Source organism: Ptychodera flava, chromosome 3 (genome assembly GCF_041260155.1).
Source record: "Ptychodera flava strain L36383 chromosome 3, AS_Pfla_20210202, whole genome shotgun sequence".
Lineage (NCBI taxonomy): Eukaryota > Metazoa > Hemichordata > Enteropneusta > Ptychoderidae > Ptychodera > Ptychodera flava.
Genome location: NC_091930.1, coordinates 6,542,553 through 6,614,641, shown reverse-complemented (window position 1 = coordinate 6,614,641; position 72,089 = coordinate 6,542,553). Strand labels below are relative to the sequence as shown.

Sequence of the window (72,089 nt, the reverse complement as noted above, 5' to 3'; positions counted from 1 at the left end):
TAGAGCTAAAGGTCTGATTTTTGGTATATAGGGATAACTTAGCAATACAATTTTTTTGACAAAATGTCACATGACCTCGATGACCTTTTACCTTGAAAATACGTATATGTCCATAACTCAGTAACCACAAGTGCTACACCCTTCATATTTGGTATGATGGGAGACCTTATGACACCACATCCTGTACCTCATTAATTATGCGCATATCTAATTCTGAGCCAGCCAATAGAGCTAGAGGTCTGATTTTTGGTATATAGGGATAACTTAGCAAGACAATTTTTTTTGACATAATGTCACATGACCTCGATAACCTTTGACCTTGAATATACGTATAAATCAATAACTCAGTAACCACAAGTGCTACAGCCTTCATATTTGGTATGATGGGAGACCTTATGACACCACATCCTGTACCTCATTAATTATGTGCATATCTAATTTTGAGCCAGCCAATAGAGCTAGAGGTCTGATGTTTGGTATATAGGCATAACTTAGCATTACAATTTTTTTGACAAAATGTCACATGACCTCGATGACCTTTGACCTTGAAAATACGTATATGTCCATAACTCAGTAACCACAAGTGCTACACCCTTCATATTTGGTATGATGGGAGACCTTATGACACCACATCCTGTACCTCATTAATTATGCGCATATGTAATTCTGAGCCAGCCAATAGAGCTAAAGGTCTGATTTTTGGTATATAGGGATAACTTAGCAATACAATTTTTTTGACAAAATGTCACATGACCTCGATGACCTTTGACCTTGAAAATACGTATATGTCCATAACTCAGTAACCACAAGTGCTACACCCTTCATATTTGGTATGATGGGAGACCTTATGACACCACATCCTGTGCCTCATTAATTATGCGCATATCAAATTCTGAGCTAGCCAATAGAGCTAGAGGTCTGATTTTTGGTATATAGGGATAACTAAGCTTTACAATTTTTTCGACAAAATGTCACGTGACCTCGATGACCTTTGCCCTTAAATATGAGTATATGTCCATAACTCAGTAACCACAAGTGCTACATCCTTCATATTTCGCCGCCATATTGGATTTTACGTAGAATATGCAATTCCCACTGACACGTACAGTAACTATGAGATGATGCTCAAAATCATACTTTTCCAAGATCGAATTTTGCACATAATATCATTAGTGCAAGATCTTTCAACCATGTTATCCGCTTGGGCCCCGCCAACGCTGCTTGCAGCTTTATTGAAGTTTGTTTCCCCTTTGCCATGAAAAACGAATTTAAAATTAATGCTTTTCAAAATAGATGAGCCGCTGTGCTCAAATACTTCATTTGCATGTGAATGGCATTAACATGTACTTAAGAGACGCTGCCAAGGGACGGGAAACATACTGGTGGTAGAGTAGCAAAAGTGCTTTGGTCCTTACATAGTGCATTTGTTACACAAGTCCGTGCGAATACCGAGACCTATGTGCTTGGGATTGCTTGACGACCGACTGCGATTTTAAAAACAGGTACGCTAAGTTATTTCTACCTATCAACGTTTGCTAAGGCGCTGAGCAGACAATAATTAACTTTACACCAATTTATATATAATTAGATGTGTTTAAAACCACATTGACTTTGAGTGGCCGAGAAACATAAGACATCCAGATTTCAAAGTCGACATACAAAGAAACTTGAATGTTAATTTAACCGAACATGAAAGATAATTTCTTTTCGTAACAGACACACTATTATAAAGGTATCCCTGACAAGGTAAAGATGTTCGTCAAGAGACAAACCTAACAAATTTCATATGACAGCTTATATTTTGCCAGGTACTCTCTTCTAAACAATTGCAGCTCCTCAATGTTGCCAATTGGAAACTTTAAAGATTCATCCCTAACTTGAATATTTGCATTCACACTTGCGAGCATTTAAGTACATTTTGATTTTTTCAGAATATCGCAAGTACGCATCTAAATAAAGGGGAATTAAGCGATTTCCTGTGGGTGTAACTGAACGCCATCTCCCATGTCTCATTAACTGACGAGAAGTCACCGCAGGTTGTGCTGCTCTGGTAGCCCTTTCAATATGAATTAAATATCTTCCGTAAGTGTGCATATTTTAAACTACTACTCTCAGCTTCTTAGGAACAAGCTCCCTTTTTCAAGTTTAACTGACATGTTTATCAGTGTGTACTGTTGAAATGACGTAGAGGCAAACAAAGGCTTAAATTATAGGCATATTAATCCATCCAAAGCCCAATATTGTCAAATAATGCTCAAGATATGTGATTTTACTTGTTCTGGCAGTGTGAAAACTGAATATCTCTCATTAGGGCATATCCGTTAAGCATATAACACGTTTACATTTGTCACAACAGACAAAAACACTATCGGAACTAATTTGGGATAATTTGATAGTAAACTGCTGTCGGTTTAATGGACAAATTTATATAAGTTCATCTGTTTTTTCTTTACTTTCATTTTTTTAAGCATGTTAGTAATTTGTAATATAGCAACATTCCGCTGTAGGGCACCAAACACGTTTGAGAAATTTGAAAAATATAAAGATCAATATCTCAAATTAGTTCCCATCGTGTTTTTTTATAGTTTTTTCTTCGTCGGTGAGGTTGCGGAATTTTCGTGAATGGCGTGCTGATTTAAAAAGTGGCGCGTTTCAGTTACAATTCCCTTCTTTTACCATAAAAAACATTCTATGCGATACCCGAGTGATGTGACCAACAAAATAACATATGAACAATGAGGATGTACATGTAGAAAATGAATACGAGTAACATCAAGATTGCATCAAATTCAAAACGTGAAAGCGCACCAACAAGGGATAGGATTCGTTCATTCAGCGTAATCCGTGACAAATCACGGCCAATCTGTTTACCGGAACGAAATTTCAATAAAGGAATTCGAAACTAGATTTTTTGTTGATTTTCATGCTGGGCTAAAATATTTCGTATATTGAAATACACCCTATTTCTCATTTTCTATTTGTAATGTCGATGTATCATTTCGAAATAAGCATAATGGTGCTGCTGCATGGCAGATAGCGGCCAAGCGCCCTGTCCAGCCTGGTTATCTGGTTGACGTTAATTGAAAATAAACAGCAAATGCAGGCTATTTCCTATTTTTAATTTGGCGCAGACATGCGGAATGACATTTAGTGGCGCAAAACCAGGCAGCAGAAGGAGTCCGACGTAATTAAATAATGATTACATTGTAACAAACATGTATCCCGCGAATTGAACAGATTTTGAAATCAAGATACACCGACCCTTGAGGTATGTGATGGCGTAATTAGTTGGAAACGAGAGATGGCAGATCCCCTATTCTAACTTAAATGACAGTCTAGGGCACGTGATTTTTCTCCCTCAATGGACCGCCAAACTAAATTTCGTACAGGCATTGCATGCACGAAAAGTAATAATTACGCTACACAATGAAAAATGGACCCCAAAATCGGACATTCTTGAAAGGAAACAACGTTTCCTTAAGTCTGAGACCGTCGATAGTCGTTTGCGCCATTTCGTACCCCTTTTTTCTCTATTTCACGGACAAGTGATAGGGAATAAAAAACAGTGACTCCCTCCCCGTGATTTTAGACCACGCATTGATAAGCTTACCCATTTCCCCCGACAGTGACACCACAAGGTGCATTCCTGACTCGCTCCTTCGGCGCTACGCTTGCGGCCCCAGTCCCGGACCCCACCCAGACCCCGTATGTGCGAGAGACAACAATAATAGAAAAGGAAAGGCACAATGGGCTATCGATAGTCTAAGTTTTGTTTACCCCGTCCCAACCAGGCCTGACAACAGGTGGGCGCTTTGACAAATTGTACCAAGAAGAAAACATCTCTCCCAGGCATTTGTTTGGTTTGAAAGATTTATTGACTCGTATAGACCATTTTGGCATACGCGTTGGATGTCTCATCTTCGTTGCCAAGGCCTGCTGTTCGGGCAGCTAGATTCTTCCCGAAATCAGGAAGTTAGTGGAAGACTCCTGTCTGGCTAACGAGCCGTGCGAGCGGACGATGTGGATGTCTTGGCGCTCACAGGAAAAGCTGGGTAGCTATGCTTGTTACGCAAAATTTCAAAACACTCCTTACTGGATCTGGGCTTCTCAAGAAAAACGACGCCCTTATAATAGTGCGAAATATAGGAGAAATATGAACCAGTAAAAAGTACCTAGTTAATTAAGAGTCAGTGAAATAATTGCAGATACAGTTACAACCATGTCAAGACCAATAACATTGTTTTGACACATCAGTGTAATCTTTGTGATTGTCTGACAGCTGGCGACCACTATTACAGTCTGGGGCAACAAATGACAACTTTTGGAAAAGAGTGTTCATGATGATGCCCTTATTAAAATAGTCACATTTTTACCTCAGCACTTAAATGGTTGTACTTGTAAGAACATTGTTTACCAGATTTCAAAGTGTTATTCTAATCCTTTCATGGATAAACCTTTGCAAAAAGTACGTGTTTTCACGGGCCTAGATGGTGAACAAAAAACTCCCGCTTTTCCATGATTTTGAGAACACGCTTCGGTATCCAAATTTCCATTAGAGTACCATAATCAGGTTATTATCCCTTTGTGAAGAGCAAATCTGGCACCAAATACGAATCCACTTCCGGGCTGGTGATTCGATGAATGTAATTTACAGTCACAGTCCCTCCGAGGGGCTGTGTTACAGTGTAACAATTACCGTGCGACGCACCCTCTCTGACGTCTGCGTGAGCAACGCAGCATGCCACTGTGCATGTCTGCACCACATTGGAAATAGTAAAATAGCCTGCATTTCCTATTTTCAATTTACGTCGGGCTGGTGAGTGAACAAGGCTTCGCGTTGGCCGCAATCTGCTAGCCGGAATTACCATTATGCTTATTTCGAAATGATACGCTTATATTAGAAATAGGAAATAGAAATATGAGTATATTTCAATATGCAATAGATTTTAGCGTACAAGAAAAAATCAACAACAAATCTATTTTCAAATTTCTTTATTAAATTTCGTTGTGGTAAACAGAGTGGTCGCGTTTTGTCACGGATTCAGCGTATACACTAAAACTAGACTGTAGACATAGATTTGAAATGTATTAACAATCAATTTTACGGCGATTTTGACGAGTCTTTAAAAATAGGTCAAAGGCAAAAGGCAACGCGCGAAAGTAAATTCTGACGCTTCAGGTCCAGAGACTGTGACCGTATACTCCTGAATGGTAGACGGTCATAAGTGTAATGTTGAATCACATTACAACTTCGCCGATGCTAACTAGCCATGTACGTATGCAACCCCGAAATTTCGGGATTAGTTAATATGCTAAGCCGGTCGGAAGGTGTGAATCACGTACACATCGATAAAACGACTCGAACAGCATTTGCATGCAAGACAGTGTGTGGAAACCGCGACTATTTCTCCTGTAAAGTTTGATTGAATATTATTTTCGTCACAGTCCCTCTACAAGGGACTATGGTTTCGTGGTATTTTCGAATTCTGACACCACATGGCGATGCGACATCGGTACAAAAGAACTGAAAAGACGCTTCATTGTACTATGATTGTACCAACACCTAGCACAAAAGCTGAAAATGGTCGAACGACGTAAGCACGGTCACTCCACAAAAGCGAGTGGAATGACCGTGGCGTGCAGACTTCGCTCGACTTCTATAGCTTGTAGACTTGACTGCTACTAAAGTTCATATTTTACAAGTATAACTCCTACTTTCTTTCGGTCCGTACTTATGACGACATAGCGGCAGCTGTATACCTTACCTCATCCCACCTCACAAGAAAAAACAGAGACATTGTCTATGTATTCGACTCGAGTGCATTGCATCCTGATGTAGCCTCGCCAGTCACAATCGTTTTATCAAACGTTTTGAATCAGACAAGGACTTCCGTCAGAAGAAAATCGTAATGAAAATTTGTACCATTCTTGAGGTTGCTAATTCAGCAAACAACACAGGCGATAATTGTGATTGTCTCACAGTCTTCGAACACTCCCAGCAGAACATTTACATCAAGCAGTGGAGAACGAATTCAATTTTTAAATAGCCAAATGTAGGTAAAGCTACATCCGAATCAAAAAATATAAAAATACAAAATTGAGAGTCCCTTGATGACGCCGATTTTTTTTTTTATGCCGGGGATAATGAGGGGGCCGCGGGCCTCGAACGGAATGATGTTAAGTTTCAGTCGTAGACAAAGGTTTTCGGTTCGGACTTTGATTTACTTGAATTTGTGATGATTCGGACAAAGTACTTGCTGCATCAAATGGTGAAAGTGTAAGATGAACGCTCGTGACTACGGTATTTACGAGCTGGTCATCAAACCACGGTGACTTCACCTTAATTTTGAATCCTATCTGCAGACGGCAGGGGATCATGTGGTCCATGCTGCTTATCTCTCGCCAAATGCCCTTGGCAAAAGGTTAGATCATGTTTTGTCTAAATAATGCATCAAAACATTGCAAAATTTGTTGAAACAACATTTGATGGACATTCATGATGGATTCATGGAGCATGAAAAGGTGTCGAAATTATTCCTCTGGTAGTGATTCGCATGCTTTTTACAGAACTTTCGTTGTTAGCCTTTTCTATTCAAATTAGATAAACATAATTATGCCAGCATAAGCCGCATAAACGCTAGAAGCGAGGACTGCGTTCCTTTTTGAACAGAGCTTACAAACTGCAATTTACCGGTGGTACACATTATGTTTGAAAAGTCCCCCTAAGATAAAAACACACTGTTTGTGTAGCGTAGCCTCCGTCGATTTTAAATTTCACTGAACGAACGCGGCGAACAATGATTGCTTCCTTTCTCCCTGTTTCTCTTCGTCTCTTTGTACATCTACATGTATCTTCTCTGTCTTATCTTAATACACAGTCGCTGTCACAAAGATCTATCTATCTAGCTATTTGTCTGTCTGTTTTTTATTTATGCTAATGGAAAATCGAAGGTCGAGAAGTTTTATAGCTTGTTCCTTTGTGAAAAAACACTTCGAATGACAATCACTGGAAGAAACTGGATTGCGAAATGAATTGCCCGGTCAACTTCCGTTGTCGGACAAAGACGATCTCGTTTGTGTGAAACAGAGGACAAGTCAGTTGTCTGAAAAAAACCCAAATAATTATCTGTTTAATTACAAAGATCATCATATGAATGCATTCAGAATGCATTCTTCTCCTTCAAGTCTTACAAGGCTTGAAAACTTTTTGATAAAATCCTAAGTTTTGTTCATCATCTTATAAGTGAAATACAATGTATATCATCCATGAGGAGAGATAACATTTCAATTGCCTGACATAGGATTGAAGGGAAACTTTAATCCCATCAAGAGTAACCGAATTCGAATATTCCAAACTGTATATTTTACAAAGGAAGTAATACAGTAAATAATGTCAGATATTGCATTACTATCATTTCGATTCCTGCATTGCTAGTCTTTTAATATTGATATTATTATCAAAGTTGTGTTTTCTGACAAAGAAAGAAAGACATTTCTGCCAGATTTCTTTAACATATTTACACTCAAATAAGATGTGTTCCAGTGTTTCTTCTTGGCCACAAATATGGCATTTCCCATCACTTAAATTGACAGTTTTGGCCAAGCTTCCTGTGACTATGCCTCGATGAAAATCTTCCAATGTAAATCCTTTACTGAATTGATGACAATTCCTGTTGAATTAAGACGGCTGAAAAGAGTAGCTTTGTAACTATCAGTGAGACTTAGATTCTCAGCCCATTTTTGACCAATCTGACTTTTGACTGCATGCCTTTTCTTATCATCTGATTTCCAATAAAGTGACTTGGTTTTGACATCACTTTTTGTCAGACCACAATTCTCTAAGTCTAAAATATCATAGTTTCCTTCATTTTCATGAGAGAAAATGCCAAGAGAGTTTGACCGGTTGACCTCGCTGTTAATTTATGCAGGAAATTACAATAACAATGCTTGGTCGAATGACGCAGTGCCTTGAGGGTGGGATCACCAGTGGTATATGGGGAGGAGTACCTTCCCGATGGTGATAAGTGGTGCAGATTACCGTCGCTTAGGTGACTGGCGTATACGCGTGCCAAAAGACACCTATGGTTGATTTCCTGTTGACCAGTCGGATGGCAGAGTTGCAATACCTGGACTGAACCATTTGGTTTTTAGTGGGTGTCGTGGTACTTTGACAATATAAGTAAAGATGCACATATATTGAGTTTATTGTCTTGTTTATAAGCGGCCAGTATTTCCAACAGCATAAATTATGTGCATTTGCCCTTGAAGGAATAAATAATTTTCGAATAAAACATCGCGAATGTAACTACATTCCTTAAGCTCGACGTACACTTAAGTGCCCCAAAGAACCATGAAATCGCCCGACTTTCGATGAAGAGATGAGTTTTGCCAAACCGCGTATACAGAAAAAGTGGCAGATGACTTTATTTTTAGAATCATAGACAGTATAGCGAGATGTAAAAATGTGAAACAGGCTCCCCACCTAACTATCCTAAATGTTTTTGTGTCGAGTTTGTGTTTGATTCGTTTCGAAAATGTGTTCCTACATTCTTATCCGATTGTTTGTGTTAATGAAATGTTTGTTTCGCTTTGGATATTTGTAGAGAAGTTTGGATTAGTGTGTACGGTAATGTTTTGTTTGTGTGGGAAAGCTTATGGCGAGACGCTGCCGGACCTATGTTGTTACAAAAGTTGATAGAGTCCCCTTTGACGCTTGCGTTTCGAAACCCGAGTGTGGTTTCTCATCAGTCGCAGTGTAGATTCTTTCCTTAGTTTGTGTTTGTGAAAATTTATTTTAATGCATTTTAGTGGTCTTGCTTTCCGATTAGCGAGGCAAGTATATTAATTTGGTCACGTTGTGAGTCCGTTTGGTGGTTCGGTTTGTTTGTTCTATATTTCTTTACTTCGGTAAATTTTGTTTTGACTGGTGTGTCTTTTAGATTTTTGCGGAGGTTTGTGAATTTTTAGGCAATAAGTACCACTGCGGGGTACGGATTTTATGTTTATTGGATCAAGATACTTACAAGTATCCTGGTTGATGTGCTTGTTCTCGTACATTTTAATTAATAGTTCATTTACTTTGTTTACTGTTTGTTCTGGCTTGTTGTGTATAATACTGAGTATTACGTAATTGCCTTTCGCATTCGAGTACGTAATCGTTTGTGTTGACAATAACGAAAAACCGACCCTTGTCGAAGGGTTATTTTCCCAAAATTTGTCCGATGTTTGCTAGCCGGTTTATCGCGATCGCGATTCTTTTGGCACGCGACATGTTTTGTTTCCTTGTTTGAAAGGGTATCTCTAGAAGTGCGAGTTTAGAAGCTTCAGATAGCTTTCAAGTTTTTGTTTTTTTGTTGTTCGTGGAGTCCAATTTGACTTTTCTTTGAATTGGTGTTGTTGCGATTGTTTGTGTCTCACGATGTAGCGTAGTCACATTATACGACTTTGTTTGTTGAAATCCTGAGGTGGTTTTATTCTGTTTGGTTTTGTTGGTGTCCGAATGAATTTTAAGGCTTTTGCCTAGTACTATTTTTCGGAGTTTCATAGTTTGAGCGATAATAGGTTGTTGTTGAATTTCATGTTGTTGTCGGCTTTTCTTTGGAAATAGCTGATTTATTTCCACGGCCATGTTTTCTGTTACGTTACTGTGATTGTTTATTTTGTATTTAATGTTGTGTTTCAGTTGTTTGTTATGTGTACGATTTTTGTTATTTCTTTTAAGTGTTTGTGTGTTCTATGTCATTTTATCGTATTTTTTGGTAGTTCCCTTTTTGGAGTATTTGGTGGCCCTGAAAAGGGCCGCTTGGTATGGGTTTTTGTTAGCGCTTGGCGCGTTTGTTTTGGCGATGAGCCTAGCTTTTTATGCTTCTTTTCGCCGATTCGATGTGCTTGGTGAGTAGATGTTTGCCGCCTTCTTGTCACTGTGTGTGCGTACATGGACAGTCTGCATAGCCCTCGAATGTGGTCTTGATTTTGATCAAACTTACAATTTAGGAGTATATATCAAAACTGATAAATGATTTATGTGATTACTGTAGCCATGGAGGGAGCTCTCTAGTACCTCCATGCTGTAGCTATAGATAGGCTACATTCAGGACGGGCAGCGACGGGCAGTAATTAGTAGGCAAAACAGGTGGTTTTCACCGTGGGCAGAACTCGGTGCAATGATACTGAACATTAATAGTAAGCCTGTCACCTTGAAGGTAATGCTGTAGGTGAAACAAGGACTTCAAACACACGATGGTACAAACAACACCACAAATGAAACGTACACATAGAAATACACGCGTTCCCACGTTGTGCCCACCCGGGCCACGCGATTAAAATATGACTGATACTGCTGGATAGTGTTAATTGGGTCGGTAAACAGTCAATTAATAGTTTAATTGACTACCTGGGTGATTGGCAGGTCGTGTCCAACGACGCATATGCAAAGCAGGCCAAAAGACAAAAGCCCCCAAAGTTATTGACAGCTGGCCAGGGGTCACCATGAATACGTAATGAAGCTTCACTACGCAGAAACTGCGTAGTCAAGCCCTTCTTAACCGGTCAAACTCTCTTGGCATTTCCGGCATGTCGGATGTTTGAAGAGATGCTTTGTTTCCAGGAATCCGGAATAGCACGCCACGTCCTACAAAAGGGAGAACGATGAAAGCGTCCTCCAGCAAGACAGATCTTGCAGTCCAAGCACAGATGCAAGCTTCGCAAAATGATAGCTTTGTGCTGAACAGTGGACTTTTTCCGGCAAAATTGAGTACTTGCTTAACTCATGATCTCAGTACTGTTCAAGGCCTGCACCTTGGTATCTTGAATATTCAACATATTACAAACAAAACTGTTTTTCGATGGTACTGGAAGATGGTCGGTAAATTCTGTACTTTGGTCCAGAAATTATCACAAGATAAAACTACCCTACAATTTATAAGTTTTGGCAGTATTTGATAACCAACGAAATGTTAAAGCATCAATCGGTGTTTGGGAAGCGTAAAGTAACAGTGGCCTTACATGTCTCTTCCTTATGCATGAAGAGACTATAACTGTCATGGTCAGCGCCAAGAAAATTCTTGTGGACAAGGTTACTCGACCCTTAACATCTTACGACAATTCGTACAACCTGGCAGTGAAAAATAAAATTGACATGTGAAATCTTGTGGCAAAATACAATGCCACGAGAACTTCAGTGACATCTACAAACAAGCAACCGTAAGTGATGTGTCCTTAAAGTGCAATCAAAGTCTTTCAGCGAACAAAAAAATGCAGCCGGAAAACGTTTGGCCACCTTCTAAAATCGGACTTCCGACAATGAATTTCAGAATGAAATAAGCTAAAATGTATTTATCATACAACGCATTCTGTGTTGACTCTATGGTGGAACATCAAAACGATAGCGTTCGAGATAGTTGCCGGAAATACGTCAGGCCACAGTCCTTCTACACGCAGGCGGCCAATTGTCACAAACACGTCATCTCCGAATACCTGGGCCTTATTGGCCCAAGGGGCTAGTGTACATGGTGAAGCTAAAAGCTAAAGCTAAAACGAACTGTGGACTGAAGAGTACAATTCAAGCATTCGTCTGTGCTATAGCCATATCTATAGAGAGATTGCTATTCACATTAGTGATGGTTCAAGAGCGTAAGATTCCTAATCCTCATGTCAAAGGGCAGTAGCTGCAAATGTAGGTCTTATTTTTTTCTGCCGAATCTTATCCTCATAAAACAGTTTGGCTTTGCCAATAGTTTGTATCATGTTCAGTCACATTATGTTCCATACATTTTTATCATTCACAAATTAATATAGAAATAACGAGCGACGCGCTGACCACTAACGTTTATTTGGGCAAGGGCGAGAGGAAAGGCTGGCCTATACCCTGTTAATTTGGCATTCCGCGAGTCCGCGCCCATAGAGCGAAGTCTGTTATTTCCATTATATTTTCAGCGAACACAAGAAAACCGTCAAAATGTTCGAAAATTTCAGGAGCAAACGACAACGGAGCCCCGGAAACTGAGCAATACGCGACGCACTGTAACGCGCGCTGTAAACATTGGCAAATCCGAAACATTACATATTACCTCAAGACGTTTTGACCGGATAAGAGGGCTTTCAGAACGCAATTTCTGCGTAGCGATGGCTCATTACGCATTCATGGTAACCTTTAGCTGGCTGTCAATATCTTTCAAAGGCTTTTGTTTGAAGCCTGCTTTGCATATGACGTCAATGGAAGCAACCTGCCATCACCCAAATTGCAAATAGACAATTAACTGACTATTGATCGACCCTACTAACACTGTCCAGTATCAGTCACAGCGTGTTTGTTACAGTTTGTCTAGTCCATGGAGCTATATCTCCATGTCTAGTCTACAGCGAAGCAAATAGCCACAACTTTAGAGTGTTACCGATTCCTTTAAATTAAATTTCTTATTCGAGCAATCGGCGATATATCCAAATATACTACCATTGACCAACACTAGCAACTACGTATGAATCCTGCACAGGTCTACGTGTTTTTTTGTTCCCTGGAATAAAACGCAGCACGCAAACTATTGCAGTGTTCTTCTATGAACAGTAAACTCTGAAAAAGTCGCGAGATAGCGGCACAAATAAATACGCGGATGAGCTTAACATTGGAATACGCGTATTTCTATGTATATTTTTCGCACGTGTTTCGTTTGTACATGTTGCGTTTGAAACGCTGCTTCACTCACAGTATTACCGATAACTTTACAAGGGTGACATGCTAATTTTGAAAGTTCGGTATTATGACACTAAGAATTCTATCACCGAGAAAACCAACTGTTTGAATACTGCTTGATAATAATGATGGTCAAATTTCAGGGTGTGCTTGATACCCAATAAAACATAAATGCGCAGTTGATTTATCATGTATTGCGGCCACATGTTGATAAAACAACGTTGATAACTTGTTGTGAGATAATAAGTCTAATAACAAAATAAACAACAACAACAACAGAAAAGGCAGACATTACAGCAAAGCCCCAAACCGCAAACAACCAAATGTTTAGACAAAACTTTAACAGGCTCTTTAAAGACATATTCCGTAGAGCACAGAGAGTAATTTCGACAAGAAAGCTCGAACTGAGTTTGGATGCCGAAGGTGCTCTCACATTTCCATATCTGACAAACAGTAATGGAAATGATAAACAAATATAAAGGACGGACGCATCTGACGCGTCGACGTATCTCATTTTCAAAGTATAAGCTTACAATATCAACTCACCTCACACCTTCGGTCGAGTAAACACTTGGGAGGAGGCATTGAACTCTTCTCTTTGACAAACTTACAGTCATATGCCACTTGGAATAATTCTATATTCACGGTTTGGCAAAATTAAGTTGATTCCTACGAACGAAAGAAGGCGATTCCATGGTGCATTGGGGTACACTTAAGTGTACGTCGAGCCGGAGTAATGCGGTTAATTTCGCGATGCTTTACTCAAAATCATTTGTTTCAGGGCAAATACACATGTTATATGCTGTGGGAAATACTGGCCGCTCATAAATAGGAAAATAAACTCAATATGTGTACATCTTTATTTATATAGTCACAGTACCACGGACACCCACGAAAACCAAAATGGTTCAGTCAAGGTACCCGCAACGCCGCCACGCGACCGGTCGACAGGAAATCCACCATAGGTGTCTACGGCACACGTATATGCGTATCACCCTGGCGACGTTAATCCAAGTTAATCGACACCACTTATCACCATCGGGAAAGTACTCCTCCCCCCTAGCACAGACAAGCCCAACCCTCGAAGCCCTGAGTCATTCGACAAAGAATATATATTACATTTCCTGCATAAAATTAACAGCTGAATTCGCCGGTCAAATCGTCTTGGCAATCTTGGCATGCGGAGATTGATACTCTAATGCGATTATCAAGAAAAGCATGTACATATCGGGCTCTGAACACTAGTAAACACCTATTACCCGGTCATAAGGGCTGTAGCGCTCGTCTAGCACCCCGAGGGGCCGATGTGCTTCCAGAAACACATCCCTTGTCCCCGAGGCCGTAGGCCGAGGGGTTTAGCGGAGTGTTTCTGTTAACGTGCGGCCACGAGGGGTAATGAACGGGCGCTATGGCCCGAATAAAGACCAGGTTGTAGGTGTTTTATAATATATCACCCGCTCATGTTGTATTATGTTATAGTTTTTACGTGCTTTGATATTTTGCACCTCAGCCAATCCATCATAGTTTTCTCGGCGATACATCCACAGTGGTTCAAGTTACATAAGTACATAGTGCCATTTTCTTCCAAAAATATTTTAAGCATACCTAGCAACATCTTTGTTTGTACTTGAATCTTTTTTGTCGATTAGCTGATCAAGTTCCTACGCTGTTGGAATGGAAAATCTGTCTGTTTTAGAGAGAGGCTGGCCGCTCATCCCAGACGCATATCATGTTCTAGTCACCCGCCATAAGCTGCATAAGACACTACGGTCACGTGACCGCGCACTTTTCAAAATACGGTCAACCCCAAAGCAATTATTTGTGAATGCAGCCTTAAGATCTTTTGCCAGTGAATGTGTGATGCGTTGCTAACTTTACAAACAGATCAAATAGATCTAAATTCGACCCTTGTTGGGACAATAAGACACCCTCTGTGATAAGAATATATGGAGAGCTTTAAAGTACTAATGCAGACATACAATAATCAATAAACGATAAACATGAGTTGTATAATTACATGTGCCCCTTTTATAGAAACAGTAAAATTTAATAGATGTAGAGAAATTCTGTACAGGACAGCAAAATTATCATGAAATTATTTTATAAATGTTTCTCGATATGTAAGGCTCTACAATTTGAATCTTTTCACCGATTGTTAATGAATGACATATTAAATTCGACATGGGTGATAATATTTCGCTTCTAAACAGCAGGATGTCATTTATGCCGTGCAGTATTTCATAGCCTAACTGTGACAGGCATGAAACTGTATTGTAAAGTTTCATCATACAATATATGCTAGAGTTAAAAAATGAGTTACTTTTTCTTTTTTGACGCAAGCACAAGTGGTGAGAAACTTAAGGTAAAAGAAACCCATGAAATAAAGCGACGTCATGTCACAATTTGAACACTATTTATTTCAGAGTCGCAAGAGCGAGATCGAAGTAGAAAAAAATCATAAACGCACACGAGAGAAGCCTGACATATTACCACGTATAGCAGTAAATAAAAAAGCATGGGAAACAGTAATAGGAGACGTACAGAAGAAGATATGCAACTGAATCCATCGTCACAGAACAGGGAGACTGAAAACAACCATCTAAACCCACAGGTAAGCATATAACGTGCTGGCACAACATTGCAATTCATTTCTGACGATTGTTACTTTCTATTTTCATTCATGATGCCGAACTTGTCAGATTTCAGAACAATAAACAAATGTTGTATTCTGTAACACTTTTTGCATCACACTAATACCGCACCATAAAATCACAGCGCAGGGGAAAACAAACTTATTTACAAGTGTTTCGCCTATCAGAACTTTTTAAATAAACTTGACGCCTTGTAAATGCACATGCCATCTACAGCCATTTTGCTTTTCCTTTCTATCGTCTTTCATATTGAGGAGGAATCTTGAGTACATCAATTTCTTAGAATGTTTCTGTGTACCTTCTCTCTTTTTGTCGCTGTATTGTCAAACAACATTTTATTAAGATACAATCTAGAAACAACTTTGTCCAAATTTTGTAAATTTTAAGTACATCTATTCACTGACGATTCTGTGCAGGGGCGATCACATATACGAGGTAGGATAATCATTATTTCGAATAAATTACGAAACACAAATCCTCGGCCTGCATGACGTTGACAACAATGTCGGTCTATATATCGAACAGACACGTAGGTGCATGATTTCCCTAGTTAGAATTTATTCTCGCGGATAAAATAATACCCTTTACATGCCATCGTAGAAATGCAAAATTCAGGAACAAAAACTTATCAATAGGGTTAGACACTAGAAATTGTGCGATATTGGTATTATTATTTATAAAATATCCGAAAATGAAGTGTCCCACAATGACGGGAAAGTGAACAACAGGAACCAGTCAGCCGACATTTTTGTGAATAAAAACAAATTTGCAGGAACATATCTCTGGTGTGCAGAATAAAAAAACTGTCGTCACCACTCTCAAAGAACAAGAAATATAACTGCTAACACGTTAAATTCCTTTCTATTTATTTTAAGTTGATTTTTGATGCTACATATGCGCAAATAATCGACCCCCATTACATACCGTTGACATCCAATGACCGTTAGTCGGTATATGCATAATTCCGACACACGAAACTTATTTCAAACTCGGTTCCTCCTGCGTTTGGATTCATGAACTTGCAAGTATAAGACATTTTAAAATTATGAGTTATATATCTAAATATATTTTACCAGCTATAATTTTAAAGTGTATGTCTCACCTATTTTATGTTTGTCTGATCTTAATCGAATCGAATAAAACAATATTCGTTATTCGGAAAAATCCATAACGTTCACGTGGTAACTTTTTCTAAAATAGTGTATTTCACTGTCTAAGTTTTGGAAAATCATGTGGAACGTTCAAGTTCATTTTCGTGACGTAATGGTCACGTGACATGACGTCAAATGTAGCTAACTTGTGAGAGCAATCCCCTGAGAGCAATACTCAACACAAAGGGTATTAACTTCGAAAACATCTCAGATAGTTCGCTAAAATGAATAGATGCGGGGTTTTTGACTGCAAAAACACAAACCTGATGGTTTTAGTCTATATATGTGCCGTCAATTTAGTGTGGACCTAGAAATATTTATATGAGAGAATGGCAGAGTTTTGTGTGCCAGCAGCCGACCCCAGGCCGAATCAACCGCTGTGTACTGTACAGGAGTATGCAAGGACATGGAGCCGACCCGCCAGGATATTCTAGGAATGAGATTCAACTTCAACTGCCTTTAATTAGTAGCTCCCTAAACTGTACTACTTGATAAACTGCATTGTGTTATATCGCCTAAATGCTACAGCTGTAAATCTGTTCATCCACCTGACTGACGCGGGATGTTGGAGTCAATAGGGACTTTGCCAGAACATTGCATGAGGAGTGATACGTATTGAATAGGGGTCGAATATTAGGCTCGCCGCCTCAGTTAATTCCACTGTGTGCAGCTTGCACTTTTTTCCAGGCTCCAAAAACAGTCGTCTGTTATTTGCATCATTAATTACATAACTGTAGTAAGTTAAATATACAGAACCAAATAACAAGTAAGGACGAGTTCATCATTTGACAAGGCCCTGAGTACAGCATGCAGCAGGGTCCCGACTGGACAACCGGCAATTTTCAATCAACTTTCCAATAGACTGCATCTCAAGTTCTTAGTTTCAGGGTTGGGACCCTTTTCAGTTCATATGCTTAGTTAATCAAGAAAAAGCGCCATACGTCCAATGCATGCTCTAAAATGTCCTCTTCCGTTAGAAATATCAACGATTGGATTGCGATTTGGTCGGTTTAAATCCAAAGTTGTCAGTTTGAAAGTTCCGGTTTACATTCAGTCAAATGATGACTGTACGTACGACCCTCTACGTAGAAATTACTATTGAATTCTATGAAGCCCGCGATGTTCAATATGCGAGGCACACTAGACCTTCTGTCAAAAACCAACAACAATACATACGCAGGCTTGTCTCACAAAGCAAGGCTCGAAAAATCGACAATAAAGCCAACTATTAAAATAATGAAGACGATTGAAATAAAGGCGCTTATCGTGTACAGGAAAATAGATTATTATTTTAAAATCACGATGTTACTTCAAATTCTCACCTGGGCATTTTCGACGCCGTTGATATACGCTGTCCCATTCACCGATAAACACATTCGCAACTATTGTTTTGAAAAAAATCATAAGAAAAACGTATGATATCACATCGTTGAACCAAAAAAAAGCACGGCAAAACATATTAGAGATTCCGTGATTGTTTACTGGATCAAGGGAATAAGCCAAACTGGTACCAATAAAACCATTGACTCGTCGGACCATGTTTCGGACAAACAAGCAAAAGGGCATGTTGGCGAGTCCAGTAGTACAGGTAGCAGGTCGGAGATAAAGTATTTTTCATTTTTTCTTCATGATGACAATTTTTTTCAAAATTTCAAATCCTGCTGTGTTCTTATTATAAATACACTGTACAATATGTTGAATCATCTCGCCTTTTTTGACCTAAAATTCGCTAAAAATGTGATTTTGACGGTCATCACAAATGTATTAACATAATTCAGAATTAAAGTGGAACGTACAACATCCCTTCAACTTAGTGCTACTGTAAAGCTCAATGTACTAGACTATCGTCATCCTTCATTTATTTCTAACAAGTTTTAATATTTATGCCAGTCTTTATTTATTTTTATTCTATTAAGAGAATTTCAGATTTTATCAGAAATCATAATATTAAGCTAAGAACAGCCGATGGTGAAGAAAAGGCGACTTCATTCGGAGAGATCGAATTTGAAGGGTTTCACAAGTTTGAAACCAAAAGAGCACCGGTAAGTTGTTATTTTTGTGTAAGTGGAGTGAATGACAAATGTTTACTCTTTATATTAAATGTTAAAGTATTTTTCACCAATAGCAGTTGAGGAATTTGACTTATTAAAAATTAAGATTTAGAGGAAATTGATAATACTCTACATGACATCATGACGTCATGACAAGCTAGAGGAAAAGAATGGCATCATAATTATAAAGAGATGAACATAATTCTGTGCATTCCCTTTTCAATTATTCCATGGTTTTGATCGGCGAGGACTTCGAAAAAAGGTAAATTTATATCTTCAATGAAACCATTTTGACGTTTATCATCTTCATTCTTTGCCGACGCTTTTACGTTCTACCGGAAATCGTATTTTCTTTTAAAAATAATCATCTTTTACAAACCTAAAAGAACTAAAAAGTCCAAGAATTGAATGTATGTCACTTTTATTAGCTCCTCCACTGCCTTCCTGTTTAAGTCATGAAGCTCACAACATTTACAATTACAACGATATGGGTGCATGTTAATATATCGTCGTAAAATACCCGGCGACAATTAATTAAAATGTGAAAAATATTGTAAACCTGATTTAAAATCCGTTGTTTATGAATATTTTCAAGCGCATATGACATCAGAAGTAAATCAATGACTGAGTAAATTCAAGATTAAATCAGACTCGGTATTCCTACCAGACATTTCTTTGAAAGGTTATCACAGAAGACCGCTTATACGTCTTTTTAATTACAGTACATCCGCGTGGCTGATGACACTGACGTTGAGATCCTCTGGAAACTTCTGATTGAGGAGTGGAAAATTCCTAAACCAAAAATGATTATTTCTCTCGCTGGTGGCGTAAAACACTTTGTCGGATGGAATGAAGACAGACTGAAGAAACTGTTCAACAAAGGACTGGTGAAAGCTGCTATTAAAACAGGTAAGCTGCTTTCATTATTTCTTTAACGACGCTACTTCGTACCGGTCATAAAAATGATCAGTGGTGAAATTGTATCACTTTATACGATAGTCAAATACTATATTTCATGTTTCTGGATATCAAAACATTGACGGCTATATCTCACTCAGTATCCGAAGAATACCGTATTGAATTCTTGTGGTGTTAAAATTGCCCTAAAATAGCACAATGATTTCATTTCGTATTCACAGCAAAGAGTGTATGCATCAATCCTGTGTGAAAGTTTGAAATGTCCGTACGTTATGCAGGATTATTTGTACAGTAGGACACCTGTATGTACCCGTAACGGGAATTGTCACTGACATTTAGAATAGTAGTGGCGCAGCATAACCAAATTACTCATAACAATTGAGCATTTTGTCATAAAAGCATGAAATTTGGTGTGAATCTCGACTATCATAATATAAATCAATTTGGATACCGAACCACTACAGGTTGATCCTCGTTCTTGTTTGGGGCCATTATGGCGACCATCAGTCCCTAAAAATCCCATAGTTGCTGCTCTACTGATGGTTCTGTGGGGTATAGTGGACGTATTTCCATAATTAATGCCATTAAGATTGCTATTTGCATTCTTTTCGTTTCATTATTTCGTTTGCTCAGAAAAGCGGGTTCTCTAAATAGAATTATTGACAGTATGGCTGCGACAAGGGCATAATGGAAGATTCAAATTGCCAAATTTAAAGTTTTTTATTACAATGAGTAGCTGTTAGCTGACTGTGGAAGTAGACTATCAGAAGGTACTGTTCAGACTGTTTTGTTTTATTCTAATTTGTAATCATTGAGGCCCCAGTTTTAATCATTTTAGGGTTGTAGCTGGTACGTGTGCACTACACGCGCGACACACTCACCAGGTTTCGCAATCTATTGGCCTAGATCGGCCCATGGCTGTGGTGGGGAGGGTATGAAACGACCAAATGAGAGACCAGCCTGGTCCATGTTCTGCCAATGGATGGCGTGTTCTTTAGCACAACGTTGAATATGTGCGTTTCTAATTATCGTTTTTAAACTTTATAATTCGCCATTGACGAGTTTTGCAGGACCTCCTTAAGTCCTAACATGGAAAATTGTGCAGGGAATTAAACCCAATCTCTCACTCATGTTCATCTACATTCACACATATAGTCCAGTCAATTTAGGGTTAGACCTAGGACTAATTGCAACAGAAATTATTTCTTCACCATGACCTTCAGAAAGCTCTCACTAATGACATACTAAAAGTATAGGAAAATCTAAGGGGTGCAAATTGGTTAAATTTGCATATATTCAAATTAGCTATATATTGCCTGTAAAATGACTGCTATACTCACATTTTGGGCATGTAAACTGAATTCAAGTGACTTTTTTCATTGCAACACAATTTAGTAAGGTTCAACAAGTTATTTTCTAAATGTCCCTAACAATAAATATCATGCAAATTACCTAATTTGCATATATTCGCAGTTTTTCCATTATATCAGACAAAATTAATGTTTAAGCTCATATATAAACAATTTTTTTCTCTATTGTTAAGGTTTTCCAAGAATTATCAATTCCATACCAAAAAATATGAGGTTGACCTAATTTGCATGCTAATTATTTTAATACAAAAGGCCTAATTTGCATAATTGAATACAATATGACTACAATAGCTTCCATTCACATTTTCTGGTCTTTCAAAAATGCAATGAAAAAAGAAGAGTTTCAGAGCATTACTGTTTAAATAAAGGGAATCAGAATACTTTCTTTGGATATTCTTCTTTCTTTTACGACCTTAAGGTTATTCATGAAAAATCATTGGACGTGTTCAATTTTTTTGACATCCATTGTCAATAGTTCAGTCATTTTCTCCTACAACATGTTCGATTGCAGTAATATTTTTAAAGGAATTTGTTATGCTTTTGGTCACTATTTTCAATGACGATGGAAATATTTAGTTACTAATAAATGGTTCACCACACTTAAAAGTTGTGCCTGTGAATCATCTTTCTCATTATTGAACTATTGATTAGTATAAATACGAACATCATTTGAATGTACATGATGGTGATGGTGATGACAATTGTTATGATGGTCATTATCAATTTCTTCCTCTTTCTCCCTGTTCACATCTTCCTGTAGGTTTGTTCATTTGTTTACAGCCTGAATCCTTTCGTTGACAACAGAAAGTCTAGATTTTGTTTTCTTCCGGGGTTATTGAGGCTGCTGTAGTTCATTGTAGAACCCATAAAATGGGGGAAGGCCAACTCAATGAAAAGATGTGAAGCAAGGGAAGATATAATTGTACCGCATATGATATCAGATCTTAGATGTGCAAGTATCACTCATGGAGCTGTTTAAGTAATGGACTTTCCATTTGCAGATTATTAGACTTTTGAATCATTACCAATAAGATCGATCATTCAAGGAATTGACAGTCTGGCCAATCTGAGGTGAGACTTCCAAAAGTTTGAAAATACAGGATGACCAATTATATGATAATTTGATGTCAAAAATTTGATATCTTAATTGATAAACTCGTTAACGGCAGCTTCTGAGATCCAAATCCCTTCACATTTTGGTTTTCTTGTTTCACGGTTATAAAAATTAGAATAAGCAGCTAGACCATGTAAAATTACGAAAAGTATCTAGATTTGCTTATCATGTTTCAGTTAGATTTTTTTTCAGTTTTTCCTTAAATGCTTTGGCTGTATACTGTAAGATCAGATGGGAAATCTCGCTCTTTAGTCCATTATATGACTTGATATTAATTTTCAATTGTTGTCTTCAAGAAATTTAAAATTTTTTAGAAATGCAGTGTCTTTTGATTATCGTAATGTCTTTCAGCTGTTTAAGGAACAGCTTTGCACATTACATATTTCATAATTGGCAGTATAGTATAATAATTGTACCTCTATATCATCATGATCATTATAATTGTATTTCTTTATTATCATAAATTTCTGTACGTGCCATTAACAGGCAAGTTGCACACAGTCAAAAGAATATCTGATTTACCAGTGACCACATAACCTGGTCTTTAATTACATTTTACCAACATTTAAAGTAATACCGGTAAGGGTGAAAATAGAAGAAACCATTAGTACTGAAACAAAAATTCTCTTCAGCCGCCCTTAGTACAAAACGTTTGATATTTGGCCTAGCATTTTTGTATGTATTAAGATAATCAAACTCCGCCAGAAAGTTCCACATGTTATTGAAACTAACTATACGAATCAATCATTGTTTAGTTTCACAGGGCTTTTCATTCTGTACGCCCTATTAGTATATAATCATTACAATGAGTTAAAATACACAGAAAATAAATAATCATGTCAATTTTTTGTAATGAGCAAAATGTTCATTCAAGTTATAAAATGATCATCTTTCGATAGGAAGTACTTACAGTAATAAATAACTTAAACTGGTAGTGTCTTTTAATGTAACTTCTTGATTTACTGATAATATAATTAATTAAAATAAGTTGACGTCAATTTGAAAAATTAAAGAAACTTATTTTAATGATCATCATATAGGATTTATGCACATAAGGAATCGTTCAAAAATAGGTAAAAAATATTAAGCAATGTTAGTAAAAAATTCCAATCTCTCTTTACGATATTGTATAACATTTCAAGTTTCAAGTATTACATGTAGAAGAATGTAGGCATTTCCTATAAAATCTTTTACAATTAGCCCTGTAGCACAATGTAGATTGTATTAAACTTTGAATATACCTTTCCTTGGACTTTTTAAATATTTAAAGTCACTAATTCATGTTCCAATAGAAAAGGAAATGACATGGTTGACTTAATTGTGCTGTAAGATATATTTGAAAACATTGCCTCAACTAAAAACACAAAAGTGATCTTACATAGCCATTACAATGTCAGTATCTCTTAAAAATCACTTTCGTAAATAGATTATCAGCACCAGATTTGTATAGCATCTATGACCCATTTACCATTTGGGTAAATTAGCTGTGTTATGCACAACTTCATTAAACTTGGGGTATGTAATTTCCATGACCCTACTAAAAGTTACAATGAAGAAATAGTTTTAATGATCTTGCTTGTTTTTTAACATTATATAGTCATTCATAGGTCAAAGAAAGGGAAAAGTAAAGTGGTAGGAGGGGCACATTGCAGTTATGTAAAATGAGGAATCTTAAATAATATGATGCATTGCCTACACACAAAAAATACATTAAGTCATCAAATTGCTTGAATAAAATGTCATTTTGCTCAATATATTTTTAAGAAATCTATTAATACAAACGATTTTGTTCTCATTACTGAGTGTTACATTTATTCAGATTATGCACTCTCTCACCTCTTTCTCTTAGAGTTTACTAGTCATTTTGTTTGTCGTTCTGGGACCCTCCCGAAATACACAGTGGAAACATACGGTAAACTACTTTTTGTGTAGGTTAAATTTAATTTTTTAAACGAAATCCAGTGAAAAGTGAAACACAGTGGCAGCCATACTTGATTTATGCAAATTAGGAATATTTCTTGGGCGATAAAATATATTCAAAAATATTGCAAGGACAAAAAATAAGATAAATGCATACATTACTTGAACATAATGTCCCGTTTTTTCTCAATTCAATATGCATATTTCTTCTATCAGTGAATATATTGCACCAATTATCCGTTTATATCTATACAAATTAGGTAATGTTATACCTCTTAGATTGAATTGGACTTTTAGTATGTCATTCTAGGACCTCTCTAAAATACACAGAAAAAATAATTCTATTGCTGTCAGAAGTAGCTTAAAATAGTTATTAATTAGGGATATACAAAGAAAAGCTAAGTGTTGTGGCGGCCATATTGGATTTTTGCAAATGAGGAATATTTCTATGGCGACAAAATATTTGCATCAACATTGCCTGAACCAAAAACAAGGCAAATAAGCCAAAAACCTGCATATATCATGTTTAGCCAAATATTTAAGTAGAAACATTCTATCAGCACCTAGTTTGTAACCATAATCTTTTTACATTTATGCAAATTAGGCATTGTTTACATTTCTAGATTTTACTAGGCTTTTAGTATACCATTGTAGGACCTCTTTGAAATACACAGTGAATAAATTATTCTATAGCTGTCAGTAGTAGCTTAAAAATAGCTATTAATTAGAGAAAAACAAGAAAAGTGAAGTGTTGTGGCGGCCATATTGGATTTATGCAAATGAGGAATATTTCTATGGCAACAAAATATTTCCATCGACATTGCCTAGACAAAAAACGAGGCAAATAAGCCAAAAACCTGCATAACATATCATGTTTTATTTTTAGCAGAAACATTCTATCAGCACCAAGTTTTAACCATAATCTTTTTACATCTATTCAAATTAGGCACTGTTTACAATTCTAGATTGTACTAGGCTCTCAGTATGTTATTCTAGGACTTCTCTAAAATACAAATTGAAAACATATTTCTATTGCTATCAGTAGTAGCTTAAAAATAGTTATTAATTAGAGAAAAACAAAGAAAAGTGAAATGTTGTGGCGGCCATATTGGATTTATGCAAATGAGGAATATTTCTATGGCGACAAAATATTTTCATCAACATTGCCTAGACCAAAAACGAGGCAAATAAGCCAAAAAACCTGTATCAAAATCATGTTTAGCCACATATTTTAAGTAAAAACCATCTATCAGCGACAATTTTATACCCATGAGCCCCCTTTACATTTATGCAAATTAGGCACTGTTGCACCCCTTAGATTTTATTATACTTTTAGTATGTTATTTCTAGGACCTTTCAAAAATGCATGGTGAAGAAATAATTTCTGTTGCAATTAGTCCTAGGTTGACCCCTTTTTTGGCTTAGATTGACTGGACTAATAGGCCGACATACAAAAAACATAGTAGTATTTACAGTCTAAAAAAATCTTAAAGTTTTAACGCTGAAAGCAATAACATTTTTGGGAAAAATCACCTATATCCCCATAATTGTAAATGTTAGAGATTTATCATGTAAACTACAATTAGTACATTAATGGCGCCGTTAAACGATCATATTTTTATATTGTTTTTGGCTGTATACATTTTTTTATACATTATCATACATGCTTTGCCTGTATTGTCATTCTCCTATGGTTTAGACGGTACTGATATGAACCCCTTTTTAGCTCACGTGTGTAAACACGTGGGCTAATGTCATAGCGATGTCTGTCTGTCTGTCCGTGTGTGTGTGTGTGTGTTAGTGTGTGTGTGTGTGTGTGTGTGTGTGTGTCTGTCTGTCTGTTTACACGATAACTCAAAAACGCCTGAACGGATTCAAGTCAGATTTGGTTCACAGGTACCATATGCTACTTGCAAGAACTGATTAGATTTTGGTTAGTGTGGCTTGCATATTAATGAAGTTATGTAATATCGTTTTTTTCCGTACAATGGTTTCCCTATGGAGACGGTAATGACAGTGTAGACATATATCAAGAAATACTGCACAAAATTTCATGAAACTTTTCACAGATGACAATCTCAGAACATTATGATGATACTGTGAGTGTCATGTCAATTATCTTCTCATTTGCATATTTAATGAACTTTTGTTATTAGTGTCATAACTGTGAAATTCCTGCACCAAACTTGATGATACGTGCAACAAATATTGATCTGATATATATCTAATTATACTTAGAAGCATTGGACAGTGTCAAGTTAATAAATAGCTCATTTGCATATTTTATGAAGTTTTGTCATTAGTCATATAACTCCGATATAACTACACCAAATGTGATGAAATCTGCTGCAGATACTGATCCGACTGATATCTAATTATGGTGTAAAGCATTTAGTTGTGTAAAGTTAATTAAGGGTTCATTTGCATATTTAATGAACTTTGTAATTAGGTATATAACTCTGAAATTACGGTACCCAAGTCAGTGAAATTGGGTACAGATATTGTTTTGATAAATATCTAATTGTACTGAGAAGCATTTGGCAGTGTCAAGTTAACAAATAGGTCATTTTCATATTTTATGAAGTTTTGTAATTAGTGATATAACTCCAAAATAACTGCACCAAATGTGATGAAATCTGCTGCAGATACTGATCCGACAGATATCTAATTATGGTGTAGAGCATTTAGTTGTGTAAAGTTAATTAAGGGTTCATTTGCATATTTAATGAACTTTGTAATTAGTGATATTACTCCAAAATTACAGCGTTAAATTTGATGAAACTTGCTACAGATGTTGATCTGATAAATATCCAATTGTACTGAGAAGCACTGAGCAGTGTCAAGTTAATAATTAGCTCATTTGCATATTTCATGAAGTCTTATAATTAGTCATATAACTCCGAAATAACTTCATCAAATGTGATGAAATCTGCTGCAGATACTGATCCGACTGATATCTAACTGTAGTGAAAAGCATTTAGTAGTGTGAAATTAATTAAGGGTTCATTTGCGTATTTAATGAACTTTGTAATTAGGTATATAACTCTGAAATTTCGGCACCAAAATTTTGTGAAACGTGCTGCAGATATTGATTTGATAAATATTTTATTGTGCTATGAATCATTGAACAGTGTCAAGTTAATTTAGGGTTTATTTGCATATTTAATGAACTTGTAATTAGTGACATTACTCTAAAATTACAGCAGTAAATTAAATAAAACGTGCCAGCTGGCTACAGCTGAAACTAATTAGTGTGAGCAGTTTTATTGCAGTTCACAGCAGTGGCTTCGCGCTCTATTACTGAAAAGGGTAGTAATTATACTTAGAAGCATTGGACAGTGTCAAGTTAATAAACAGGTCATTTGCATATTTTATGAAGTTTTGTAATTAGTCATATAACTCCGATATAACTTCACCAAATGTGACGAAATCTGCTGCAGATACTGATCCGACTGATATCTAACTGTAGTGTAAAGCATTTAGTAGTGTGGAATTAATTAAAGGTTCATTTGCATATTTAATGAACTTTGTAATAAGGTATATAACTCTAAAATTACGGCACCCAAGTCTTTGAAATTAGGTACACATATTGTTTTGATAAATATCTAATTGTACTGAGAAACATTAGGCAGTGTCAAGTTAACAAATAGGTAATTTGCATATTTTATGAAGTTTTGTAATTAGTGATATAACTCCAAAATAACTGCACCAAATGTTATGAAATCTGCTGCAGATACTGATCCGACAGATATCTAATTGTGGTGTAGAGCATTTACTTGTGTGAAGTTAATTAAGGGTTTATTTGCATATTTAATGAACTTTGTAATTAGTGATATTATTCCAAAATTACAGCGTTAAATTTGATGAAACTTGCTACAGATGTTGATCTGATAAATATCCAATTGTACTGAGAATCATTGAACAGTGTCAAGTTAATAAATAGCTCATTTGCATATTTTATGAAGTTTTGTAATTAGTCATATAACCCAAAATAACTGCATGAAACGTCATGAAAACTGCTGCATATACTGATCCAACAGATAGCTAACTGTGTTGTAAAGCTGTTAGTAGTGTAAATTAACTAAGGGTGCATTTGCATATTGAATAAACTTTGTAATTAGGTATATAACTCTGATGTAATTGTCCCATGAAGCATTGAGCAGTGTCAAGTTAATTAACAGCTCATTTGCATATTGAATAAAGTTTTGTAATTAGTGATTTAACTCTGAGAGTACTGTGCGAAGTTTAAAAAAAACCTGCTACATATAGTGATAACATATATCTTTCTGTTCTGTGAAGAGTACTACTATTACTGAACCTGTTGTAAAACACGTGAGCATATTCAGTTTATATCTGGTATTTATTAGATGCATGGATCATAACTGGCGGATCTGCGGCCGGTTTGATGCAAAAGCTTGGTGAAGCGATAATGGAAGAGAATCAATTCATACATGAAAGGGGAAGAAAGTAGTCGCTTTGGGGCATCGCTGACTGGAATACCACATACAATAAAAGGGCTTTGACTAACTTGGAAGTACGTAATATCTCTAAATTTCAAATTAAATTCGACCGTTACAAGGAGGTACACATTACTAAAAGTAACACTAACTTGAACTGTTTAATATGTTCATTCTGTCTGTTTGTAAAACATTAGTTCCGTTTCTATATTGTAAATCACGAAAGCGTGTATATTTTTCATTTGTCTAGTTCCGGATAAGTGCATTGCCCCATGTTGTTTCTCGTAATATTTTTGTCCGGACTCTAATTTAAATTTTAACAATGAGATTGTACGTCATGTATTGTAATTGTAAGGCTGATGACGACTCTGGTACTCTGAAATGAAACATACCTTACGGAAAAACAGAAATTACATTCATGTTCTTTAAAATAACATGAAAAACATATACTTAATCATGTACAATGTGTCGCGCAAGGTGTTTTGAAAGAAAATAGTTCAATCGATAGTGTTTAAGTTTTACAACATTCATTTTGATAACCTCAGTCTTTCTGAGCACACCCAATACATGTAATTCCTATATGATTTATGAGATAAGTGAGTTATGTGCATTTTAAGTAGTTGCCATGTAATTGCCATGGCATGGCCAGGCTCGCATTTATGAATATGATATTTATCGCATAGACAAAAAAGTCTATCATGTCTATTCAACATCATTATTCCATGCTCTGATAACAAGTATTTTAGAGGGGGAAGCATCTCTGAGTGTTAAAAATGAATGTATCCGTTTTTCTCAGGATGATAAACAGCCGAACAAAGGCCATTGGCCTGCCAAATACTGTATACGTAACCTTGAGGAGCGTAATGAAGATGGCGGTGGATTTATGCCGGCTCTAGATTTAAACCACACACATTTCATCTTAGTTGACGGTTCTGAGGAATGTAATTCACCAGATATTATTTTGCGGGCTGAACTCGAACGATACATACAAAGACGTAGCGGTAAGGAACTTGGAAATTTTGGTAAGAGGCTTGGAATACTAACATTATCCGTAAAGCTGGTGGGAACAGATTTTTTACCCTTCATGACTGCGATTATGATGATTACCTTTTTTAGCAGAGTTGAGAAAAAAGGTATATAATACTTACTGAGTAAAAGAAAAATGGCTCTTTTAATTGTGAGCAAAAGAGCTCTGCGACGCCCGGGTGTTGATAAAACCTTATTGTACAGCTGTATATAAGACTGTATATAAGTTGTATTCGTACAGTGAAATATTAAATGCGACTCATCAGTTCATTTCTTCAGTCTTTATCAAACTGGATATCAATAAAGTGTGTCACTATCTAACTTCACCGAAAACAAACATAATGTAAATGAAAAAGGTTTTCACCTTTCATTAACGCGATAAATTCTCTGACACTTGCTGTGACTAGTTTTAATAATTAATAGTCTGCCGGTGTTGTTGTTTCAAGTATGCCAGTGCCATAAAAGTTCCAAGACAAACACGATTGGAACTATTTGGGATAATTGGATGGTAATGTCTATTTGATCTGCAAATGTAATCCCATCTGCTTTTCTTTTAAAGTATGACACTTGTTTTTATAAGTAATTCGTAATATCGCAACATTCAGCTATAGCGTACCTGACATTTTTGAGAATTTGAAAAATATGAAAAATCCAATTATCCCAAATTAGTTCCAATCGTGTTGAAAAGAAATTGACCTTTGTAAGCTAACAATTCTCTAGTTGTTAATAAGTTCAAAATCCCCGTAAATTATATATTTTCGGAATGCCTAGATACGGAGAAACATATTCGTAGCCACAGTGTCACCATTGAATACATAATATCACGTGACAGGTGATTTGCATAACCTTTCAAAAAACGGTTTTTACTATGTTTTGTTTCAAAGCTTTGAGATATGTGGCTAAAATCTGTGTGAGTGCAAGCTGACCGAATGATCTTCCAGAGCGTGTCTCAGAATGTTTTTACACCTTCTAAAACAATTTCTATGCTACAAAAACTTCCGGGGCGGTGAATTTAACCCTACCTGATTTCCTTAAAATTGTGCTCCAAAACCTAAGCAGAAGAAACGAATATCTGAGAAACCCTTTGGAAGAGCGTCGTTACAACTTGCATCCCAGCAAGTTTGAGTAAGATATTTTAAAGTATTGAGACAAAACATAGGGAAAACCGATTTTTGAAAGTTTATGCAAATCACCTGTCACGTGATAGTTATGTAAACAGTGGTGACACTGTGGTTACGAAAATTTTTCCCTATATCTAGGCTTACAGAAAGTATATGATTTATGGGGTTCTGAGCTTATTAACCACTACAGAGTTGTTCGCTTAAAAAGCTCAATTTCTTGTCTAGGAAACTTAAATAGTGGCTTTAGTACTGGTCTGCAGTATATATTCCCAGCTTTGAAATAAATCACAATTTGTATTACTCGAAAGCATTTAGTATATAATGTTCGTGTGTAACTCGAGTGGTTTGTCGAAAACGAACTTTGTGTCGCAGGTGCCGAAAGCCGCGGGGAGGAGAATGCTGTCATACCGGTCGTATTGGTGGTTGTGGAAGGTGGCTATGGAACAATAGAAATCGTACACAAAGCCCTTGTGCGAACAAATGCGAATTCAGAAGGCCACAGCATACCTGTAGTAATTGTTGGGGGAAGCGGCAGAGCTGCTGATATTATTGTCAAGGCTTTACGTCTAATGGATAACAATGAATTAAATGACGAGTAAGAATTTTACACAGTAAACCAATAAACTCGATGCAGTACGGTTGTCTACAAATGATATCGATCCAGATTTTAGAATAGCCACATGTTCATATCACAATAATGTTTCAATTGAATCGTGTTAAAAATTCTGAGTTTTTTATGTTAGAATTTAAAACGGAGCGGAAGCATATTTAGCAACGTTATCTAATACTGAATAATGTACAAATACTCGTTATACTCGCCCATAAACCTACTATATTGGCATTTGTTTTTGTTTTTGTTTTTTAGGATCAGCTGAACTAGAAAAAAGATGTTAACATTGGATATTTGGGATGCACTACCTCTCTTGGCTGGATTTTGATTTGCATGTACCGCGAAAAATGGCGAAAAATGGGTAGGGGTATGGGGTACTATATACTCCACTACATTAAGTAAGCTGGCATAAAAGAGCACAAAACTTACATTTTTGGAAAACTCAGATACTTCTCTTTCTACGAAATACCAATGTTAGCAAAATAAATTTGTATACACAGAATAGAGTGACTTTAAAATGATTTCTTTTGACAATTTTGAATTTGTTTACCCAAAGTACAAAGTACAATTGTGATTTACTTTTTACTAAGCATATTGCGCCATTTTTCGCGGTACATGCAAATCAAATACCAGCCAAACTAGGTAGTGCATCCCGAAATATCCAATGTTAACATCTTTTTTCTAGTTCAGCTGATCCTAAAGAACAAAAAATACCCATGTAGTAGGTGTATGGGGGCCGCACGGTGGGCCCACTCCAGCCCACGGACTATACTATATACGAATTTTAATTTTCGTAATAAAGTTTTGAAAACAGATGAGAATATAATATTATTATATTCTCTAATTTCTAAAGAACTATGTAACAATACGTAGAATACAAAAAGCCCAAACCTCTGTCAAAAACAGATGTTTCTAAGAATATAATGGACGTAATATTATTGAATTTCTGTTCTTTAGAACTTGTATTGAAGATTTGAAAAAATTGCATCAAAATATACTAGGTGATCCCGAAAGAATATCAATGGACGATTGTGTCACCTGGTTGAAAGAAATCAGTAATGCTCGGAAAAGTAAACTCAGTCTGGTATGTTGTTCACATAAAAATAAACTTAATCTCTCTTTTGCTTTTCTTTTGTCCTTTCAAATTTCCTATCAATCCAAGCGAAAGCGAGATCCTCTAGAAGTGTCGATGAATTAGCTTTGGCGAACGTTAGGGGCTCTTTCTTAACATGCAATCTCCGGAATACCATAATTGGGCAAATAATGCTTAACTTTTGGATTTTTTTTTCAAAAAGCAAACAAACTAATTAACGACAGTGTTATTTCTATGTTGTCTCACCTGCCAACTCTCTCGTTTATGGTGTGCCATTAAAATAATTGGCATTGTATAAAATGCTGTTGATATAGGAGAAAATGGTCATGAAACAGACATATAGAAATACATTACCTTTACTTACGAAGACTTATTTTCAACAATCCATTTGTATGTCTTAAAAATGATATATTACATAAGTCGTTGCTACAAGGTTATTTTTATTAAGACTTTTCCAGAAAATCCCACTTCCGGCAATTTTGTAGGAATTGATGAAGGTTTATTTCAAATAGAAGCGTGAGTAATTTCTACACGTTTTCTCTCAATCTCTCAGATAACCGTTTTTCAAATGGAAGATGCCAATTTGAAGGATATTGACAGCGCTATCTTAAACGCCGTGTTGCCAAGTAGGTTAATCACCTTCTGAATTGACTGAATAGAAAAAAAAATAACTAAAAAGAAAAATTGAGAAATGAAGGGTTGAATATAAATAATAAACGCGCAGACTAACGACATCAAAGCAAGAGGTGTAAGATAAATGTATTTTCAAGTTTTAGTTCAACAACAAACTTAAACATTTATCTCATTATATAATATGACTTTTTTTCCTTCCTTAAGCTTTGCCGTATGAAACGCAGTTAGATTTGGCGTTTGCATTGAACAGGTGTGACATCGCCAAAGATGAGATTTTAAAGCCTGACAAGCTGTTTTATTGGCAGGTATGAATATTGTGTGATTTTCCCTCTGTAGCCATTAGCGCCTACATGCAAAGTTTAAATGTTATAATTTTCTCAGAGTAAACTAACAATTATGATTTAAGGACTGGCTGGGCTATATTGCGTCCACGGTTCATTGTGAACAATTATGATCTACGTTGTTACAAATAGTCTGAAAAGGTAACAGACTAGATAAATTGCAATGAATTTGGCATCGGCAATTAAATAAGATAAAGTATAAAAGGAGGGATTAGTATATCTATTTCACACTTTTGTAACACTTTTGTCTATTTGATCTATTTGACCTTTGTTGCTCCTTGAAGGGACACTAGCTGTTATTTTCGAATTATTGTTCACTACTCTGTTTCATTGTATCAACTACAGAATTTTACTATAATCCGATCATCATGACCAATGCCCGGTGTCCTGCTTGCCAACGCAGCCTGTATACGTGAAATGACCATAGTTATTGTTGATGTATTCTAATCCGGACCTGTATTTTTGAACAATAACAATGCAGATTATACTCATATAGGGTACATTTATGAGCTAAATATTAGGAATTTGTCCATGGTTCAGGGATTCAGACTAGAAACTGCAGATGATACACAGAACAAACAAAATTTAAAAAATGACTAAAGTTACAACGATGGATCTTTAACATTGCACATGATCAAATCTCAGCCAGAGATGTATGTGACACTATCCAAGTAGGTTACTCTGTGTCGATATAAATGTAGATAAATATAAAATTACGCTTTTTATGCATCATTTTTGTTCATACGTCTAGAGAGACTTATTAATATTAAATATTAACTGGAGCTTATTTCAAAGTTCCAGGGACACATCAAATGCCTGGATGAAACCATGCTTGAGGCGTTAACACAAAACAAGGCAGATTTTGTTGAGTTACTACTTACTTATCTTGTAGACATGGGCAAATTAGTCACCGAGCAATGGTTAGAAAAACTGTACAAAAAGGTATTTATCTCTTGTTAGACATACTAATTTTGAGAAGGGGTAAAAGATATCGGTATTGGTAAGAGATGGTCTTGAAAAATGTCAAAAAGTATCTGACTTGTTTGTATAAAAAAAGTAAACCATTTAACATAGCAAATATATCTATAGCTATTTCAGCCAAGTATATTTTCCAACGTTTTGAAAATGTGTTTTCACGAAGCCATCGATTGAAGAACGACATGCTTATTATTTTTAATGCAATGATGACACAGTGTATTTCGATATTTCATCAGAATCTCTAACTTAACGCATTTCCTTCCATAAAGAACAGATCAACATTTACGAGAATATAAATAAGAAGGGGTCAATACTGTTTACCGGGAGACATCATGTAACTTCTAAAAATGAGACACGCCACGAAAATTTTACTAACAACACCAAATATTTCACGATGCAGGTTGTATACGAGAGAGTTAGCGATGTCGATATACTAATTAGTACCAGACACATCCTGAAAGAGAAGTTTGGGGCCCGAAAAAAGGTAGGTGCTTGGACATTAAGCATAGCATAACTGTGTCACGTTATTGTTAACTTCAGTGTCCTTCATTGTTCCAGTTTCCTCGCACAGGAAAGTGTTTTTAAAAGTTGGTTTGTTGTTGCGCGAGCAAAAACTGACAGAAGATGCATATGACGCTTCTTACTAAGATTATATAGCCAATCCGATTCGGTATTGACCTCTATTAATTAAATTATGGTTGAAGATACGACATCTTCGATCGAATTAGTCAAGGGATTGATTAAATATGTTCTGTTCTCTACTTTGTCCAGAAAATAAGGATGCTCCTTGGCATGTGTGTATGTGTATCTTTTTGTACCCTAGACTTTATTAAGCAATCCTATTATTCGAGATATTTCTTTTCTTCTTATGGAGACTTTGACTGTAAATATCAAACATGCCTTTTCTCAATTGGATGATGATATTAAATGCAATTAATTCTATACAAAATATGAATGTCAAAGTTAAGGATCGGTTTCCTTAGAAAAGAGTACAATTCTTATGGAAATTTGTATGAAGAGGTGAAATTGTAAATTACAATGACTCAACTTATAAGCGCCATGACTTAACTTTTATAGAGATCAAAACACTATTTGACGTTTAAAAATAATTATACCATACCAACAGTTTTCATCATGATGCAGGTTGTACATTGTAGACTTTGGTTATTCCGACATATCAGAAGTAGCTCTCGACGTATCTTGACAATCTATGTGCTTTTCCTATGAACTTATCAAATAATTTTGCACTTAAAAATATTTCATGTACCTTCAGGAATTCAAGTTCAATAAGGTTCGTTCTATGCTTCTAAAGCTCACAAACGACGATTTGGTGGGCGCGACAACTCGGAAGAGAAGTTTTGATCCTGACCAACATTTATTCTTGTGGGCAATTTTGCTTAATAGAAGAAAACTGGCCATTTTATTCTGGAAAGACTGACCATTGGCAATATCGGTTGGTAGTCTTTTTTTTCTGTTCTACAAAGGAATATTAAGGACGATAAGCATACAAAGTTGACAACATCATTTTCTCAACATGCTTCAGAAAGAGTCGATAGCTCTGGCAAAACATCACCAAATATTGTAAACATTACTGACTCCGAAAATATAATTCTCGAGATACATTCTTCGGTAATGTGTTATACAATGTCATGTAAGGCGACAAAACGTACAAAACGTAATCGTCTTACAATTTTGCTGTACACCTCTTTAGAAGAAATTAACTCAAAACATCATTCATGCACGCGAGAGCAGGAACACGATACATCGAAAGTAAAGAGAACTTATTTCAAAAACATGCATAAAAGTCGTCAGAAAATAGTTAAAGGAAAGATGTATCGAATCACTAGTCCCCCAGGCTCTCCCGGGTGAGCCTAGTGAGAAAAACCTTCACAAACACATTATAGTGATGCACGTTCTTGAGTTGCAGCCATTCGGCAAGAATACTGGTTAATGAGCTAGCTAAAACTGTTCAGCCCATTTGTTGCAATAAATCATTGTGTAATATTTTCCTGCATACAGTTTTTGATAACATACATCATTGCCTTCGTCAGTCAGCACGTATTTTGACATTCATATTCAGAGACTAATGCCATCGTAAATGACGTTTATACTAATTTATGTCGTTTCAGGTGCAGCTCTCATCGCAGGTAGGATACTCCGAGCCTTGGCTGTCTATGCAGAGAAGATAAAAGACCTCAGAGTGCAGTCTTCCTTAAGAAACATGCCGAGTAAGTTATCTTGGAAATCTGTTTCACCCGTTTCAAGGAAAGTTACATATTAAGTAAGAAAATGGAATTTGAAACATTCGCATCATTAATCAATAATCATCCATTTCATCCTGATATCACTTGATATGAAGCTAAAACATTTTTGGTCAGTATCTGAAAGACGTGCTTATCTGACAAAAATCATATCACTAGTAGCCTAGTGAGTACATTGTTTGACCAAATAGTCTAAATGTATCACCGCACTGCGTTTTTTTGTGGGAATTCATTGTGGAATTTTCTGCCGACTTGAGCTGAACTGAAATAGTAAACGTATGTGGTACGCATTTGTCTCCGCAGACTATTCTAAAAAAAAAATCATATTCGATGATGGCAGCACTTCACTATTACACTGCAATAATTTGTTCATCCTAAATTTTGAATCTTGTCTGTTTGTTATTTATTTTCATTATGTTGTGCAAAATACTTATAAATCTATCTTAAAATTAATTTAAAAAAAAATGGATTAGCAATAGCTGAGTGTCACATATTATTTGAATCCGTTGAAAAATCCGTTAAATATGAATATTGTAAATAGAATATATATATATATATATATATATATTATATATATATATTATATATATATATATATATATATATATATATATATATATATATATATATATATATATTATATATATATATATGGCGAAAGCAGTTAACATTGTGTTGACTTTCAGAGTTCTCTGGAAAGAAAACAAACATTTTTGGCATAAATGCCAATCATTGGCGATAGTCTGCCTCAAAGCTAAACCATGGGTTTCAAAAAGTATATTTCTTTGCGGTATTCCTCTTATGTAAAGATAATGCAGTGATACTCACGCGTAGGTGATACATAGATATCAGGAGATATTGAAGTCAAACATTCTTTTTTGAAGCTTTCTCTGGTTAAAACTTCATTGGTTTTGAATTTAATCACAATTTCGATGATGCCACGGTACACAAAATATACCACATAGTATTGAATGAGACCAGCATTATGTCATCTAATGTGGCCGGAACATATGCAGTATCTCATTCAATGAGACTAGCATATATACACAATATCTCATCCAATAAGAGTGGTATGTTCTATATCTGGTTCTTTTAAACAGTTGTGTATCACTTATCATCTCATTTATTAGACCAGTGTATATAATGTGTCAACACCAGCAATTTTATAGACTAATCGAGCCAGGAAAATGACCAAAACATCTTATCTTAGATGGCTCTCCAATTTAAATCGGAAAAATTAGGGCAATTATAAAGTGTACGATATCATCTATTTGAACCCACTCGGACTTTGTTACTTCGCCAGACATGAAAAATGTGATGATAGGGGCGCTATGAGCGCAAAACAGTTTATAAGTCCGGGGATTAATTGTTTTTGGTTCACAGCCGTTTACCAAATTTTGACGATTGTGACGTAATTTTGTTGTTTTGTAAAGAAATCACGGATGTTTAACTTGCATATAATGTATTCAATTTCTCCCGGGTATAAATTATGTTTTGTATTATTTTTTAACATCAAGTAAGATTACAGCGATATGGGGGGAGGTGGTTTGTCGCGTACAATAATACTTGTTTTATTGTAGTTTAAATGGGCCGGTTTCGAGGCTGTGAATGTGACGGTTTCTGGACGAGGCCTAATAGTTAATCAGAATTGGCTTCGACCTCAGAGCGTTCCCCACCCTGCCTCCTTATCCTACTAGCTTGCAATTGATTTTTTCTCTTTCTTTTCTCTTTCTTTTCTGCTTTGTCGCTTTACAATATGTATCTTATTACGCCTAGAGTGGCGGATAATCGCATGTTGTGTTTGATTCTTGCCGTACAGATTACGATGGAGATCGTGATGAAATCTATATAGTTAATGAGATAGTTCATTTTGCACAATACGTAAAAATGACGGACGAATAATTCAATAAACATAGTAAGAGTATTGTTTATTCCCATCCTAGCAAATCTTTCTTTTTGTTTGCTTATTTTTATCAGAGTGTTTGAAGATTTGGCGATTCACTTATTAGAGAGTTGTTATGAGGCTGACACAATTAGGTCGGAGTTGATACTGGTCCGCACTCTGCCTGCATGGGGTAATACAACATGCTTGTCCATTGCATATTCGGCCAAACTCATGAATTTTATCAAATGTGATTGTTGCCAGAGGAAACTTTTCACCGTCTGGATGGGCAACTTGTTGATATATTCATGGAAGCAGTGGTTGATTGTAAGTATTTTCTCAATATGTAAGTTTTCAAATGTTTTTAATCCAGGCAAAGAAAAAGTTTTTCTTGATTTTCGCTACACTAAGCACAAATAAAACAATGGAGAGTAAGTAGAACGGCAACCAAGAAGCCTCAATTAAACACTTTGAATAATTACAAAATATCTTAAAATTGATAATTCTTTTAGACAGCAATATTTACTATTTGAAAGTAAGCTTTCCTGTCCAATAAACGTGTTTGAACACATAGGCTCACGGTACTGCGTCGGTGGTGTAACCCTTGTCCTTGTCAGCAAGAGCAAATATTTGTTACTCATGTTGTCTTTTGGATGTCCAGCTCTTTTTAATTTGGAACATGAGGATATTACATAGATTTAAATCATATTTATTGGTTTAGTATTAGAAACATAGCAGAAGAATATCTTTGACGATTTCAAAAGTTTAAGTTATTTTCATTGTCAAAATGAAAATGAAGTATTTAAGCTTGTAACTTTCCTGTAAGTATGCCTCTTTACACATTCAAAGGATTTTTGGATGATTTACAATCGTTTTATTTTTGTTAGAAACTTTTAGGTAATTGTATTTCAAGCCTATGTATCCTAGAGGTGTAACTATAGTTATAACATGCCAAAGCCAAGTTTGTCGTCTCCGAACAGCAGCTGGAAATACCGGGGCTTATTCCCTTGTCGTTCTACAGCACGACAACCTGCTTCTATATCATCGACTTTGATGCTTCGGAACTTTTTTGCGAGGATCTTCGATGTGATGCTGCCGGTATTTTTCGTACGACCAAAATGTGTCTGACGTCAATACTTATAAAAAACCATTCACAATTGTTAGAGTTTGATAAAATACATCCACTTCGCAAATTTTGAGTCCCTTCTGTTCAGTTTTGTAGTTAATGTAGGGGTTCGTATCCTCAGAGACCCCACGGCCAACTGCACAGCAAACTGCGACTAGGTTGAACGGGAATTAAGTGCTCATCTAAGCTGCACGCCGAGCATCAAAAAGTAGTGTAATGAAATCAATATTTTCATAGACTACGTACTTGAATGTATATTCCTCAGGAATCACGTGAATAATTTTCAAAAACAATGGACTCGGAGCAGGTCGCATTAAGCCTACTGTGCGTTCCGTACGGGTCAGGCGTACTGGGGCACTGTCTGTCAGGCGCAACGTTACACCTTGCAGTGTTCGCGCAGAGATTCGGTCAATTTGTTCTCGGAAAATAAAGTTACTTTGTCTGAGTTAAATTTCTAGCCCTACGCTGTCTTCGAGATCGGGTATAACTTCGCAGAAGGTTTTGTGAGGTCATCTTGCGTTAGCTCCATACACAGACGTAAGCGTCATGTTCCTCGCTCTGGCGACCGAGGAGAAATGATTGATAACTCACCCGCTGCGTATGGATATTATTCAAAAAGTAGTTCACTTCAAATGCAGAATTTTTGGAAACTCATTTTACCTTACTAAAAACCAATGAATTCTTAACTTGTGTATGTGATAAGTATATTATTCCCTAAAATTTTCTTCGTTTAGCTCGGAAAATGCTCGTGATGTAATGATCGTGTCACCACCAGTTGTAGAAAGTGGCCTTTGAGGGATATGTATGGCGTTTTGAAAGTATTTCCAGAGAGATAAGGTGTATCTGTGGCAGTACTTTTCCGAGTGAAGCAAGGCTATCCGGCTATGCCGCTCTCTATTATTACATGTTCTCCCATTTGTCGATCGCAGTCGTAAAAAAGAGCTGCAGCTAATCATGACACGGCCTGATCGCATATAGATTCTATATAGTGCGCATTGAGATACTATCAATAAACTGTGAGATCACTTATTGGCTTTCTACTATTCATATGCAAAACACGACGAAAAACATTTTCAAATTTCCGAAAAAGTTAGATTACATGATATTTTTACAGAAAAATTTTGAAAGGATACTAAATTTCTCTTTCAATTCTTAAATTTCTGAGAAAATAACAGCATGAGGCATTTGCAAATCACTTCCTTCTATTTGTACCACAAGAAAAATGATTTACATCATTTTCTGGTTGCAAAATGTAGTAAATTTGTGCCATGGAAATAATCGAGGTTTTATCTTACTCATTTACACAGCAGTACCTTTCACTTTGAAATTCAGATTATTTTTCTGTCTCTCTAATCCAGGTTATAATTCTAAGGAATATTTCAGAATGCGATAAATGATCAAGGAATTACAGCTGAAAAAATGAAACTGCCAAAGTTGCATTGTCAAACCTTCATTTTTTCAAAATATTTTCCCTTTTATGTCTTTTTGCAATGTAATGCAGTAATATTTAAAGAAATAATTGCATTCAACCAGTTCAATCCCAAGTCTAGAAAAAAATTGACAAATTGCTTTAGAAATTAATAAATTGTTAAACATTTTGGAATTTTGATGAAGTCAGTTGCAGGACATGTCTTGCAACTGAGATGGATGTCAGTTGCAGGACATGTCTTACAACTGAGGTGGGTGTGTCAGTTGCAGGACATGTCTTGCAACTAAGGTGGGTGTGTCAGTTGCAGGACATGTCTTACAACTGAGGTGGGTGTGTCAGTTGCAGGACATGTCTTACAACTGAGGTGGGTGTGTCAGTTGCAGGACATGTCTTGCAACTGAGGTGGGTGTGTCAGTTGCAGGACATGTCTTGCAACTGAGGTGGGTGTGTCAGTTGCAGGACATGTCTTGCAACTGAGGTGCAAGATTTGGTACAGCAAGTGTTGGTTCAAGCGAGGTGAATGAAAACTCAATGATGTTTACCATGGGAAAAATTACATGAATTAGGAACATAGAGTTTTTTCTTTGAAAAAAAGTCATATTTTAATACCTTGTGTTTAATACTTATTATGAAAATACAATATAAATCTTAACTTTATTACAAGTATTGACTGGGCAAGAACATATTGCACTCATGCAACGTGTCAATGAATAACATTTGTACTTTTCAATGAGAAATTTCAAATAAAAAAAGGTTGACGGAGCATTTCCAGAAAACTCCCAGACAGGCTACATTGCAATGGTAATCATGTAAAAAGCTATGTACATACATATATAAACAATATAAAACAATAATGATATGTAAGGTATGCGATTCATTTGCTCAGAAATATTTGTGATTAAACATACCTGCACCACACCTTCCATCTAACATCCATTGACCTCTATGAGCAAAATTTTTTACAATGATAAAACATTTTTGCAGCATTGTTTCTGAGCAATTGGTAATTTAGAAGACAAAAACAAATTTGAGGCAAAGGACTGCACCTGAAATTTCCCAAGCAATGCATTTAGGTACAATGTATGTTGTGTCAAGATGAACTTTACAGCATGATACAATGTACATGTACAGTGTATCTGGATTGGTGACCCTTAATTTCTGACCTTGATTTTGAAAGAAAATGGTTGAAAGTTTGCTTTGAAAATGTAAGCATAAGTATTTTGTTTACTACCAGGTGTCAACTACATGTATCTTAACATGTGAGGTATTTAGCATCGACCCCACTTGTAGAAGTGTGAATATTTGCATGCCACCCCTCCTGTAAATAATGATGAGTCCCTTATCGTTGGTGACTGTAATGACAAATCATTTCAATTAAGATGTCCTAACCTCGGATAACACTGAAAATATAGCTTTGTACGTACCATCCTATAAAACGTAATCTCCAAAGCAAAGGGTCCGTTTGGCAGCGCTTTCACCTCTTCATGAATCATGCATGTTCACGCTGCGATCACAGTTGCCGACATCATTGTCGAGGTCGGGAACAGCATGCAGCATGGCACTGCCATTCCACAAAGGACCGTGGTAAACAGACATCGAATTCATTACGTTGCATTCCATGTAGTCCTGTCACTAAATCATCGGAGTAGTGGACGTCCTACATTCAGAATCGGTAACCTTTCCCGACGAAGGAATTAGTGCAGTGGATAAAACTCATTCGAACGTCGCACCGTTTACACACTCGACTTGAAACAATGCAGAGTCTCACAACAATGTGACCCGTGACCTTTACTATGTTAATTTGCAAGGACCATATTAGTTGGTGTACGATTCGGTGTCTCGCTTAACGAAAAAAATATCATTGACTAAATCTCCAAATTAATCATGAAGACTGTAATATACTACCACAGTATTTTTAACGGTAGGAAAACTTTACGGCATTATAGAGCAACATGTACCTTACACAATCGCGCGATTCGCCCTAGGTGTCCCTGTAGATAAAAATGGAATATGCCATCGTTGTTGTTGTTGTGATGGAGTTTCCTGCTTCACTATAGGAGCACCCTCTCTTGAGGTCTGTAGCAAGGATAAAAGAAAACACAAAAAGACAAGACACAATACACAAAAATAAAGAAAACAGGAGAATAGTTCAAATGGATGCACTATTGTTCGAGCCTTTCAATCAGAGTGTTTCTTTCTGTGTGTAGGGCAAACAGTAACATCCGGGTTCTGTGCTCAAATGTCCTGATTAATTCTGGGTGTGGGTTGTGATTAATCTTGGATGAGTCCAATATTAGCTGTGTCTTGAAGGCTGTGTCGTCTCTGGCAATCGAGATAATGTCTTTAAAGTTATGCTCTTGTAAAAATTGCTCCAATTTACTCCAATGTTTTTCTCTGATGGCGTTTAGCTTGTTGCAGATTGCTATAAAGTGCTCTCTATCCTCTGGTTCTTGTAAGCAGAGTTGACAGACAGCACTGACCTCATATTGATTGAACTTTGCCCTATTTGCCTGAAGGATGTAAGTTCCAGTTAGTAGTTTCGCTTTGATACAGGCTCGTTGTACATCTGTAGGACATGATGTTACAGATGACCAGTCTTGATGAGGTGTTGAGATATCTTACATGCTGTAATGTTTAGATAGCGTAGTGACGATTTCGAATTCGCTTCATTGCGTAGTTGATTTGTCCAGTAGGCGCTAATGTTTGATTTAACCAGTTTCTTGAGTGTGTATTTGGATATAGGTTCAAGAAGCATCTCTATAGGGTTTGGTAAGTTATATTGGTTATGTATTGATTTGAGCTGTTCGATGGACTATTATTCAGTGCCAACTATCCTCTGGCGAGTCTGTATTCAATAGTGTTGTGATTATGACATATGGAATTGAACTGTGAGATCATTTTCTTATGTATGAAGACTTGAACGGGTTGAGCTCCTAATAACAAAAGTGTAGCAGAATCAGCGCATCTGGTCGGCAAATGTTGTAGTTGCTCCAATTTTTAAGTTTGGAAGGTCTCTAGTTAGCTATGTCAGAATTACGAATGATAGTTCCTTCGAGATTGTGAGTCATTCTTGGTATAACGTAGATATTCCATATGTGCACCGAGAATGTAGGTGAGACGCCATTAAAGCCATGTAACCCAGCTCCCATAAGACTTTATACAGTACTTCTAGCTAAAGCGATACGGTCTTCTGGACATACTGATTGCTGTAGATTTCTATTAAGGCCTAAATGTACTGTCTCTTGTGGTCTTTCTATCGGTGCGTTATTGATTGAAGGTTTGCAGGCGTCTTTAGCATAAGTTAATTTTGAGGGGGCAAGCTGGACTGATGCACATTTTGCGGTATTAATTATTTGTCTATCTCTATTTATTGAATGTTGGATGATCGTAGTTTGAGCACGTTCTGAGTAGGTATCTTACGAAAGCAATGTCATCAGCACAGGTGGGAGCAGGGATGCTAATATCACCAATATGGAGGCCAAGTTGTGAAAATTGCAGGTCATCAAGGATTGTATTATTGTAGATCTTGTAGAGTTCTGCAGAGAACGAACTTCCTTGTCTTGTACCCTGTAATAACGTGATCGGTGAGCTTATGTTGCTGTTCCATTTTACGTGGTTAAAGGCATCCTTGTATAAATCATTTATGAGCATCCAAAGTTGTCCCTGTACTCCACGTTGATAAAGTAGTTTTAATAGTTGCGCATGCCAGACAATGTCGAAGGCTTTATGAGCATCAAAAGTTGTTAATAAGAGATTTGATTTGTTTGTTTTCGCATATGCTTGTGCTTCGGTGATGAGGAGAGCTGTATTATTACAGGACGACTTCTCTGTAAAACCTCGTTGCAATTGATTTTGAGTGGGGGACAAAATTGGTTTTATACGAAGTAAAATAGCCTTTTCCAAAACTTTGCTGATTACTGGAAGAACTGAAATACCTCTGTAGCTGGCCGGGTCTTTTGGCGACTTTCCTTTCTTCAGGACAGGAGTTAGTAGACCTTGCTTCAAAACTTGTGGGACCAACCCTAGTGTCATTATATTATTAATGAGCATTGTTATGAAATAAGACACTGCTTCTCCCCCATAAATTAGATGTTCAGCTGTTAGATTTGTAATATCCGGTGACTTGTTTTTGTTAAGGTCTTGGATTATAGAATGCACTTCTTCCTGAGAGAAATTAATTGGAGTTTGGTCTTCTGACTGAACAAGATCTTGAATAATTTGGTAATCAAGATTGACTTGGTTATAGGTTCGTTCATCAAAATGAGGATTTTCTTTTGGAGTGGCTAGTTCTTGAAAGTACTTAGACCATACATCGGTTAGGTCATCTTCATATACTAAGTCGTTGTATAATAGCTCCCTTGTTTGTACTGAGGAAACAGTTTGTTGTTTTCTGATGAGCTTGTAAAAGGTTTTTGTATCATCTTGATGGGCATTCATAATTTGGTGATATTGCGTATCTCTTTGTTTAGCATTGAGTATCCGTTGCTTCTTTCGAAGGAATTTTTTGGACTTATTCATTTCTTTGGTGAGTGGGTGTTCTTTATCCTTTGGGGCACCGGCTTTTTTCCAATTGTAAAAGGCTTGTTTACTTGATTTGCTTGCAGAGACTATTTCGGGGTTAAATTGTGGGTTTCCTTTCTTTGACTTCTTTATCTTCGGTTGACCAAAAGTGATGTTAGTGGCTTTGTGAAGAGTAAGCTGTAGTCTGTTTACTTCAGAGGCAATGTCGAAGACTGAAATGCACTGTTTCATAGGATTCAAGAGGTTAGTCACATTTTCACTGTATTGTTGTTTTTTGGTATTCCAGTTTCTGGGCGTTCTCATATCTGAGTGTTTGGTCTCAGTGTATGTATCTTCCTTGGTTGTTCTAGTTCTGGTCGGTATGGTGTAATTAACAGCAATGGCAGTATGGTCAGATGTATTGAGTGGGTCCATAGGAAGAGTGTTGCACTGCATTCTATTTGAATCATAGATTTCAATAGGAGCAAGAATATAGTCAATTTGAGTCTTATCCTTTCCGTTAGAGTGGAAAAAGGTTGGATCTTCATTCCTGTTCAGTTGTGTGAGGTTGTTCATTTTAATAAAGTTGGAAAACTTCCTGTCCCTTGAATTATTGAGTCTCTCTAAGAGGGATGCGTTAAAGTCTCCGCATATGATAATATGATGTGTAAGTCTATATTTGAAGATAATATGACTAAGTTGTTGAAGAATATCAATGTAATCCGATTCTGCATTATTTTTGGATGGCATATATACAGTGATAATACACAGAAGTATGTTACATAGGTTGATCTGTAAAGCTAGAATACGGTTATCTCCATCAGGTAGTTGGGTAGTATTTGCGTAAAGATTATTTCTCACGAGAATTGCTACTCCGCCATATCCTCTTGGTCTTTGTGTAGGTGGTATTGGATCCAGACTATCTACGGATTTGGAGAAAGCTGTAAAGTCTGGATGCATACGATGTAATACCTTCTGCTCGAAGTGGAAGAGCCAATGTTCTTGTAGACAAACAATATCATTTTTATTTAAGATGTTCGTTGTATAAAGCTTGTTGGAGGTAATGTTCTTGACATTAAGGGTAAGGATCCGTATAGTGGTACTGTGTGTGGATGTATCGGAGCTCTGTATGGGTGTAGTACTGGTATGGCTTTTATCGGATGGTGGGCCCATGCTGTAACAGTTGGTATTTGATAAGTTTGTTTTGCTTGTCCATGCCGAAAAGGATCCTTTTGCGTTGAAGTAGTATTATTATTTATGACTGCATTTTCGTTGGAAACACTCGTTGGGTTTATTGTGTGACTTGTGATTGGTTGCGTGATGGTTTGATCCCTTGCAGTGTTCTCAGTTGTAGGGTGCGATGTTACTAGAACTTGTTGTTGGGGTATACTCACAGAGGCTGCATCTTCTGTATTTAAGATTTGGGTTGACTGTTTACTATGTAAGTGTTTTTCCAGATCACCAAGTCTCATCTTTATATGCAGAAGTTCGTTATCATGTTCAAGTTTCTCTAATCTGGCTTTTATGCTGGCTATGTCATCAGGTCTGTTAGTAGTTGTATTAAAGCACTGGATAGATGGCGATTCGGGGTTATTTGGTTGATTTACATCAATTGAGGCAGCTAATTTCATTTTCAGAAGATTATTTGAGGCTTCCAGGTCCTTTACTATGAAACGGTTGTTTGCAAATTCTTTACTTTTGATAATACTAAGACCAGCGGCACGTCAGTAACAGGACCACAGCTTACATCAATGAGCGAGTATATTGTCATGAATTGTCTAGACTTCGCGTCTAAATCGACTGAAGGTTCAACCACTGCCCAGTTATCACATTCATGCTAGGGAGAACATGCCTTGTAGATCACGTCGCGTGATTAATACGGGTTTCGGCGCCGGCCGACCAGTCACACATCAGAGCGATGCGATGGGGACGCCGGGTTAAGCCATTACATAATCTGAACCTCGACCATCATGAATACGCTGTATGTGCAGAAAGTTTGACTAGATCTTTTCAGTGATTCCTCTGTCTGTCAGCTTTACCAAGTAATGCTTGTGAATGCACAAGCTGACGAGCGAAGCGTGAATCAAGGTAAATGTTATATTTGTTTACAAACCATTGTTTACAAATCCAAGCCCCTCTGATTGTGGAAAGAAGGCCACAGTCTGTAAACAATTTGGGGAGGGGGTTGGTCAATATCTTGACCGTTAGCAAACCATTTTTGTGACCAAACAGAACTTTGAAATGTGATCCATACTTTTATTACATTGTAGTAAGATCACTTGATTGCTTTTCTGAGCTCTAATGATGATTTGTAAGTTATAACTTGTGTGACAAGAACAGTAGAGTTTGAGATAGAGAAGTAATCATTACATTATCAACTCTTTATTTACTGTATGTATTTTTGCCATACCAACTGTCAGGTTTAAGCTTAAATGATCCCAGGAGAGACAAACTGCCCAGTTATTATCATGATTTAGCAAAAACCTTCCCTAGGCAAAATTCACAAAAGAAGCCCATCTTTTCATTCTGGGTGCTGAGTATCATATTCCATAAATATGAGCAGAACTTTGTCATTTCTCATACTATACATTAACTTAATTTTATAGACAACTATCCAACTCCACTTTCTGGAATGTAATAAGGTGTAAACTATATCATTTGAGTGTTCAGAGAGGGACTGTCATTTAGATCACTCTTCCAATATATGACTCCTGTAAAATTTTCTTTTCCAGGATTTCTACTCAGAGATGATGCATCAGAGACTTATTACCTGTAAGAGAAGGCCACCAGTACACCAGCCCTTCAGTAATCCTTAAAACGTAAGTGTGATCTTTTGACAACGATAAAAATTTGCCCCAAAGTCCTCTTTCTTGCCAGTAATAAGGCTACATGTATGTTCACAAACACTTCTGAAGGGGATGGGGGGGCAGTGTTCTGCCAAACTTTTGCATCAGTTGGGTCTGAGGGCCAATGGAAGCTCAAAAAGCGGTCACTGTTGAAAAAAGGGGGTCATTCTCAGACAATTATACACTTTATTACGTGCCATACCCGTGTTGTTGTTTCGAAGTTCGAACTCACACTCAAAGTTTCTGCGAGTACTGCGGTTTTATGGTCCTACACAGTCTACATGGCGAGCAAGTGTACTCGTTCCGAAATTCATGTTGGCTCAGGTCATCGTATTCTGTTTATTATTATGCTTCATGCATACTTTGCAAGTCATTGAGTTCTTTTTTACATTGTAGTGGAGCCAGCTAAAATCGTGTAACCATTTTTCATGAAAATGTTGAACATGCCTCAATGAAGGCTGAGTTTCCGATGAAAGCTGCTCAATGTTTTGAGACTGCACTGTTTCTCATTGATATGTTTCCAATGGGGATGGCTGTGATTTAGTGAGCATTTGATATTTGATATTTGACATGGTACAGTGAAATTGGTGTTGAAATGCGATAAAAAATCATCAGGTTTGGTTTCCAACAAATATTATATATATATTCCAAAATGTTTTCAATGTTTAAGAGTACCAAGGTTGTAAAAAATTGACACACTTCCTACCATCTGGTCATTGTATATCTCATGCAAAGATGGTCAATACACAGGGGCGGACCATTTTATCACCTGGGAGGGGGTCCTGGCAGATTTTGAAAAAAATTCCAAACAAATGTCAATAAAAACAATCAGCCAGAGAATGTTTGACAAAAAGAAAAGGTGAGAGAGTGGGAAAAAAATTATGTACAATGGATCGGATAAAAAAGATAATGTACCTCATCAATCTTCCAGACATCCATTCCCATCCCAACCCCCATATCAAATGGTCCATACCTGATGTCTTTTTGCACGCAATGAACCCAGTGTATATCAGTTTTAAGATGTCAAGTCAGCTTTAGAGTGTGCAAGGCTTAAGTAATATTCTTGGCATCAGGATTCTTCAGACAAGGCAACAGATTTGTTTTGTGTTATTTTTTATAGCTCAAAATATTTTTACATCATCAAACAAGTAACAATCATCTGAACTTTTTGTAAAATAATACCTGGAATTTGGACAGTAACGCAAATCCTCATATTAACTTGACAGGAACTGGAATTTTAGCGGCAGTAAATGTTGAAAGACACTGTATCTACATGAACAGGAATCTTGAGAGGCTACACATTGTCTGCGACATTTAAGGTGCAGTGATGGACATTGAATCTGATGAATGAAATCATCTTGTTAACCTGTTATCTGAGGTGTATAGCGAAGGGTGATTTTACTGATTGCATGAATTCTGCTGTCCATAATTTTACTGTTTACTTTTCATCTGTCCACTGAATTTGGTATAACAGTGTTTAAGCTGTTTTGAATAATTTTCTTGTATCTTTCTGTATGTCAGTGTTAAATGTGGAAATGAGCCTTATAGATCAAACAGTTTCAAGGTCACATTAGGATAGTCCTTGAGAGCTTTAGGGTCACATCTTTATGGTTCCTGAAAGTTTCAAGGACTCATCTGGGTGGTCCATCATAGTATTTGGTGTACAGGTAGATGCAAGGGTTGAGATGTGAATTTGTTCAAATGAACACATCAGTGTCAAAAATGTGCAAATGAGGTAAGGAAAAGTGAAATCCTGCAATTGTGCAGGAGTGATGGCATGCCAGTAAGAAAAAGGCCAACTCCACTGATCTTGAGTCATTGCTTGTCATTGTTTATGAACTTTTATATATTAACAGACCTGCTGAAACCATAGACAGTAGGGGGGGGAAGACCGTCTATACTCAAACTAAGAGGGGCTATGCATGTTGCTAAAGTTGACCTCCAGTACCTAAAGTTTCAGACCTTAATTACTTTTGTCATTCTTGTTTTTCTGGTTTAATATTTCTTGTTGATTTTCTGGTTGTACTGTGCAGAAACCATTGTCATAACATCAACATTGAATTTTCCTCCACTGAACAGATAGAAACAACATTTATTGTTGATCATTGGTAACCCATACTGGTATATACCAATTCTGATCAAATTTGAGCGACACCGTATAATTGCGGTATTTTTCTTTAATTGTTAAGGAGAAAATATGTCTTTAATTAGGGGCCCAAGCCTACCAGCTGGGCCCTTATTGGTTTTATAGGAATTCAACTTTCTTCTTCTTCTTCTTCTTCTTCTTCTCCCGCTCTTTTTTTGTCGACCTAGAACTCAAACACCGCTTACCGCAAACTTCTAAAACTTGCAGGGCTAATAGGTACCTATGAGATCTCGTGCACCTGGGTATACAAATTTCGATTGGTCACGTGACCTGGCGGCCATATTGGATTTTCGAAAAATACCAATTTAATTTTAAAAATCTTCTTCTCCAGAACCAACATACAGATTTAGCTGAAACTTTACTCATGTCATCCCTAGGAGGATCTCTTTTAAGTTTGCGAAAGGCGTTTCGATCGGTCACGTGATTTAGCTGCTATCTTGAATTACGAAAATCGCAATTTAATCATCATCCTTAGAGTGATCTGTTTCAAGTTTGCGAAAGACGTTTGGATCGGTCACGTGATTTGGCCGCCATCTTGGATTTTACAAAAATCGCAATTTAATCATTAAAAATCTTCTTCTCCAGAACAAACACACCGATTTAACTGAAATTTTACTCATGTCATCCTTAGAGTGATCTGTTTCAAGTTTGCAAAAGACATTTGGATTGGTCACATGATTTGGCCGCCATCTTGGATTTTACGAAAATCGCAATTTAATCATTAAAAATCTTCTTCTCCAGAACAAACACACCGATTTAACTGAAATTTTACTCATGTCATCCTTAGAGTGATCTCTTTTAAGTTTGCGAAAGACATTTGGATCGGTCACGTGATTTGGTCGCCATATTGGATTTTCGAAAAATACCAATTTAATCTTCAAAAATCTTCTTCTCCAGAACTAACACCAAAATCTTTTCGCAAACTTTATAGGCCATACTACTAGATGCTATATAATAAATTCAAAGGAAATTGACCTGGCAGTTTTTGATAAGAAGATTTTTAAAGTATTATTTTTCTGATTTTTCAATGACCTTTGACCTCCCCTATACCTCTGCAGCTAAGCTATACAAATGGCTTATTCTAGCCTATGTAAGAGTCATATCTAATTCCGGGCAATCTAAAGAGCAAGAGGTCAGATTTTTGGTGTATAGAGATAACTAGGAAAAACATTTTTTTTAACAAAATATCATGTGACTTTAATGACCTTTGACCTCAAATATACATGTATGTCCATAACTCAGGAACCACAAGTGCTGCATCCTTCATATTTGGTATGCTCGGAGACCATATGGTGCCATATCCGGTACCTCATTAAATATGTACATATCTAATTTTGGGAAAGCCAATGGTGCCGGACATCTGATTTTTGGTATATGGGGATAATATGGGATACAATTTTTTTGACAAAATGTCACATGACCTCAATGACCTTTGACCTCAAATATACATATATGTCCATAACTCAGGAACCACAAGTGCTACATCCTTCATATTTAGTATGATGGCAGACCTTATGGTGCCATATCCGGGTACCTCATTAAATATGCACATATCTAATTCTGGGCAAGCCAATAGAGCTAGAGGTCTGATTTTTGGTATATAGGCATAACTTAGCAATACAATTTTTTTGACAAAATGTCATGTGACCTCGATGACCTTTGACCTTAAATATACGTATATGTTCATAACTAAGTAACCACAAGTGCTACACCCTTCATATTTGGTATGATGGGAGACCATATGGTGCCATATCTTGTAGCTCATTAAATATGCACATATCTAATTTTGGGCAAGCCAATAGAGCTAGAGGTCTGATTTTTGGTATATGGGGATGGGTATGGGATAGAAACTTTTTGACAAAATGTCACGTGACCTCGATGACCTTTGACCTCAAATATACATATATGTCCATAACTCAGTAACTACAAGTGCTACATCCTTCATATTTTGTATGATGGGAGACCATATGGTGCAATATCCGGTACCTCATTAAATATGCACATATCTAAATCATGGTTTGGCCGCCATCTTGGATTTTGTGGAAATCGTACTTTAATCTTCAAAATTGTTATTTTTCAAAACTAAACCACCGATTGAGCTGAAATTTTACTCATGTCATCCTTAGAGTGATCTCTTTCATGCTTGCAAAAGACATTTGGATCTGCCAAGCGTTTCTGCCGTCATATTGGATTTTGCGTAAAACTTACGTTTACTAGAAAACCAATAGTAACTATGAAATTATGTTCAATTTCCTTCTTAACAAGATGCAAAAGATTTTACCAAGTTCAAATTTTGTACATATTATGATCAGTTGAAGAACTTCAAAACAATGTTAACCGCTTTGGCCCCGGCAACGCTGCTTGCAGCTTTAATTTTACATACATTCACTTAAAAGTAATCAGTGATTGAACTGTTAAAGCTGTTCAATTATTAATCTTGAGGGAAATTTTAATTTAGGTTATTTTCAACTATGTTGATGGATATAGCTTCTTATCTCACATGGCTTTATTAGGAGGCAGTTTTAAATCACATTTGATTTCTTCTGTATCAAATTTCAGAGTAGAATCAAGCTTCTTTGAAGGCTTAAGAAGCCTAAATGTAGGCATGAATGCATATGTGTCAGTATGTGTCTAATGGCGAGGACACATGAGTTAAGGTTTATTCTAGACTGATGATTTCTTTGTAGTGGACATGCAGAGGAATGTAAATACTTGAATAAATAGCATTAACAAAAGGTTATGAATTGAAGTATTCATGATGTTCTTATATTGTAATGAAATGTGACTCAGTATTTGTGAAATATGTTTTTACAGTCGTTTACGTCAAAACTTGATCTTTTTACACAGTTCAAGTGCCATATGAAATATAATGGAACTCAATTTGGTACCTTTATGTGATGTAATTTTTCAGATGACGTTATAATTTATGGAAACTTTATTATTTCCGCTATATTTTTTTTTCAAACTGATTTCCTTGAAAGGCCCTAAGTAGGTGTTCTTTTTATGTTTCAAGATGTGATTTGACATGACAAAGTTTGGTTGTAATAAGTTATCTTGTTAACAATACAATCATTTCAACAGTGAATAAAAGTCCTGTTTGTTTAAACTTATATATCTTCAGCTGGTTTTGTGATTAACACCTCAGTTACAAGACATGGCCTGCAACTGAGACACCCACCTCAGTTACAAGACAAGGATTGCAACAGACACACCCACCTCAGGTACAAGACATAGCCTGCAACTGACACACTCACCTCAGTTGCAAGACGTGGCCTGCAACTGACATACCCACCTCAGTTGCAAGACATGTCCTGCAACAGACACACCCACCTCAGTTGCAAGACATGTCCTGCAACTGACACACCCACCTCAGTTGCAAGACATGTCCTGCAACTGACACACCCACCTCAGTTGCAAGACATGTCCTGCAACTAACACCTCACACCCCTTCATCAGTACAGTTGCAGTTATTTTAGTCCCAGTTAGAATGTTGGTTTTTTTTTTCAAACCTTTTCCAAGCACAAGCCAAATTTTTATATATTTTTTTTCAATTTGCTTCATTTTTTTTGAAATATATGAAATTAATATTTCTGAACTTATACCCCAATTATTTCCCCATAAATTGTGAATTCTGACGGAAGCTGATAGAAATGGTGCACGAATCTAAGGAATTATCTATAAAAAAGAATACTGTTTTGAAAAATATAAATATTTATCAATGAAAAAGAAGAAGAAAAGCTACTTTTCGGGAATTCGAAAATACTTTTCGGGCTGTTGCAAATATTTTGATGCACCGTACTGACTTCACATCCCCGTATTTCAATCTCGACAAAGACAACAAAACAACAAAAACAGACCCAAACAAAGACGTTTCAGGATATAGATCTTAAATATATTTAGTAAATGTTAACAAACTTGGTATTTAGGGTAAAAAGATCAATTGTACTATAAATTTGAATGACTGAAACTTAAAAATGTTGCGCAAAACTTGACAAATCAGAGTCCGAGTCAGATCTACGGTGAATAAAACACATTGGTGCACGGACATCTGGCAAAGAAAGACGCTGTTAAGAGTTGTTTCCTGTGGCCGCAATTTTGAATGTAAAGTTTAAGAGTTGAAGACTCCTTCAGTGATTTGAGTATGGGAGAAGACCTCTTGTAACTGTTTTGAACTTGCTGGCTACATCATTGCAAGGATTGCGAAGTACTGATCCCCGTGTTGTCTGAGGGGCCGATCTATCACTCGCGTTGTGGGCCATTACAATAGACATTTGGTTTTTCCTTGGCCGACACTGGTATTCACCATGGCTTGTTGATGTACTCGGTCGCTGGTTGAATTTGTTATCAACCTATGGATGTACTATTTTTATACATTCGATCATTCCACTCAATATTACTCTTTTGCCGTTGTTGATCTTCGTTGGCGATCGATATTATCAAATGGTAAATGGATACCGAATCTAGCTCATAGTCTTCGTCATTATGTTTCTGAACGCTGACTTAAAATCTGGCATGATTTACGTCGCGGTCGTAAATAAAAGCACAACTGATGGAAATACTCTCGAGTTAATGAGTCTCCGCTGTTATTGACTGAAGTCAGTCGTTGAAAACAGCAACTCCGCGACGCGTTTTCAATACAGTATTTTGGTTTGTTAGTTTGTTTGTTTTGTTGTTTTTTTTGCAATCTGACGGAAGCTTTGACGTATTCGGTCGAGACCACAGCAAATCTTGCAGATGTCAACGGCTTATATCGTAGCTTTCGCCGGTACATTTTCATCGTAGTCACAGTATTTTGTTCCGTCCGTGCTGAGATATTAGTTTCACTTCGATAATAAAATTCTGAATCAAAAGGTTCGAAATAAATACAGTTCTGCCAATCGTTATAATTATTTCTTCCACGATATAAATATCCATTTCAATATCAACTATTGTTCAGGAGCCGCTAGTCGGCGACAAAATTTACCAATAGAAAGTAGTACGGGATAACTACTTTGCATAATCTAGCATGAAATAATTTATTAACCATGGTTTTCTATGTAAACATTATTTAATGGCACCTGACATGTTTTCAAAATGCTTTGCAGTAGGTCAAACACGGAAAATATTTTGCTGAACGCAAGCAATCAGTAAAATAGTTAAAAGCAGTGATAGTTAGCTCAATCAAAACTAAAATTCTTAAAAAAGTTTCACAGTTTTTAAGAAACTGCTTCACCAAAATAGTGACCCTTCAAACATTCTTGCACACAAATTAGTGAACCTCCCCCTTAACGGTGCATGAAAATAAGTGTCCCTCTTTCGTTACTCAAAGCATTCAGTAAAAAGGCACGTGATATAATTCAACAACAATAGCCACTTCAGCTTCGTTAGGCAGGCCTTAGTCTTAAAGGGGGTAGGCCGGAAGAATTCCGTGCTGACCTGAACTGTAAAATGTGACCCTCCCCAACCCTTTGTTTAAAATGTGACTCTCCCCTTGTCTGGCATTCTAAAACTTGACATTCACCCTGTCACTGCAGTATTCTCCGTAGGAATAACTGAAACAGTATCACCTAATTTGCATAACAATTTGTTTAATTGTTATGTAAGTTAGAAATTACAGAGGGAGGGCTGGCGTTTTTGGAGAGCTCGGGTAGCAAGTTATCGCGCAAGCGTTTGTGCAAAATTATGTATTTGCAGGAGGGTCACCATATTTCCGCAACTAGAAGGCGACAAGATTTGGCTGATATAGTGTTTCACAAAAAATGTCCAATCATTATATATGGGAGTCTATCTGGTAAACAATTGACAATTTTCCCCTGCAAAACAAGCTATATATTTACATTTATATATGTTTGATAATATATGTAAATCCACTTTGCTTAAAGTGGGAAGGATGCATGTTTGTACAAGAAATTGGATTTTTGGATTTTCATTGAAAATGTAGAGTTAATATACAACGTAGTGTATGATGAATTATGAATATTTTTCTGATGCAATCTAAGTAAATCTGCAAATGGATGTGTAGGCAAGATATTGGATTTTTAAATTTCAGCGAAATGTCGATTCACCATACTATAATTCCTTTGTCAACTAAAATACACCCACAGGCAGCAAGAGATGCGAACCGCTGGCAATTTTGACAAGAAATTGAAGCAGATACACTGCTTCAAAGTACTGCAAAAAATGCAGAAAAGGTACAGCGGGTGTGGTCCTCTGTGACCAAATTTAGTCCCCATTTATTATCCTAATTTATGAAGATTATTTTTTTCTTTTTCTCATATCACTATTTCATATTCTTCAGAACGCTAATGCATGTTAAGCTTTGATGCATGAAATACGGTGACCCTCCGGCTTAGGCTTGCACACAATTTTATGGCCCTTCAAAATGCTTGAGCGAAAAATGGCGACCCATCCCAACAACCCACCTGCCCACTCCCACTGCAATTTTTGTCCAGTCCCTAATGGCTGCATCAATAATACGCCAGTATAATAAAATTCCATAAAACAGTAATCCCCGGAAGTCAGCGAAAAGCTCGTCCAGCTGCTTGTGATTGCTGGTACCAGTGCACATGCCCGTTGGAAGGTTACCGTCAAGCTAAATATGTCATCAACAAGGTCAAAGTATAAACGGGAGTGAAGGAGAAGATTTAAATAGGCCTAACCGATAATATTGTGACCTTAAAGACGTGTTTCGCTAATCATATGCAATCGTTTTTTTATAAAGAACTATAAGAACTGAACTTAACTTACAAGGTTTATAGGTCTATGATGTCTCGTGATCATTTTTTGACAAAGCATCGAGTTACTTACGGGTCCATGCTATAACATAATACGCAACCGAGTTAATCCTTTTAAATCAGAGAAGCTACATATTATCAATGCTGACACATGTACGCCCTTGAACAAGCGCCCTGAGTTGTTTAAAAAAGTCGCTGCCAAAAAAAAAAAAAAAAAGTCCACCTGTATGTACATGATAAGGTAGAGCTAATGATTCTTTAAGATCTGACACTATCTCTGTCTGGATGCATGAAACTTAAGTAACATATTATTACGTTTTTGTAATTTACCCTATTATTATGTGATTTTATTCAAAAAGCTATATTCTCCTTGTAACCATACTTCACTTAATTCCGTTTCTATTCAATACCGTATTAGTTTAGATCACTGTGAGAAGTGTTGATCTACAACTTTGAAGGAATTTCTTGCCGATATAAGTTTTCATAATTTTACATGAATGTTCTTAAACCATGCAATTTACTATTCTTGTAATTGCTCGTTCTTGATGGTTGGCTGATCTTAACAGTATTGAGTTTGTTATTTGACTAAGTTGCATGGAGAATATGGCCTTCATAATAAAATCACTTGATAAGAGGATAATCGCCTGACACCAACATAATGATACTCCAGCTCTTTGTAATTGCCGTAATAAGTTTTTATGTCCATTGAGAGATAACTATAAATGTCAAGCCATGAGTGTCACTTGTAAGCCCAAAGTCTCAATAGAAGTCAAAAGGAATTCTTACGTCATATGCGTCAGTGATAAGACCTTCGAGACTTCAACTGCAGCAAGTGAAAATGAATATAGTAAAATATTGGCTGACAAGCGGGAGATAAAATACTAGTTAAAAGGCAGAGGATTAAAACTACAACAAGTTAAAACAAATACAGTAAAATACTGACCGACCAGAGGGACATTAACTACTGGTAAATCGCAGAGAATAAAAATACATAGACGTTTCCTGTGCAACCCTCTGCCAGTGCTAAACTCGCTGGAGAAACGTAAAAACACAAAATCAATAAAACAAGAGAACGATGAAACGCATCAAAATACGAATTTATTCTAGCTGGTGCAAGAGTGCCAAGTTTAGAAGTTGTAGCCTTCTCGAGTTTATGGCGGGTAGATCGAACTGGACACATTTAGGAACACCAAATAAAGTAAAACATCTGACTGTAGCTTTCACTTTTAAACAGGTTTCGGATTAATTTCGGAATTTCTATTGCGTTTTTGAAAACTACATTTTTCAGAATGTTTGAGTGTACATACATTTTCTCCGACTGTGGACATATCAAAACATGAACTAAACTTTCAAATGACACTTTTATTTTTCAGATTAGGTCAGGTTAAAAGTTGCTGTTTTGCAAATAAGTGTGCCAACTTTTTGTTGATTTTAAAATGTTACGTCGCAATATTTCGACATGTCCCAATAAATTAGACAATATAATTAGTTGTCAGCAATATATTGGTTTACTTTATTAGTCTGTACCTATACATTGAACAATTGTTTGAAAAAAAAACTTTATATTAGGAAATATTTCTTTCTTACAATAATGACAAGAAATAGTACCATGATGACGTAGGAGGATTACTTGAACTCTCTGAATTACTGTCATTTGAATTTTACTTTCATTTGAGAAATTCTTGGATGAAAAGGAAGAGTTAACTTAACCTGCACTGTTTCAGTATGAAAAGGACGGGGATTGTTTGCTGACAAATGAAGCTTTATGGTCCAATAAATAATCATCAACCAAAAGTGAAGCCATCTATAGCGTATTTGCATTTTGTTCACTGATGTCTTTATATTACTTCGAACGTACCTTTTTCATTCCTCAATCAAAACAAGCAGCCGCAACTTTGCATTATCATGACAAACGTTTTCAGAAAAACCCCAACGATCAAAAAGCTGTTCCTTTGTTCGAGCAAATGAAAATAAGTTTGATCATTCGCTGTCTCACATTCTCTAAATTTCTGACGATAAGCTTAAGGCACCAATTCATAGCCTTTTATAATAAATTATTTCACAGAATCTTCATCTGGCTTTATCCATAGCACCATGAAAAGCAAAGACTAATAGAATCTCACAGCCCCAGGACCTGGGATCAGATTTCTCACACGAGTTGGGGATATTTTGTCTCAAACGAGCCGCAGGTGAGTGTGAGACAAAATGTCCCCAACAAGTGTGAGAAATCTGATCCCAGGTCCTTGGTGTGTGAGATTCTCTTTCTCACATAACCACAAAATGCATAAAATTCACATTGGACACGTACAACATTATCCAAAATCGTGACAACTCGGTCGTCTGCCACTGTACTCTGACCTGCTTACTTTGTAGTTCCAGTCCGTGTGTTACTCGTCGTGCCATTGGATAACATTTGGCGCGTGGAACGAAACAGTCTGTTTATCATCCAATCAGAGCCCGTGTATTATTTACTGCAGAGTGTGTGACGATTTCTGAGAGTGTAGGATCGATTTCCCCACACCGTCGATCCCGCACTCCCAGCGACAAGGAAAGTGAGCCTAGAACTTCCTAGGCAAATCCAGACCCTGTCCAATTTTCTAAAAACGATGGAAATATTTGTTACCATCCTTTCCTTGGAAGAGGGAGCTATCGGATATATTAAGTGATATCAAACTTGTCTGTAGCGGGGATTTTTCCTGTGTGTCCACGCTCTTAACGTTTCATTACTAACCATAGTCATTGTTTTTCTAATTGTCGTCCCCTTTCTTTTTCCTGTATCCTTCTTTCTCCCTTTGTGTTTCTTCCACTTGTAATTCCATTATCTTAAGTTCCAAATTTACCTGTATTTCTTATTCTAAGTTGTTGAGTTCTATGTTGGATTCAGGCTCATAAAATCATTCAAGCTGATTCCTCAAATTTGCCTAAAGTAACTGTTTAACTCTACTGAACTGGATTTCCGTCTTTGGCATAGATCTTCTAACTTCTACTTAAAGGAAATTGGCTAGTGTAGATAGGTCGTATTTTCCGAGGGAATCAAATGTGTCCGGATTAATGTCCTGCCATTAAATATAGAAATGAACCCTTAATTAACCCTTATTAACTTGACACTGCTCAGTGTTTCTTGTGACAATTAGATATTTATCAGATCAACATCAGATAAATATCTGTAACAAGTTTCACCAGCTAGTGAAGATCCAAACGACCATTAATTCATTTATGAAATATATATAACAATTGAATTGAAAGTCACAGAGACAACGAATTGAACTTTGGAGGAAGATTAAACTGTAAAGAATATGTCAAATAGACACGATACAGTCATGATTGAAAACTTGAAATAAATCAAGAAAACAAAATTAAAGTATATCATACAATAAGAAAAAAAAATCCTCCGTTCAGAGATTTCTGAAAAGGAGTCTACGTGTCCATTCAATGTTATCCTTACATTATTCCGTCAAATGCTCCTATATATTTTCGGAGACTTGCTTCTTTCATGGTAAATATGAAGGTGTCGTATTTCAGCATCACTATCCCAAAGTAACTGAATATGGCTGTACAATTACATACAGATTTTCTCTTCCTTTTTCTTTTTGTATCTTTCATCCAGTTCTTCGTTGGAATTTTTTTGCCAGTTTTTCCATTGATGTTCTTTCGTGTTCCAAAAATCAATGAACAATCGGAAACGGAGAACTCTGCAAACGATTCAGACTATCCTTATAAGGCATTTGAAGAAAGGCGATTAGGTTATGGTAGGAAAGACGTAACCTTCTTGGAGGCGATAGGATTCTACTACACTGCACCAATTACCAATTTGTCTATAACTTGGTAAGAACATATTACAGTTGGTCTAAGATTGAACATCATCTCCTTAAATGTTTTCATATTTGATTTTAAAAAGGGGTTAAATTTACTTCTCCGTTGTGCCGAGAAGTGGAAATATAACACACAGTTCAGAAAACACGCCGCAATAGAAAAGTAAAGCTGTCGCTGATTAATATCTTACGATATTCTTGTCTTAAACACACATTGGTTGTAAACACATTCAATACACTTTTTACAATGCCTAAGAAAACTTTGTTTTCCCAAGTGTAAGGTACATTTCTGAAAATAAGACCTACTTACCTGTGCGGTTTATGTTCGATTTAGGTCTCATACCTCATACTGCTGGTATTGTATGCCATCTTCCTATTGACCGATTTGAGACCAATTGAAGAAGAAGATGCACCTAGTACCATTGAATGGATTGTAGTTTCCTGGGTCTGTACTTTGGTTTTTGAAGAATTCAGACAGGTTAGTGTATAGTTCTGCATGCCATTTACAAATTATACCTTTTGTCTTAGGCTAGTGTTACTGTACGTTGAGTGCTTAAGTTGTCATCAACATTTAAATGTGATTCACGGAAAGGCTCTTTAACTCTAGATAAGTACATCATTGCGATAAATGCCTCCAAAACAAAGTAACCGTGTAATATTTTTATCTTTTTGCGTATGAATAAAAGTGTGCAATGTTGTGTTTTAGTGCACTTTTAATTAGAGCAAAAGACACACGATTCACACAGTGTAGCCATTAACTAGAATTCTACTTTATTAACATAATCTCATAAGTAAACTACACGTCATTGGTTACTATTGGATACTAGAGATAGTGTCTCATCCTGGTGGCTTCCATCACTCAACACTTGTTAATGTATATAGGGTGAATATACTACATTCCTCCCCGCTAAGTTTATATGTCCGGTCAGAGTTCAGAGTTCATGACGTAGAGTTCATATGAGTTCAGTTAATTCCTAACTATATGCTAACTAAAATAAAATGCAATGTACTATGCCGAAATATGAGGCTTTGAGGTAGACTACTCGCTGCCTCAGTGATTGTTAGGGATTATTCTGCCCTTGTCACAGTACAATCACTTGTGTTTTGGAAACTACAAATCTAATCTATCTGGTGCTTTTCTATTCCGTACGGGATATCTTCTTTCCATTGGTTTAGGTGGTGGTGACACAATGGTTGCTGGATCCTTATTCACGGTAGCACTTCCTGATGTTATGTTGGCTGGTGCTGTATTCACTACTGGCGCCGAAGTTGTAGGTGTTTCAGATGCATCTGTCATTTCCCCCGATGTTTCTGGGTTGGTGGCTGCAGCAGAGGTAATGACCTCATCATGGACATCCTTGTCCTGGTATGTTGCCATGGGAACTTGTGATCGATGGAGTTGATCGATGTGGCAACGTCTGACGTTATCTGGAGATGTTTGAACTTTGTAGGATACTAGTCCGGTTTTCTCAGTAACTATCCCAGGTATCCATTTCTCATTTCCGCGATAATTTCGACAGAAACTCTTTCTCCAATGTCAAGTTGACGATCATGTGCAGTCTATCTAGTGGCTGCTTGATCTAGTTGTTTTTCTTGCACATCGCAGCGTAGATCTGGTTTCAGGAGATCTAGTCGAGTGCGCATTCTTCTATCAAAGATTAACATCACTGGTGTTTCTCCAGGGGTAGAAAGTGGTGTGTTTCTGTAGGATATCACGTATTTTGATGATTTCTTCTGCACTGTTCCTTTCTCTCCATTCATGGCGCGTAATGCTTTCTTGAATGATTGTACAGATCGTTCTACAAAACCATTCGTGGAAGGGTGGTATGGTGCAGAGGTGATGTGTTTGATGCCGCTATTCTTCATAGATGTTTCAAACTCATCTGAAACAAATTGTGGGCCGTTATCGCTTACCAATACTTCTGGGATACCATATCTTGCAAAAATGGTGCGCAGTATTTCTATCGTCTTTCAGTAGTAGTGGACGATGTAGGAACTACCTCTGGCCTTTTTGAGTGTGCATCGGTGAACACTAGGTAAGACTGTCCTTGGAATGGACCCGCATAGTCTATGTGGATGCATTGCCATGGCAATGTTGGCCATTCCCATGGGTGAAGTGGTGCGACCTTTGGCATGCTCTGGTTTTGTCGACATCCAGAGCATTGTTTGGTTACTTGCTCTATAGCTTTATCGATGCCTGGCCACCATACATAGCTTCTTGCCAATGCTTTCATTTTCACTACACCTTGATGACCACCGTGTAGTTCATCTTGAACTTCTTTCTGCAGTTTGCTTGGTATGATGACTCTCATTCCCCACATTAGACATCCACTGAATACAGTTAACTCACTTCTACTGTTATAGAACGGAGTTAGATTCTGATCCTTGCGAGACCATCCATTCATAATAGCTTCGTATTCGCTGGCTAGAACAGGATCTCGGCGCGTCTCTTTTTCAACACAAGCGCTTGTAACAGGGAGACTGTCGAATGCGAGATGTGTAGCACTTCGATCGCGTCTTCCTTCTCTTCAAAATTGGTGTCAAAGGGTAATCTCGATAAACCAGCTGCGTTGCAGTGTTTCTTGGTATTCTTGTATTGAATATCATAATCAAAACCGCAAGATATATTGCGTATCGTTGCAATCTTGCTGCAGTTGTTGCTTGAATTCCTTTTTCTGGTGTGGAATATCGATACAAGCGGTTGATGGTCTGTCAGTAGTGTGGATTTTGACCATACACGTAGGTGTGAAATTTCTTCACTCCCCACACTATTGCAAGTGCTTCTTTCTCTATCTGTGAATAATTATTCTCTGCCTTTGTTAGCGATCTTGATGCATAGGATATTGGTTTTTCTTGCCCATCTTCCATTGTGTGGGAGACCACTGCTCCTAATCCATATGGTGAAGAATCGCATGGAATTTTGATCGGCAGGTTAGGATCATAATGCGCTTGCACTTTCTCTGATGTAATGAGTTTCTTGGCTTTCTTGAAAGCTTTATTACATTCATCAGCCCACTTGAAATTTCGATTTTTTCTCCAACAGTCAGTCAGTGGATGCAATACCGTTGCTAGGTTTGGTAGAAATCGATGATAATAATTTATCAATCCAAGGAAGGAGCGAACTTGGCTAACGTCCTTCGGTTCGGGTGCATCGGTCACGGCTTTGACTTTCTCTTTCATCATGTGGAGCCCGTGTTTGTCGATGACATGTGAGCAGAATGTGGTTTCATCTTTGAAGAATTCGCATTTCTCCAAATTGACTTGTAAGTTATGCTCTTGAAGACGTTTCAATACTTCTTCAATATTGGCTAAATATTCGTCGTCATTTTCGCCTGTTATGATCATGTCATCAATGATGCATATAGTGCGAGTGGCTCCTTGCAGTACTTGATCCATTGATCGCTGCCATATTGCAGGTACTGAGGCGATACCAAACACTAATTGTTGTATCGGTATAGCCCTTTGTGTGTATTGATGGTAAGATACTTCTTTGAGTCTTCATCAATCTCCATCTGATGATAGGCTTGATGCAAATCGATGCGTGTGAATTTCTTTTCACCTGCTAGGTCTGCAAAGATATCTTCAATACGTGGTAGTGGGTACTGATCTACCTTCAATACTGGGTTGACTGTCGTCTTAAAATCTCCACATATACGTACTGCACCTGATTTCTTGGGGACTGGTACAATCGGCGTTGCCCAATCACTGTGTCTTACTTTTGACAAAATACCTTCACTTTCAAATCGGTCCAACTCTTTTACCACTTTCGGACATAGAGAGTATGGCACTGGCGGGCTTTCTCGAATTTGGGCGCGGCGTTTTTCTCTATTAGTAGCTTTGCCTTGATTCCTTTCAAAGCTCCGATGCCGTCTTTTAAAACTTGTGGGTATTTGTCTGGTATTGCTTTCAGCTTTTTATCAGTTGTTGGCTTTGTTGTCTTCTTTTTAACTTTAACTGCTTTCACTGCTTGGATGTTGATTTCTTTAATTTTCTTCCAATTATCTATATTTTGCATAACCAGCTTCTTTCCATCAGAGGCTTGCTTTTTGTCTTGCAGATATACAGCTCTAATTTAAACTTCTGGTCTTCATATTCAACTGTGACATCCAGACACCCATAATGCCTAGCTTGTGCCCTGTAATGGCTCTCATATATACCTCGGCATCTTTCAGCTTTGCTCCCTTGAAATACTTGTCATAGTCGTATTTTGACAAGAGAGAGATTGGGGTGCCGGTGTCTATTTCCATGTTAATGAGTTTTCCATTTACTCGGGGTGTTACTTATGCAGTTTGACTGCCTTTTTTGTTTAAAGTCTTAATACTTGTGAGGCTTGAAACAAAGTCGCTGTCACTACTGTCTTCTTCTAAAGCATGCACCTTCTTGCTTTTGCTTTTTGGAATTTCTTTTTGCTTTCTCCCTTCCCTTGTTTAGAACGGCAAGCACTTTGAATGTGTCCAGTTTTCTTACAGTTGTGACACTCAGCATCTTTGAATCTGCAGTCAGCTGGCTTATGGCCCTTCTTACCGCATCGATAGCAAGGCATTGTCTTCCCTTTGGGATTACTGATCTTGTTGACTTTGAGGTCTTGCATGCGGCTCTTCAACTCAGGCTGCTTCTTATCAGCTGACTCCATTGAGATAGCAATTTGCATTGCCTTTCGAAAGATATGTCATCTTCCTGCAGTACTCTCTTCTGAATAGAGAATGTACGTAGACCGCAAACCAACTTATCACGGAGGGCTTGGTCCAAAAATGTGCCAAACTTGCAGGTTTTTGATCGTCTCCGCAGTTCACATGCGTATGCCTTAATGGATTCGCTTTCTTTTTGATTTCTCCATACAAGTAATACTTACCATACACCGTTGGTCCCAATAACGATAATAGACACGAAAATTTCCTGTCCTCTGGTACCTGATTGGCATTGAAATAGTGGGTGAGCCTCCTTGCATAAACTGACCATGTTTTTAAACTGTCATCAAATGCATCTATGCGTCGCCAGCGTTCTGAAGATGGTCTTTCAATTCGGGCTGGTGGGGGAGCAGGAGAAATATTTCGAACCGGTGTTGATGGCTGATTTGTAACTACGGCGTTATGTTCCGTATCACCCTTGTAGTATGTAGACTACAAGTAACGTTACTGGCCATTGTTCAACAGGGTGTGGCTCGTTTGACTCAAGGCAACTTTTACCTTTTTCAGTTGAAACTTCACAGGACTTGATTACTCAGAGGTCAACTTCACTAAGGCTGTGCAGGGTGTCTTCTTTTACACACTTGTGGATCAAAGAGCATCCTCGTCGCCAATTATGTTGTGTTTTAGTGCACTTTTGATTAGAGCAAAAGACACGCGATTCACACAGTATAGCCATTAACTAGAATTCTACTTTATTAACATAATCTCAAAAGTAAACTACACGTCATTGGTTACTATTGGATACTAGAAATAGTGTCTCATCCTGGTGGCTTCCATCACTCAACACTTGTTAATGTATATAGGGAGAATATACTACATACGAAGTAATAGTAATTGAATTTACCGATGCATAAATTACCGCGACGAATTTTAGATAAATTACGGTCTTGTATAGGTCATACTGCTTCACCTTTCTTCAACAGCTGCTGGTCCGTAATCCGAAAAAGATGAAACAAAAAGCAATCAGTTGGTCTTCAGATGCGTGGAACCGATTCGATTTTATCATGTATGTGCTGTTTGTAGGGTCCGTAATACTACGCTTTGCCCTTCCACCATGTATCTTTGATTATGCAAGAGTCATGTACAGTCTAACCTTCATTTTCTTCTCTGTCCGTTTGCTGCCCTTGGGTTTGTGTTCGAAGGAGTTGGACCTAAGATAATTATGATAAGTAGAATGGTAAGCGACTGTTTCTCTTATTTTTTCATTCGGTGGATACTATCGTATTCGAACTCAAAACGTACAAACTCATTCATCAAGCGTAGACATTGCACTAAACCAACATAGCCAAAGCCCCTCTCAAAACAAAGAGTGGTTCAATGAACGAGCTAAATTCTTCCATTTTTTCTAGCGGCGGCCTGCGGCTCCTATGTTGTAGAGTTAATCAATGGGCAAAATTCATGTAACAATGTTTCGCTCCGTAGCGCTCAATAGCTAAACAAGATTGCATGATCTTGAGACCATGTGCGTTTTACCCGTCATTTTATACTCGCTATATCACAATGCACACAAACTATATCACAGCAGTAAATCGCATTACTTGGCGAAAAAAGCCTCGGGGATAGCTGTAGGAAATTGCAGTTATGTTTATGAAGGACAAGGTATAAAGTATAACTGTTCAGTAAGAGAAGATTGGTGAATCCTGGTCATATATCTTTCCATATTGTGCTGCCACAATAAATACGTGATGACAAAATGATGATATGCATTAATATGGATATGTACTTTTCCGTTGCAGATGAAAGATCTCCGTTTATTCTTATATATACTGATGATTTTCATTGCCAGTTTTGGCATTGCTAACGAGGCTATCTTGAAACCAAACGTTGACCCCTCTTCCCAATTGATTTTTCGATCTTTATACAAACCCTACTGGAGGCTTTACGGCCAGCTGCTTTTCGAGGAGATGAAGGTACACAACCTGCCACATTTAATGTTTCTAAGGTTATTTTTATTGTTTGTTCGCGTTTGTGTAATTAGGTTTTGTTCATTGTTTCCCATTTTATCCCGACTGTTATTTTCAGTTCGAAACAATTTATAATATACAAGTACTTTTTCGATACGTCGAAAAGAGAAATTGATTTAAGTAATTAGGAATTCAACTATGCGAGTAACGAACAAAATTATCTCAGGAAGTTATCCGAGCGAAAAACTATTTAATAAATACAGCACAAAATAATTAATGAACGCCAACGTTCCCAACAATGTACCGTCAAAATCAATTTCATGTGTCCTATATTTTACTTTATATAAAAGAGCTGGTGGGAAATACAACTTCCTCTGAAGATCAAAGACTAATGAATGTCTGCCCTCAAGTTAACTTGCATCAGTGGGTGCCGCAAACTCTAACTGCAATCTACGTGCTGATTTCAAATATCTTACTCGTCAATTTACTCATCGCCATGTTCAGGTAATGTACATTGCAAAGTGCATCACCAAAATGAAAGTGCTCTTCCATAAAGTAATCGAGAGACATTGAGTTTCGTATCTGTCAGTGTCGGCGATTGATAGTTTTCTGACACTGGGGTAATCGACGAGCGATACCAATAATGGCAATTGTTTGAAGCAAAATAATCAGATCTCGCCCTTTGTAACACATAGCAAATTCGAGATTTCTAGAAAAATGTGATGGAGTTGCCGTACGTAAGGTAAAATGTCTTTGATTCCCACCATACGATAGCGAAATTGAAGAAAAGCAATATAATCTTGGAATTGTTAGAGGAAGAATTGTTGCAGACTGTGGGAAGGTCATGTAGGTTAACAAGTTATTTGCTAATATATATGAATTATTTGTATCTCTTTTCTACCAGCTATACATTTCAAAGTGTGCAAGAAAATGCAGAATTATACTGGAAGTTTTATCGTTTTGGATTGATACGAGAGTATCACGACAGACCAACACTGGCGCCACCACTCATCATTATCAACCATGGGTATCGTTTAATTATGTACCTGAAAAAAGTTAGTAAAATTATTTTTAGAAGTTTCAACATCTACAATTCATTGATATTAAACTCATATATAAAATCAAAAAGAAACATCATACTCTTTTATTTTCCTTGAAGGATGGTCTACCCATTCACATTTCGTTTGTGAAATATATATTATATATTTTTATTTGCAGTATTTTTGTGTACGTCATGTCTTAAAAGTTCACTTTGCGGTGATGTAGTTTTGACCATTTTCGACTTCCATAAAATTTGCTATATACGTTCTCATAAGTGTAGTTTTTAAGCACTTATACAGTAGCAAAGAAGTACCAATATTAGTCAACATTTCAAAACAATAAACATGAATTATGAATGTTGTCTTTTCAGAATATATTAAGTCGTGTAAGAAAGTCAAGGACTCCACGTCTTCCCGTAAGTTTGTGGGTCAGACGATACCCAGCAATGAATCTATCTGTCTTTCAATCACCACTCTGATATTTGATAACATCATAGGTCGCCTTGCAATCGTAAACATCCTTTTTGCCATGGATTTGACCACTTCAGTCTAGCAAAAAATTCCCTATGAATGGAAGGCGATGTCATCATAGCTGCAGCTTTCATACGCTTATATAGTGTAAAATCAGTGGTAACAATTGATAATACGTAACAGTCAGCGTGTATAAATTATGAACAATGAATTATGGATATTTTTTTTAGAAAATAATCAGTCGGTTGACACAGCTAGATCTCATGTCTCCTCATAAGTTTTGTGGGTCACACGATATCGAGAAAATTATCTCTCTATCTGTCAATCATCTCTATGATATATGATAACATTATTGGTTGCCTTGAAATCGTTGCATTTTCACATAAGAAAACTCATGGTCACATTTACCACAGTAAAGATGGCGATACCAATTACTCGCATCAGTAGTTTTCAATACTCTAGAGTGAATCGTCGATATATAATGCAAATAATGAATGAAGGAGCTATTATTACTTTTTCGGCGAAACATTTATTTCACACATTTCCGTAAACGCCATGATTCCGATAGTTGTATCAAAGGCCACATATTGTAAACTTCGTATACATATCATGCACGATAACTGATATCTGACGACATAAGTGTTGACTGGTGGTGTGTCAGTCAATTGACAGTAATTGATTTCAATGGTCAAAATCAACATCGTAAGACATTGTTATGACCGCTCCCGACTACAATAATATCAATAATGAATGAAAGGTAATGTCATTACCACTGCAGGTTTCCATGGCTTATATAGTGTCAAATTGGTAAAAAAGTGTCAATAACAATCAGCATTTCCCAAATTATGAACTAATTAAATAATGAATATGGTCTTTTTTCAGAAAATGTTGAGTCGCGGAAGACAGATAAGCAACCCCCTTCTCTCCGTAAGTTTTCCAATCAATTTACATCAAGCAAATAATCTATTCCTCTGGCCTTTACCGCTCTTATATGTAATAATATTAGCGGTTTCCTTACAATTATACATGTCTGGATAGTTAATGTTTCGAAGTTCATATTAACCATAGCAAGGATGGCGATACCAAGTACACACGTAGGTAGTTTACAAAAACACATGTCTAAGCCGTCGATACAATATTAAAGCAAGTGAGTGAAAGAACAGTTATTTTTCTTTTGTTCGGCACATGTATTTCACACATTGCAGTAACTTTTGATTGCAATCGTCTTGATTTCAATGGTTGTAGAGCAATGCCATATTTGCATATTGTAAACTTTGTATACATATCATGCACGATATCATATAGCCACATAATTAATAATGTCAACATATATCGCTTTCTCTGTATGAAGTCATGTACCTCACAACATTATTGAACGCTTTACAGGTACAAGTGGAATAAGTTTCGTTAATGTTAACCTTCACATGCGATTATGTTTCACAGGTGTTAAGTTGGACAAGAATGACCGCAAAACTGTAAAGTTGAACCTGTTTGAGAGAGAACATGTACATAATTATTTCATCAAGAAAAACTAACAACAGATAGGCTGTACTGAGAAAAGGTATTCACTTGTCTAAACGTATCACTCAAATCACGTGCACCTAGACACAGTCTCTTTCAAATTGTTATTAACACATTCTATCTATTTCTATATCCAACAACCATTTATCCGGCGATCGATACAAATCCACTATCCTTCAACTGTCCGATTGTCTGTAATAAATTCATTTAATTCCCCACAAACGGAATAACTTTAACATCTTTCTCATCTACTTTGTATCTTTGCTGTCAAAAATTTAATTTACATAGTATGCGTCTGAAGAACTGATTTAAACATCTGGCCGATAAATTTCAAATTTTAGGGTAAAACCGTTATTACCTAGGCCTTATGTTTATACATTGAAACTGTGATGTAGTTTTCATGAGTAAAGAAGTAGCAGATAAGATCATTTTGGTCAACTACTTGGTTTACAAGAGAGACAAATCATGCATATGTCAAAGAGTGTTCTCAGTGCAATGAGTATGTAATGATATATGTAATGATGTGTTGTTCAAAATCATATGGATATGTGGTTCATCAGCGATCATATTTATTTCACTTGCTGTGTCCTGATTCATTTCCCCCACATTTTATGATTTTGACATCACTGGTCCCTACCAAACATGAAATATTAGATTTTTAGAAAAACAAGGTTGTGAAACCGTCCAAAATTCAAAGCTTCAATTATTCAACAAAAACAGGATATCAGCAAAATAGGCACATTCTACCTTATACTACCCTATGTTTTTCTTCATCTTTATCAACTACTGTCACATGTCTCATATTTTTATTTTTCAACACCAGATTGGACAAAGAAATTCATGAAATCAAAGAATGTAAAAATGAATTCTCAAAGTAGAAAAGACGATTGAAAATGGTGAAAATGTTGCAAAGAACATCCTAAAGAATCAATTGAAGATGGCAAATTGTTCTATCTGAGATACTCAAGACTACTATATCCACCTAATAACATTAAAAGATCGCGAATATTCGTAACCTGTCGTTAGTACGGCTACAATGTGACATAGAATTTGAAAGGGGGCTATAGTTTTTCATTTTATATTGTAAAAGCGAAACCTCATTCAACTTTAGATATAGTTCAGGACAACGTTCGAGAATGTTTTTAAGGAATGTCTACTCGCCATAACATTCTTCGATGCTCGTAGATGTTCAGTACGAGCATGACAAGATAGTGTCTCTCTCAGAATATTAATTGTTTATTATCGAGTGTTGAAATATCTTTATGATGTTGGCATAGATCTTCTATTCAATAAGCGAAGTCGCTGAAGTAGATCGTGGCGATGAAAAAGAGACAAGCGACGCCACATTTTCTTAACGCTCTGTGATTGTGGCTGTGATGGTAATATACACTATAAAATAAAACATTATTTTCTACTCCTTCCAAGGACAATTAAAAATATGTTGCTACAATGAAAGTGTTCAAGGCAAGAATTAAATGCTGTGTATACCATGAACCTTTTCAAAACAAAAATGAAAGGTAGGAATCAAAAAATGCAGTAGACATCCGACAAAGAAAGCATCTTCATGTCATGAAAGCAAAAATAATCTTTACCAAGAAAATCTGAGTAAGGAAAATATATTCGGAGGT

The 72,089-nt window shown here is 36.8% G+C and overlaps 1 protein-coding gene and 1 long non-coding RNA gene across 2 annotated transcripts; both read left to right on the top strand.

Moving 5' to 3' along the window:
- Nucleotides 1-15,203: 15,203 nt before the first annotated feature.
- LOC139130305 (transient receptor potential cation channel subfamily M member 1-like) lies at nucleotides 15,204-33,114 on the top strand. The gene is made up of 6 exons (XM_070696059.1): nucleotides 15,204-15,299; nucleotides 19,264-19,450; nucleotides 30,840-31,062; nucleotides 32,035-32,161; nucleotides 32,724-32,796; nucleotides 33,008-33,114. Exons 1-6 carry the CDS (start codon nucleotides 15,204-15,206, stop codon nucleotides 33,112-33,114), a joined length of 813 nt encoding a protein of 270 aa, XP_070552160.1.
- A 14,020-nt stretch (nucleotides 33,115-47,134) lies between these two features.
- On the top strand, nucleotides 47,135-49,472 carry LOC139124750 (uncharacterized). The gene is made up of 3 exons (XR_011550020.1): nucleotides 47,135-47,408; nucleotides 48,053-48,139; nucleotides 49,393-49,472. It is a non-coding gene; the product is annotated as an uncharacterized lncRNA (long non-coding RNA).
- The last annotated feature ends 22,617 nt before the right edge of the window (nucleotides 49,473-72,089 follow it).

What these genes read in the sequence shown, in the direction of transcription:
- LOC139130305 (XM_070696059.1), top strand. Translation starts at nt 15,204, where the DNA reads ATGGGAAACAGTAATAGGAGACGTACAGAAGAAGATATGCAACTGAAT. An exon ending in ACAACCATCTAAACCCACAG is followed by an intron (nt 15,300 to 19,263) that starts GTAAGCATATAA and finishes TTTTAATTACAG; the next exon opens with TACATCCGCGTGGCTGATGA. An exon ending in AACAATGAATTAAATGACGA is followed by an intron (nt 31,063 to 32,034) that starts GTAAGAATTTTA and finishes TCTGTTCTTTAG; the next exon opens with AACTTGTATTGAAGATTTGA.